Source organism: Cydia pomonella, chromosome 14, assembly GCF_033807575.1.
Source record: "Cydia pomonella isolate Wapato2018A chromosome 14, ilCydPomo1, whole genome shotgun sequence".
NCBI classification, from domain to species: Eukaryota; Metazoa; Arthropoda; class Insecta; order Lepidoptera; family Tortricidae; genus Cydia; species Cydia pomonella.
The window spans coordinates 15,679,961-15,747,839 of NC_084716.1; the positions used below are offsets into that span (position 1 = coordinate 15,679,961).

At 35.5% G+C, this 67,879-nt stretch overlaps 6 protein-coding genes and 1 long non-coding RNA gene across 7 annotated transcripts in view; 4 read left to right on the top strand and 3 right to left on the bottom strand.

Moving 5' to 3' along the window:
• Positions 1-10,818: 10,818 nt before the first annotated feature.
• On the top strand, positions 10,819-15,012 carry LOC133525052 (uncharacterized). Its single transcript, XM_061861274.1, has 5 exons — positions 10,819-10,898; positions 11,271-11,490; positions 12,074-12,213; positions 12,945-13,073; positions 13,951-15,012. Exons 1-5 carry the CDS (start codon positions 10,844-10,846, stop codon positions 14,091-14,093), a joined length of 687 nt encoding a protein of 228 aa, XP_061717258.1. The 5' UTR covers positions 10,819-10,843; the 3' UTR covers positions 14,094-15,012.
• Positions 15,013-27,364: 12,352 nt separating this feature from the next.
• Positions 27,365-36,617, top strand: LOC133525221 (uncharacterized). The gene is made up of 6 exons (XM_061861509.1): positions 27,365-27,424; positions 28,489-28,675; positions 32,696-32,915; positions 33,345-33,484; positions 34,795-34,923; positions 35,458-36,617. The coding sequence occupies exons 1-6, from the start codon at positions 27,365-27,367 to the stop codon at positions 35,598-35,600; spliced, it is 879 nt and encodes a 292-aa protein (XP_061717493.1). The 3' UTR covers positions 35,601-36,617.
• Positions 36,618-36,742: 125 nt separating this feature from the next.
• LOC133525055 (uncharacterized) lies at positions 36,743-46,666 on the bottom strand. Its single transcript, XM_061861277.1, has 5 exons — positions 44,904-46,666; positions 39,353-39,572; positions 37,988-38,127; positions 37,666-37,788; positions 36,743-36,916 (listed from the first exon to the last, which is right to left on the bottom strand). Exons 1-5 carry the CDS (start codon positions 45,139-45,141, stop codon positions 36,771-36,773), a joined length of 867 nt encoding a protein of 288 aa, XP_061717261.1. The 5' UTR covers positions 45,142-46,666; the 3' UTR covers positions 36,743-36,770.
• LOC133525057 (uncharacterized) lies at positions 40,999-43,647 on the top strand. Its single transcript, XR_009800512.1, has 2 exons — positions 40,999-43,182; positions 43,254-43,647. It is a non-coding gene; the product is annotated as an uncharacterized LOC133525057 (long non-coding RNA).
• A 185-nt stretch (positions 46,667-46,851) lies between the features above and the next one.
• LOC133525054 (uncharacterized) lies at positions 46,852-51,283 on the bottom strand. Its single transcript, XM_061861276.1, has 5 exons — positions 50,100-51,283; positions 48,991-49,210; positions 47,930-48,069; positions 47,571-47,693; positions 46,852-47,025 (listed from the first exon to the last, which is right to left on the bottom strand). The coding sequence occupies exons 1-5, from the start codon at positions 50,338-50,340 to the stop codon at positions 46,880-46,882; spliced, it is 870 nt and encodes a 289-aa protein (XP_061717260.1). The 5' UTR covers positions 50,341-51,283; the 3' UTR covers positions 46,852-46,879.
• Positions 51,284-52,110: 827 nt separating this feature from the next.
• Positions 52,111-58,088, bottom strand: LOC133525053 (uncharacterized). The gene is made up of 5 exons (XM_061861275.1): positions 57,500-58,088; positions 56,884-57,103; positions 55,831-55,970; positions 54,365-54,487; positions 52,111-52,284 (listed from the first exon to the last, which is right to left on the bottom strand). Exons 1-5 carry the CDS (start codon positions 57,744-57,746, stop codon positions 52,139-52,141), a joined length of 876 nt encoding a protein of 291 aa, XP_061717259.1. The 5' UTR covers positions 57,747-58,088; the 3' UTR covers positions 52,111-52,138.
• Positions 58,089-65,382: 7,294 nt separating this feature from the next.
• Positions 65,383-67,879, top strand: part of LOC133525277 (fibrohexamerin-like) — a 5,017-nt gene continuing 2,520 nt past the window's right edge. The window contains exons 1-2 of the mRNA XM_061861567.1: positions 65,383-65,902; positions 67,010-67,229. Coding sequence (XP_061717551.1) covers positions 65,665-65,902; positions 67,010-67,229 — 458 coding nt within the window. The 5' untranslated portion in view covers positions 65,383-65,664. The remainder of the gene's footprint in view (positions 65,903-67,009; positions 67,230-67,879) is intronic.

Here is a 67,879-nt window from a genome sequence, read left to right on the forward strand (position 1 = left end):
CGGCTGGTCAGTTATCAGATCACGTGATGCTTGCCATAGAAAATGAAGCGCCGGAAGCTCCGGCCCGGCTCCGGCCCGGTCTAGCGTGAGTCATCCTTAAGTTGGTCAACGGACACCATAAATACAAGTAATATTAGACTGCGCTTTTAATGCGGATGATCCGATTGCCATTTAAATTATCGGCATGTTTTTTTTAAAATTTATATTTAAATGTTTAAAAAAACAATTTTTTAAATTGTCCTGGAGGGCTATGATGATCGGCTCTTTATCATTTGTCACCATGGCTATCACGTTCTAACGAGTATGTAAGCGCGAAAGTGACCGGCATAGTGACAAGTGATAAAAATGGAACTATGCTGCCACCGCAGCAGCAGTATCATGGTCGCATTTTTGTCATCTGTGATGTCATGCGTCAATTTCCCGCCACCATCTTAGCTCCACAGGAGAAATCGGATAAAAAACTGAGCTGACACCTGTCTAGATTTTGATGAAATGTGTTTGCTCGTCAGCTCGCTATATTTGTTATTTATTTGAAAATAAAACGATCTTAGTATTCTTAATTACACAAAAACCTATTAACGAAATTCGCCCCGAGTCCCTCCAGATGCAAAGGAGCCCAACACGCTCGCCGCGATGCCACGTTGAACCGCGATGGACAACCTTTGCATAAAGAACGACCCAGAGCGAGATTTTGAAAATTGTAATTGTCATTTTTTATTTATTTTGGAAGAACTTTTTATTCGTTATCATTTGTAAGAAGTTCTGTTGTATTTTTTTTTGCAAAAACCCAACTTACAGTCGTTTGACGACTGTAGCAGCCCTGCAGTGACATCGTGACTGCTGCAGAGTTGACGCGGGTGCTATCACTGTCAATCAGTGTTGGCCGAAACGTTAATGCAGTTAACAATTACAAATTGAACCCTAAACCGTAATGGACGGTTACAGTTTACGGTTCAATTGTTGTTATGGATAATGATCAATTGCATTTAACATTCGGCCAACACAGCTGTCAATATTGAAAACCGTTACCTTTTTATCCGGTTTCGTTTATTCACCCACAAACGAAAAGGTTTTGATTTGTGGTTAAATAATAATAATAATAATTCAGCCTATATACGTCCCACTGCTGGGCACAGGCCTCCTCTCATGTGCGAGAGGGCTCGGGCTATAGTCCCCACGCTAGCCCAATGCGGATTGGGGACTTCACATACACCTTTGAATTTCTTCGCAGATGTATGCAGGTTTCCTCACGATGTTTTCCTTCACCGAAAAGCTAGTGGTAAATATCAAATGATATTTCGTCGTTGTTCGGTCGTTTGTGGTTACCTCTTAAATAACTGTTTCTATTGAGATAGGTATTTGAGATACCAGTTTCTGCCATATTTATTCGTCATCTTATGAGATGAATTATTGTTTGGGGAACAATCTTCGGTCGAATTATCCTAGTCCCAAACTAAGCAAAGCTTGTACTATGGGTACTCAGCGACGATATACATACGTATATAGATAAATACGTACTTATATACATAGAAAATACCCATGACTCAGGAACAAATATTTGTGTTCATCACACAAGTAAATGCCCTTACCGGGATTCGAACCCAGGAACATCGGGTCCATAGCCAGGGTCACTACCCACTAGGCCAGACCGGTCGACCATTAATCGGGTAAACCCACGGAAATCTCACGACGGTCGATAATTGTTTATAATGTTCGCGACCTTTGTTTGAATACCAAAATATTATATATTATTTATATTTACCTACTTAAAGCTACAAGAAATTATAATCACAACTCCACTTCGAGAAAGTTCGCGGAGGCCAATTCGAACTTTTTTTCTTTTTTTATTACATACACAAAACCATGATTACAGGCTATCCTAATTCGACAGTATGGAATTTGACACACAAAAGAAAATAATTACATAGGTATATAGTAAATAGATTAAGCATTACAAACTACAGTAACACAATACATACAGCGTGGCCCTTGTGAATTCGCTCAAAGAACAAAGAAACAAATCTAACTCGATCGCTACTCGATTAAGTGTCCGAATTGCGCGCGTAAAGGGGGCCTGGCGAAGGAGTTGCGTCCGAGCGCGCGGCTCGGCCAGCAGGCTCGGCCGCCGCCGACTTATTTTGCTTACGTCACTATGTTATAAAATAATAATAAAATAAATAGACCGCGTTATCTAAACTATCCAGTCCGGCGGTTCCTCTCTCTCGGCCCTGACCACCGGCGGCTTGGGCCCTGCCCCGCTGCTGGCGGCACCCTAGGTTAGGCTTTTATATTTTTTGTAAGTGTTTTTATATTTAACTTTTATAAACATATTGTAAAAATCCTAACTTAAGAAGAAAGATGAATAAAGAAATAACTAAAATATTTGGGGACAATCTCGCACAGACCGACCTAGCCCTAAACTAAGCAAAGCTTAATAATACTATCGGTACCAGGCGACGATATACATAGAAAACACCCATGACTAAGGAACAAATGTGTTCTTCACACAAATAAATGCCCTTACCGGGATTCGAACCCGGGGCATTCGGCATCATTCATTTATCATTCGCGTTATCCTCTTGCTTGCGCTAATAAGGTATAGGAATAAGTACGAGTAAAATGCACGCACGGATAACATAATGATATCATTTCGGAATAAATTCGAATTGGCCTCATGGATAAAAGCTAGTATACGAACCACTTTGCTCAGCAAGCACAAAGACTTGCTTATTAAGTTTAATTTTTAATATACGCGTGCAGGCCGCGTAAAATTGCAATCTAAAGCGAGTGAAAAACTCTTGCGAGAATAATTTATACGAATAATCTTCTTTGAAGGAACGTTCGTGGTATAATATGAGGTGTTTTTTCAACCCTTCGCCAAAATTTATGAGGTGAATACGAGTACATATACACGGTGTAACATGAGGAAACCGTAAGATTTTAACAGTGTATTCCTAATCACATTTAGAGACTAAAAAGTCATAAAAACTTTTCTCGTTTTCGCCTAGTTTCAGGGTTAATACCAATTTTAAAAAATCGACTTATTGTACTAAGTACAAAATGCCTTTTTGATGGCGATGATGTCATTATGGAGCGTAGTCTAAATATCCTTATTTATAGATGTCGAAAAGTAACAAGTAACATTTGCAAAAATAGTTTTACAAAAAAATCGTAAAAATTCATTTTTAGTACGTTTTACTAACAAAAACAAAAAAAAAAATGTTGGCGAAATTTACTTAAACACATTTTTCCCTTCTTTTTACCTCAGAGTAGGGATGAAAATTTCGGAAAAAATTAAATGTTTTTTTTCGGGAATTTTACCAAATTTGTTTTTATTCGGTTTTTTCCTTTTTATTCAGAAAAATTAAATACGTCATACACAATGCCACTGATAAGTGATGACAGTGTCAAATATATAAAATGCCAGAAACATCACGTTAGACGTGCAACCTCGTGTTACACCGTGTATAAGTAGCTAAAATTTACCATGAAACCAATCTCAATATTACGAAAAACACTTGCCTTTCATACATTTTGGCTAATTAAAAATCTGAATTCCAATGTTTTCTATGGAAGTATGATTCTCTCTGCCTAGTATGCACTGATGAGTACAGCGGTGGTAGCACTGTCGCATTTTTATCGCCTGTCACCATACCTGTCACGTTCTAACAAATATGTAAGGGTGAAAGTGACGGGCATCATGACAGGCGAAAAAATGGAACCATGCTGCCACCGCTGGACTCCTGTCAAACTATATTTGTACATTAAATATTGTTAACATAATAAGCCTTATCTTCACAAATAAGGAAGAAAAGAAGTTCGGTCAAAACGTACAACAGCAATTTCTCTTTACATTCAAACTTGGTTAAAAGTTTAATAAAACAAGTAAACCTAGATTTTCCTTCAAATATTTTCTTCATTGTGCTAATTTTAAAAATCACACAAACTTTTCCTCTTCGTCTCGTTATGAACGTAAAAATATTTTAATTCAACCGAGTTACATTCGTTTCCATTCAGTTAGTGCTGCGAATTAATTCATCAAACCAAGAACCAAAAGGTATTATAATGGTATCAAATTGCTACTTAGTAGATTCTTTCTTGGTTTTGATAGCACTGTTCCTTTTCAGCGCAATGTATTCATGAGGACTGTTTGAGAAAAAATATATTTTGGTAGCTTCTGCCTTCATCCGTGTAGAAAGATGACTGTGATGAAAACCATCCTTTGGTTTGGTTTGGTTACCGGGACTTGAATTATTTTCATTAAAGAAACCTTAAAATGACTTCGGTTTTTGTGTCCATAGAAACAATAGGTACAAATACAAATGATTTAAACGAAATAAATATCATATGCAAAGGGAAAAAAATACCAAGGCGTTCAGTTCTCAGGGTTGAAATCGAACCAACGTCCTCCGTTTACAACTAGATGTAAAACAGCTAAATGAGGAAACCGCATTCTCCAACTATGATTATATTACTCATAGCGCATATTACAAGTTGCTCCAATTTTGCGCCATATGTGCGCCAAACTCATCACCCAATTGTAACTTGTACCGTGTGCCAGTATAAAAAGAACACCAGCTTGCGCCCGTTTGGAGCACAGCAGTCGAGGGAGATTCTTGCGTCAAATTCGTGCGCCAATTTGTTGTTGTGCACCTCTTCTTGACCCTACCACACCTGAGTATCTCAAATCAGTACCCCTAGTGTAAATATTTTCGACAGCGAAACGTGACGTACGCGTTTGCGTTAAGTCTCATTTTGTATGGGTTTTTGAACAGCGCGCCAAGCGGGACGTTTTGGAAAGTCAAAAATCTCATACAAAATGACACTTAACGCAAACGCGTACGTCACGTTTCGCTGTCGAAAATATTTACACTAGGGGTACAGATCTAAATTTAAATTAGTTACTGCTCGCCCTGGTTTTGTTCTCGGTACCTCCCGTAGCCTTAAGCGTTCTATCCCCCCTCATCGTTCCTGTTTTTTGAGCAACTCTTTCACTGTTCAGGCGATATGCCTGTGGAACGACCTTTCCTCTCAATATGCGGAAAGCTCAAAGTAAATTTAGGTTCAAGCGCATGCTGCGCAAGCATTTATCTGCGAAATGTACTTATAAATTTAATAATGATTTAAAGTAGATGCATATAGAATGTATATTTTTATGTACGTATATCATACATACATGTTTAAGTTTATGATTTCATAGTATATAAAGTAGTTAGTATTGATTTTGTTAATAGCAAGTAGCAATATCGTTTTAATTTCTCTATTATAAAGCCTGCACCTAACAAACATCTCTTTTTGCCCAGTGGTTGACTGGTAGAGAATGTCTTATGGCATTTCCGCCATTGTTACTTATTATTTTATGTCAAATAAATTTTAAATAAAAAAAAATATAGTTTTAAAGTACCTTACAATTTAAATTCGCATGCCGCAGGGGGATATTTTTTAGTATTTTATTTTAAGTTTAGTATTATTTATTTTTAGATTTAGGTTTTAAGTTTTATAGTTTAATTATGTTTTATTTTCAAATTGAAATAAAGGTATCATTTTAAGTACATAAATTTAATAAGTTACTAGACTAATATCAAATCTAGCACAATAAATGATTATTTAAATTCACAATTATTTTGTGGTTTTTTAACAGTTTCAAGAACTGCACCCATATTTTACTTTTTGGATTTTGCTATGTAAACACATGTTAACTATAGTTGAGGGGTATAGAATCAAAGTCAGCTAAATCCATATCAAATCAAACTCTAAGTTATGAATGCCATTGTAATCATCGATCAAATTCGAAGTACATTTCCAAAGTTATTCAGTATCAAGCTCAACGAATTACTAAAAAATCTACTTCAAAATATTGTATTAGTATCAAAGACAGCTATATCCCGTATGGTTGGAAACGAAAACAGCTAAAATCGTGATCAGCCAATCACAGTGTCCTTTTTCTTAAAAATGGCGGTAACTTCAAAATGGCGATTTCTATAGTAAATAGCGTTTGCGTGTCTGCGGTTTTCGTTAAACTTTTATGGTAATTAAGCTGATTTTAAGTTAAAAAATCGTGATAAGTTAAAGTAAAAAATACAATGGAAGTGCCTGTGATGGAATCTTCGCAAGGGAAAGGGAGGAAACGCAAGAAAAATCCAGAAAATTGGAAGGCAAACAAAGCCAAAATTGATAGGTAAGTTTCAGACTAGTGATGTACTTACTATGAAATGATGGCTCATAATTTCGATAAAAGTATGACGCGAAACGCTGTTTTCCGTTATAAATAAGAAGTCTGTGATAAAACTACTAATTAGTAAATTTAAAAGTTTTAGTCTTTTTATTTTTCTTTTTACAGATACTCAGCAAAGTCGTTGCCTGGACCAATTACATGTAATCATGATAGTAAAACATACGCATGTAAAAAATTAAAAGTACGAGATTTGCTAAACTTTCATCGTTCGTTTTACGCAAAACCGTTAAAAAATAACCAAGATGCATTAATACTAAAATGTTGTAAGGTAAAAAAAAGCCAACGAAAGCGACCTACTAAGAATACAAGAAAAAGTAGAGATTTTACTATAAAATATAATATATATGTAAAAAAAGAATTGATTCCAGTTTGCCAGAAACTATTTTTGAGCACGCTTGCTATCAAAAAGTATCGTGTAGAATATGTGATGCGAAATTTCTTCTATACTGGTCAGTTACCTGTTGAAAAAAGGGGCGGCAATCAAAAAAAAACGAAGTATATAGGACAACGACTATCGGTACATTCGTTTATAAATTCTTTAAAATGCACTGAGCCACATTATTGCCGGGGATCAAACCAGCAACGAAATTATCTACCTGCTGAATTGAATATAAAAAAGTTGTACAAATATTTTAAGGAACAAAACCCGGACAGTGCCGTAAAACCATCATATTTTAGAACTATATTCAATGAAGACTTTAATCTGGGATTTGGGAGCCCCAGGACAGATGTTTGCTCAAAATGTATCGAACTGCAAGAAAGAATTAAAACAGAGCAAAATTCATCAACAAAAAATCAGCTTATTATAGAAAAACGAATACATAAACTAAAAGCAAATGCTTTTTTTAAATTACTTCGGGAAAGAGACGACAACGTAGCGATACTATCGTTTGACTGTCAAAAAAACTTGGTCTTGCCCAAAGTACCAGACCAAAGCTGTTACTACAGCCGACAGCTGTATCTATATAACTTCACAATAGTGTATGGATCATCTAAAGAACCCTTGAATAAAGATACGACGTTTGCTTACGTTTGGACTGAAGATCAGTATGCAAAAGGTGCTAATCAAATAATGTCTGCTGTTTACGATCGTTTAAAAAAAATTGACATGACAGGTAAAACCCATGTTCGGTTAATGGCCGACGGCTGTCCAAGGCAAAATAAAAATATGATGATGCTCGCTATGTGCTCCCGTTGGATTTTGGATAATCCACAAGTAAAAAAAATGGAAATAGTTTTTCCTGTAACTGGTCACTCCTTTATGCCTCCGGACCGAGTGTTCGGAAACGTAGAAAAAAACATTCGCAAAATGGAGGTGATAACGTCACCTTCAGAATATATCGATTTGATTAGAGAACATTCTACAGTAACGAAACTCGAAGACATAGAAGTACTCGACTGGAAAACCGCTGTACATGATGTACTCAAAACAACAGCACAACTACATTTTAAAATTTCGCAGTGTAAACGGTTTTTGATTCGGAGGTCCAAAAAATCAGGAAATGTTATGGTGCGTGGTGAAATTCATTATAAGTCTGATTCTGGAACACCGAAAAGCATTTGCAAAAAAAAACAAAAATGCAGAGATGATCCGGCCATCTGTGATTCCGAAAGGTATAGAAGTTAAAGTACTTAAATTAAGAGATGTCCGAAATCTTCTTAAGAAACATTACGGTGAAAACTGGAATGTGCTGCCACATTTAGCATTCTTTAGAAGAGTATTGAATGGTATAGATGAAGAGGAACTACAGTTGCTGGAAAATAACAGAGAAGAAGAAGAAGAAAGTAATAATTGTAATTTGACTTGTGAAATTGGTGCAGATGATAATAATTTAAGAATATAATTTCCTAGTAGTTTAATTAAAATAACTTGATTGTTTTATTGAGCGGGTTTTTGTTACTTCCCTGACATTTTTCTTCACGCACATCACTAGTCATAGTATGTCATCACTTTATTATTCGGATCAAATACAGCTATATCCATTCGTCTTAGAAACAAAGTCAGCTAAATCCAAAAGTTGGTATCAAAAGCAGCTAAATGAAATAAATTAAATTCAATTAAAAATTAATCGTAACTTTGATCAGTTAGTGTGTAGTTCCTGGAGATATCATTCTTAGCAAGGTTTTTGGAGTTTTCTTCATACAGTGATCCAAAAATAAAATAATAAAATATTTATTTTTTTCCTTTCATGAAAAATTTACCAACATGGATTTAGCTGACTTTGATTCTATACCCCTCAGTTATACTATATCTCAGCATATTTCATTTCATAGCCCCACCTATAATTATAAATGCGAAAATAATTCTGTCTCTATCTCTGTTTCCTCTTCATATTTCAATAGTGGAATTAATTTTGTAAAAATTTAGTATGAAATATGTAGTTTGAAGCCACGGGAAGGACATCGGATAATTTTTATCAATATATCCTTCCACTTGAACAGAGTCGCCGGGCAAAAGCTAGTATATTATAGTAGCAATAGTAGCGCTAGTAGAAAGTATTCCAAGAGAGAAGTAATCATCACAATGTCTTTTGGCAAATTTTTCGACGTTACCCCTAGTTGAAACAAATTCTCGAAGTGTCTTTTGGCAAATGTTCCGACATTACCCCTAGTTGAACCAAATACTCGCTTTATTCTGAGAACCATACTTAAGTAACGAACTCTAATATGTAACATGTTAATCTGTGTAATCAACACTAATCTATATTCCCCTGCAATTGCGGTAATACACCCGTGAGTAATCACCTTCAAATAACTTTGTTGAGTTGTAAGCACGTCGATTTTGAGCCAAGTTTGCGATAAAATAATTGCAACGTATATTCTGGCGCACCTATTTCTTTCATATTTAACGGTTTTAAATTGTTCACATTCATATTATTTTAAATCATTCATTGCATGAATACCTTTATTTGTGCGAGGTAGTTTCTTTCCAGGCGCGGCAAGAAAAAGAGGTCGACAGATGGACCGAGAACGCATGGAAGAGCTATTGGTCCATGAAACACCTCATGAAGGGAGACCTACATCTGTCACTCAAACGTAGGCTCATGGACAATGTGCATACTTCCAGTCGTCACTTAAGGTGTTCAGACTTGGTCTTTGACAAAAGTTCAGAAGTCCAAACTCGGGGTTTGCCAGAGAGCTATGGAGCGCTATTAGATGTTAAATTAAGGGATCGCATCCGCAACACCACGCTGCTCTCTAAAACTCAGATTATAGATGTAGCTCGAAAAGCGGCCAAGTTAAAGGGCTGGGCATGTCTGCCGCATGCCGAATGATTTGTGGGCCAAGATAACAATTTTTATTAAAAAACAGTCCTTACCTCAAGAATATAGCATACTTACATGAAGTACCTACATAAAATGTGGCTATTGGATATGTGCGAAGTCCTTTTTGAAAAAGTTCACTTTGGCTTGACTGAATGCTGTCAAGCAAAAAAAAAAGACTTTTACCTCAATAATTGCATCAGAGTAACACTACCTTTATTAACCATTTTTAACCATGTAGCCTTCAGTAGGTATATATATATGTACTTACGCATTTACTTCACTATGCATAAAGGTAACACTCCGATGGCAACTATAGCTGCACTACTATTGCGTCATTACTGCTGTATCGTTCTATCAATTTCCTTGATAAAATGGGTGACGTTCGTCGCCGCATTACTGCTTCGATTATGACATTAAATTCGTCACTCAATTTATAAAGAAAATTGATAGATATAGCGCCCGCGTCAATGCCGCAGCGGCGACAGTAAAGCAGAAGCAGTTGCCATCCGAACTTTATCGTAAAATTAATGTCACTTATTGGAAAACTCATTCAATTGTTTAACTACTGAATTCTCGCGCAACAAAAACTCATTCCAAACTCAAACTGGAACTTGTTTTTTTTATATACCACAACGGTGGCAAACAAGCATACGTTCCGCCTGATGGTAAGCAGTCACCAGTGGCATTGATTCTAATTTAACAATTTGTTATGGTTTTGTCCTAGTTTGGACACGTACTTGAGGATCCACCAATCAACGTGAGTAATAGTCAAGGTTGTATAAAAATAAATTTATCCCATAAGATTTTTTTAAATCTGAACCGGGCTTCAGGTTTTGAAATGGCTGTTAGGGTTATGCGCATACTGCCCCACTGTATACATGTGTGCAAGTTCGCGGGTATTTACCGAACTTGGCATTCGTTTTTAATGTTTATTTTTCACCGTTCCTATTAACCTAGGAATTTAGAATTGAAGACTAGGCCATTATTAAAAAGTATAATTCGTACATGAATTCTACATTTATAACGGGTTAGCTCAACTACTAAAGCCGATTAAAGTATGATCATCAGTGCGGATAGATTAATCATGAAGAACTATCTTTGTCTGATGTTTTTTGTTGCAAGTAGTTTTTTGAATATTGGCCAAAGTGGGAGCATTGAGAGCAATGGGGGAAAAAATAAGAATGACGACAGTGAAAAACAAATACGAAACATACGTGACCATGAAGTGTCTGAAGAAAATATCGGAGGCATACCGATCAGTGAACTCCCTGGAGCATACACTGAAGGAATGAGACATCTAAGAAGCAATAACTACAATGAAAAAGATGGATATAATGACGGAATGGGTTTATTTGAAAGAAAGAGTCACACATTCGGTTTCGATGAAGGGAATCCGGGTTAGTCGTTTACAATAATTAAAAAAAAAATTAAAATATAAGCCTATAAAAGGTGTCCATAAATATCAAAATTAAGTTGCAATAGTTATAATTTATAACTGGACTAAAACAAAACTATAATTAAATAAATCTAAAATAGCATTAGAATAAATCGGAAAATTGCCCCTATGGCACCGAAAACGCTAGCAGCATTTCCTCGCTGGATTGTTGGCTGACATATTGAGTGAAGAAGCTGCTATCTCTTCGATCTCATGTGGCGTCTCTGAGTCTCTTCGTGTATTTGTTATGTTTTATTTTATGACATGACCAAAAATTTGTTAAATTCTAAGATTTGATGCTTAAAAACTGATATATGGATCTTTGTATTTTTAGATATTCATGGTGAAATACTTCGCCCATGTCAAGTGTACGACACATTTTGTATTCGAAAGTTCTTTGCGGAACACTCAGAATGCAGGATCTCTGGAAGGGCGGTGCCTGATCCTTTATATAGAGCTCAAGGCAGCATTCATTTTGCCAGTAACAACATGTCGAACACCCAGATTACTGCTGATTACGGTGGATTGAACAACGCCAGAATTTCCGAGTTTTAGTAAGTTTTTTAGATTTAAATTTAATGTTATTTTTCTCAAACTTGCAATGTAACTTCAAATTAGGACCAAAAATCCGGTGCGATGAGTGAAAATGATATGTAAATGAATTTCATACAGCTTTACACACCTACACCTGTACTGTAAAGCAACTTTCTTTTTGTTTTTAAACGTCAAATTGTGATCCAACGTCATGGCATTCAACCATGAAATAGTAGTAGACTCTTAATTTTTTTTCAGCAGCTATCAACCACCAATATCTCGATCTCTTCACTTTTATACGCCCAATGTCACCCATATCTGCCAAGATCATAAATACTTTACTACTTAGTAAGAATTATACAAATGCTCGGGCACGGTAACGTTACATTTCTGGCAAATTTGAGCTGCCGCTCAAAAGTGGTAACTTTTTTCTTTTTTTAGTCTGCCTAACATGATAGATTCCGTTTTGCACACTTCAATTATCTTTTAGCGCAAGCGCGAGCGTTAGACCACATATGCGGCCGTCCTAGGGTAAAGAACTTAGTTCTATTCAGGGCGGTCCAGAGCGTGATATACTATTATTAATTCACTGTATCTTTTCAGTATCAACAATGTAACAGACAACTTGGTGATTGCAGTCACATTCGACAGTGCGTCAAAGTATTCCAACAATACGTACTTTAAGTATTATCTCAGAGGTAGAGAGCCTGTGGTTACAAGAGACTTTGGAGGAATACAATACGGTGTGTACTTACTTATTTTTTTCTGCTAATTCTACATGCTAATGTGATAAAATATTTAAGTTAATAATTAAAAGATACCTACGCTACCTCTTGACTGTTTAGATGAATTCATTATTATACCAGTGGTCCCTGTGGTACCTATAAATGGCTCATGAAGTGCTGGAAAAAATATCTCATGCTTAGGTACCTACCTACTTCTGTGGAGTTCCTTTTAATAATAAAAATAACGAAATATATGTTGTGATCGTAAAAAATCAAATTCAATCAAAGTTATTCTGCAAGACTTAATAAATTATATAACATTTTCTTAGGCATGCGGTTTTATGTCCCTAAGCTCAGTATTTAATCCATCGCTTTCACCCAATAGCCTAATTCATTTTAGATTCCATCAACCCTCAATAGTTCTTATACAGGCGAGTGCTGCCCTGCTGCCTCTGCGTGCGTCCCATTATGACACGGACAAGGCAGTTTCCGCTCGGTTTAGCCCTTACATTTCATTGTCAAAAGGGCCTCTAAGTGTTGGCTTCGGCTCCTCACACGCCTCACAAATATCCCGAACTCCATTATTACGTAAAGGGAAAGACATACCATGTTGTTGATTCAAATAAAATAAAATAAATTAGAAGTGAAATTAGCAATAGAGATATTTTTTGTGAAGGGTCACTAAAAAAAGTTATAGAAGAAATTTGACAATCAGTAAATTATTCTTAAATAAATAATTTTCTTTCCAGGAGTGTTGACCGTAACTGTAATAATACCCCACATACACAATCTGATACTGGATCGGTCTGAAATATATACGTACGGAGACACCAATGTTTTTCCATTTGCTCTCGGACCCCAGATTGGAACAAGTACAGGTAATATATTATGTTTCCTTCAGTTTCATAATTTCCACCTGAAATTTGGAATCGCGGACATCAGATTTCAAAAGGAGGAGGTTCTCAATTCGGTTATTTTTACTCCATAACTCCGCCATTTCTCAACCAATTTTCTTTTAACTCAGTTCTGATGATGGGATCCATAAGGAACCATAATGTTTTTGCCTTTTTGCATCAGCAAATCAAGCATTCACATTTTAAAAAGTGACATCTGATGAAGTGGAACTGCTGATGATGATCAAAAAGGAAATCTTCAACGGTGCATAGTTTAACGTTTGGTGATTTGTCCTTTTCGTTATGTTTGTGAAGCAAGTTAGGTTTTTAAGTGACATTCTTTAGAACATCAGAGGAATAGATGGTTATTATCTAAAAATTTAATCACTTGCATTTACGAGTAAATAGTTCTATTTGGTGAAATGTAACTGCTCATGGAGACCAGAATTGAACCGCTCTACGACAAATGATTTTTAAAAGTTTCGAGGCTAATTATAGTTGTTATACCTATTAAGGGTTAAGAATTTCACCACCCCCTTTTCTCCCGTGGCTGGGTGTCGTAGAAGTCGACTGTGGGAGATAGTTTCAAGTGCGTTGTGGGCGATGGCCTGGCAACCTGTCAGATTTTGCAGTATCACAATCTCATTTTTTCTAAACCCCTTCATTGCTAGCAGTGGCACTGAAATTAGCAGTTTTAAGGTGCTCTGTCTTCCTTTTTTGGGAATACAGGCGTGAGATTATGTATGTATGTATCAATCCATGGGCGAAAGTAATTGCTTACCTTTAGGCAATTCATCTGCTCGTTTACTTCCTATATAATAAAAAAATGTATAACTTATGTATTATTTTTTTTCTTTTATAGATCCTGAAGTCACCTCCATGTATGCTCGTTTCTTCACTAACATTCCATCGGAGTATCAAGAAGAGATATCCAATCAAGGAATTTACTTTGTTGGAAACTACATCCAATACAATATTTGTGACTTTGGTGTTAAAGTATTGTAATGTCTTTTTCATTAAATCTGATATAACTGTACAACTTTTGAGTCTTTTATAAAGATTGACGTAGGACTAGAATTTTAAATTTGGTAACCGCTGAAGTATGTTGGTACGCGATAATAAATAGAATCAGGCGTTACTTTGCGGAAATCCATACTAATTACAACAAAAGTATAACTTTGCTAATCCGCAAAAAGATAACGTGCTAGTCAATCAGTGCCATCCCGTTATACTAGGGGGAGTGGCCAAGGTATAAATATGGCCAACCATTCTAGAGAGCTCATTCAGTTGTCGGACGTCAGACCGTCAATATCTCCTGAGGATGCCTTGTAGAGAGGCGAAACAAGTGACGAGTTTTGTACTTTTGGTTATGATTTGTTATATTTATTTATGGGAGGGTGGGAACATTAATTGCATGAAAAAAATACGCAAGCAATTATAACGTGGTGGGCACTGATTAACTAGCACCGTTATCTTTTCGCGGATTAGCAAAGTCATATTTTTGATTTAATTGGTACGCGACCTTATTTCCATGGTAACACAAATGTGTTACGATATACTTGGCCACTGTGGCCTGTACTGTCGTATCATGACAATATCGTCAATATTAAAATTTCAACAAATCGTAAAATCTGAATTCTGCCCCCGTAAATACACTCTATCATATAATGGAATCTTATCAATTCCTGCTTATATTATTCGTATTTAATGCGGAAGCTGTGTGTTGTGAATGGAAATGATGGATCGCGTCTTACGAAGTTTACTTTGAATCTCGAATGATGAAATATCGACGACGATGATGTATCGACGATTTTATTCCGCGTTTTATGCGGTATTTTGATTTATTTATGCAGGCTTTAGAAAAAAACAGTTATTTTTCAATGTCTTGGAGTACGTAAATGGACAAAGAAACGAAATAATCAAATGACATTTGACGACCGGTTTGGCCTAGTGGGTAGTGACCCTGCCTACGAAACTGATGGTCCCGGGTTCAAATCCTGGTAAGGGCATGTATTCGTGTGATGAGCATGGATATTTGTTCCTGAGTCATGGGTGTTTTCTATGTATTTAAGTATTTATAAATATTTATATATTATATATATCGTTGTCTAAGTACCCTCAACACAAGCCTTATTGAGCTTACTGTGGGACTTAGTCAATTTGTGTAATAATGTCTTATAATATTTATTAAAAAAAAAAAAACTGTGAAAATGTGGTTAGCAATTGTCAAAGGTTTGCGTAGATGGCGTCAGCATAGGTGTTTCCTGTCTCTAGTTTTGTTCTACTAGATTGGGCTTAGAGGCTAGCCCCATAGTACTAGACTATATATTATAAGTATGCATTATACTTTAATAATTTCATCATGCAAGAAATAAAGCAAGCTTGCTTACTTTCACCTTAACACATTCGCTGCGTTACGGGAAGCATTTGGCCGTATTTGACTTTCCGCCGGTGCGGCAGCTATCTGCGCTTGTCTTACCCCCGGTGCGGCGGTGGTTTTTTTTACGTTCCCGCGTGAGTAAGATAAAGATGACTATACTCCCGATATTCTTACTTCAAGTATATTCCATTTCAAAAGAAAAAATGTACGGGAAGTATTTTTGCGTAACGCACTGAAAGGATTTTTTTTTGTTTTGGTAATGGTCAATATAAATTACCGTTCGGCCAACACTGGTCACAAGCTACAACCCCGCTATCCAGAAAGGCACTGATTTAGTTACCATAGAATCCCTTATTGACGCTGTTGGATACGTCATTGATCAAAATACTAGGAAGATACTTGAAAAGGTTTCTGCTGATTATATTTTCTAAAATAACAAATGTCGTTATTTTGCTATACGTAACCCTTCTTACATATTTTTTAGGGTTCCGTAGCCAAATGGCATAAAACGGAACCCTTATAGTTTCGCCATGTCCGTCTGTCTGTCTGTCTGTCTGTCTGTCTGTCTGTCTGTCTGTCTGTCTGTCTGTCCGAGGCTTTGCTCCGTGGTCGTTAGTGCTAGAAAGCTGAAATTTGGCATGGATATATAAATCAATAAAGCCGACAAAGTCGTACAATAAAATCTAAAAATTTAATTTTTTTTTGGGTACCTCCCCTACACGTAAAGTGGGGGTGAATTTTTTTTTTCGCTTCAACCCTAGAGTGTGGGGTATCGTTGGAAAGGTCTTTCAAAACTAATAGGGGTTTTTAAGAAACATTTTTTGATAAAGTGAATATATTCGGAGATAATCGCTCCGAAAGAAAAAAAAAATGTGTCCCCCCCCCTCTAACTTTTGAACCATAGGTCCAAAAAATATGAAAAAAATCGTGGAAGTAGAGCTTAAGAAATACATTAAATGAAAACTATAGCGGACATGATCAGTTTAGCTGTTTTTGAGTTATCGCAAAAAGTTTTCCCTTCATAGTAAAAAGACTTCTTTAATTAGGTACTGATTATGCAAATTTGCCTATTTGTTTAACTCGGGTGAAAGGTACCATTTACTACACTTTAAGCTCCAGTTTAGCTTATTGTGACGGGAGAGTAACTACGGAACCCTACACTGAGCGTGGCCCGACATGCTCTTGGCCGGTTATTTAACTTCAATTGAAACTTTTCTTAGCCTAGAATGTTGTCTGTAATTAATAAAAATTAATGCATTCCATAAATGCACCAGAAAATTATTAGTTAAACACGTTGTCAGCAGTTATTTTCTTGACATAATTTTTTTTATATGAAAAAAATAACAAATCAAAAATCATTTATTTCGAACAAAATTCCATACTGTGTTAATAACATACTAATACTTAAATCTAAATAATTCAATAAATCGAATAGAACATTTAGTTACAACATTTTAGGTAGTTCATACATTTGGCCGAGCGCAATCTATGAATGGCCTTGATTTGCCGTTCGCCGCTTGCGTCCAGTCCGCGGCCTAAAGAGTAGAAATAATCCTTTTGGACCTGGGTACGTCCTTACACTACGTCCAAAAGAGAGGTATGGGCATTGTGTATGTCATCTCGCTTTGTGTGGTAGGGCACAGCACAGCGGATGACATTCCAGATCTAGAGCGGAGCCCAACTGGGGAAGTACCTCCACCTTACAGAAAACCGCAGCCAAATAACACTAGACCCTACTCATAGTGTTGTGTTCCTGCCGGTAAGGTTGCCAGAGCTCAACGAGGGGCGATGCTAGGGTCGGCAACGCGCATGTAACTCCTCTGGAGTTGCAGGCGTACATAGGCTACGGAGACTGCTTACCATCAGGTGGGCCGTATGCTTGTTTGCCACCGACGTAGTATAGAAAAAAGATAACGACCGTGACGTCACTTGTTCTGTTTTTTATACCGGGGGCTGGAGAAACACGATAGATTTTAAATGTGTATTCCTGACTACATTTAGAGAATAAAATGTCATACAATGTTTTCTGAATTCGGTCTTGTTTTCGAGATAGTGACAATTCTTGTGAAAATTTGTTGCCATAATAACATAGTGAAAACGCCATTTTTGCTGCGACGGCGCGACTATGTGACAAGGTTTAGACATTCCTACTGACAAACATTAAAGTTTTAAAGAAAACTCGCAAATTTTATCTGTAATTAAAAAAAATACTGTACTTATTCCTTGTAATGTTTTTTTTTCGCCAAGATGTAAAAAGAAATAATGTGTTGTGTGCAGAAAAAGCAAAAAAGTAATATTTTTCGGCAAAAGAAGTATATTTTTTCGCCGAATTCGATGATTATGACCTCAGGAATGCGTGGTTTAAATCTCGCGAAAAACTTAACTAAGTTCAAAAACTACAGGTTTTTAAAGGGACGACAACGCGCATGTAACACCTCTGGAGTTGCAGGCGTCCATAGCCTACGGTGACTGCTTACCATCAGGTGGACCGTACCACGTCGGTGGCAAACAAGTATATGGCTCGCCTTATGGTAAGCAGTCACCATTGCCTGTCTTCAATACCAGATATATTACATGCGCGTTGCCGACCCTATTTTTTTACTTCGCGGATATTGTTCTTTTTTGTGTTTTTGAAAATAAAAAAATAATCGCCGAGTCCCCTCAAGCATAATATTGCTCACTTTTAGAAAGCATTTTCATATGTTTAGCTTTTAGGAAAAATTTTATATATTTTTTTAAAGTGAATTCAGAATTAGACCTATGTACGTGTTTTTTTCTATCGAGCGAAAGTCGAAAACTCAAGATTAGAATCGCTGAAGTCCTTAGAGAAAGACCTACTTGAATTTAGTGCAGCTGTACTGTGATCCAAAAAAGCGCTACCTAAGAAAAAAAAAAAACCTTTTCCTGAACCTACTGTATCTTCAGCTCTCTCTTATTAATGGACCCTCACTGCCCAGATTTAGATTAAAATTCAGTGCACATTGCACTAAACGATTAACCGATATCGGAATTAAAAAAGCGGTGTTAATGTTCATGTATCATGCATAAGAAAACGATAATAGGCGATGAAGTAATTAGCAGCATGTGCGTTATTACATTCTATGCAATTCAAGGTGCGCGTTCCGTATAAAGGAATACGCGCCACGGTTCAGCGCCACTCATTTGTGTTTAATATTTTTTATGGTTTAGGGTTAACGTACCGTAGTAACTTGTAGCTGAGAAATTGCATGGAAAAATTATGAATGAATTCATTGATAAGTCGCCATGAACTTTTGCGGCTGATCGTACCTGTTTGTATTTATCATGGGTAGTATTTATTCATTTAAAACAAAATTTATGTCACTATGCCTGAGTTCAAATAAATCGTTCAATGCAAGTATAAAAATGAAATTGAACACGATGAGGCGTCATGAGTGCGAGCAAGAAATTCTGTTAAAACAACGAAGAAAAATGAATGGCTTAGGAATATACAAACTTAAACATTAAATTCATTTAATGACGTTTAAAAAATAATCTAAGCGTGTTTCACAATTCAGACTTGTTTAGTAACCATTTCAAATCATGAGGTTTTTATTGACATGTTTTACGTATGTACTGAAATATTTTATTCATGATTATGCACATAGGTAACAATTATTGAACCCGATCAGGAAAACTGAGTTTAAGTGTTCAGTTTCATAGATCACGCAACTACATCCTATAAAATGGCATCACTAATTAAAAGTAAGAATTGCAAACAACTCGTGCCGATCGATCGAAAATGAAGAATTATTTTTGTTTAATATTTTTGATAGCAAGCAGTTGTGGACAAAATAATGACACAAATATTAGTGACGTTGGGAGCATAACAGAAAATACGAACATTGGAGAAAATACGCCAATTGAAGTAAATGGATTGAACAATAAGGAAAATACAAATAATGCGGGGGGTGTTCCAGGCGACAATTCCAACAGTAATTTGCCTAGCAGTGGGATAAACAGCGACATAATCAATGGTGTGTTATTTAATAATTTAAGAAACCTATTGACCGGCAATTTTAGCGGCGTAGTACCATTTACTAATTTGGGAAATCTAGCTAACCTAAATTTGACAAATGGCATGCCAAGCAACCAATTTACCAGCGGAATACTGTTTAACAATATTCCAAGCCCTTTAAACAATTTGGGCAATGTATTAAATCAAAATGGCAACGGTAATCCACCACAGAATATTATTACCGGAATCCTGTTTAATAATTTGGGTGGTCCCTGGAACAACAGTTTTGGCAGCATGACGGGACAAAATTTGATCAACGTCATGCCATTCAACAATTTGGCAGGTCTACAGCACAGAAACTTCACCGGTGGGATACCAGTTAACAATATTCCAAATATGCCGAGCAGTGGTAAGCTACCAAACAATGTAGGAGGGCCAGGCGGGATACCAGTTAACAATATTCCAATTATGCCGAGCAGTGGTATACCACCAAACAATATAGGAGGTCCAGGCGGGATACCAGTTAACAATATTCCAAATATGCCGAGTAGTGGTATACCACTAAATAATTTAGGAGGTCCCTTGAATAACAATGTCAATAATACATTGAACAGCATGCTGCCTGATGTTTGGAGAGATATTTTAAACAGAAATACCAAACTAAATGATCTACTTAACAACAATTTTACCGGTGGATTTAATTTAAATAATATAGGCGGGCCTTGGAACTTTTCAGCTGACCCACAGTTTAATAACTTGGGAGGTCTATGGAATATGTATAATTGGAGAAATATATTCAACAACAATGGCAGCGGTGGTCCACAAACGAGTAATCTGGGACCATGGAATAATAATTTTGCCGGTGGTACTTTATTGAATGTACCAAATATGCCGAGTACTAATTTTAGCAGTGGTATACCACTAAACAATTTAGCTGTTCCATGGAATTTTTATGTCAACAATACATTTAACAATGTGGATGATGTTTGGAGAGATATTTTAAGCAGAAACAGTGTGTTAAATGATTTAATGAACAGCAACTTTACCGGAGGCTTTACTTTGAATAATTTGAGTGGGCCTTGGAACTTTTCAACTGACCCACAGTTTAATAATTTGGTAGGTAAATGGAATATGAATTATTGGAGAAATATATTCTACAATAATGGCAGCGGTGGTCCACAAATGAGTAATCTGGGACCATTGAATAATATCTTTGCCGGAGGTGCTTTATTGAATGTACCAAGTACTAATTTTAGCAGTGGTATACCACTAAACAACTTAGGTGTTCCATTTAATTTTTTTGTCAACAATACATTCAACAGTATGTCCGATGTTTGGACAGATATTTTAAGCAGAAATACTAAGCTGAATGATACCCTGAACAGCAACATAGGCGTATTAAATAATAATTTCACTGGTGGAATATTATTAAACAATATGCTTAATATACTAAGCACCAACTTTACCAATGGTGTTCCGTTAAGCAATTTGGGAGGGTTACCAAATATGAACTTTACAAATGACATGCTTAATAATTTAGGAAATGTACAAAATACGGATATTACCGGTGGCGTATTTTATATAAATAAATATATATATAACTTGTATAATACATAAATAACTTGAGAGCTCTACTTAATGGTAATAGTGGACTTTTGAACAACAATGTTTTTAGCAGCTTTCCAAATAACAATACAGGAATACTAAATAATATGTCAAATCTCAATGCTCTTAACGGTACAGTTGGAAGTATATTCAGTAGCCTGAACCAAGGAGCTAAAGTTGATGCAAATAATTTGGATAATAACCAAGAAAGAAAACAAAATTTCGATCAGAACAGTGAAATATTTCTCAAAATATTAAGAGGTCCGCACAGTTTTCCTCTTTCGCCCAAAATTGAATTTAATGGTCAAATGATGGATGGAATGGAAAGGAACTACAATAATTACATCGTCCATAATAAGAACGCTGTAAGCTCTAATAGTTTTTACAAAGGAGACTATGCCGGTGTTAAATACCTGGACACTGATGTATTGCTTAGTCAAAACAATCTCAGAGTTGTGAACAATGAGATACCAAAGACTGAACCGTATTATACCGGAATCCCCAGTGAATTGGATGGCGAAATTACCAAAAATGGCGAAAGCATTAGTACAAAGAACGTTGGTAGTGTATTTGGTGAAAACTATAAAATCCCGTCTGACGTGAACCGCCGTCTCGGCAAAGCTGGGGTTATTTTCAATTAGGTACACATTAAACTAGGTGTTTTATAATTATAAGTTTTCATATTATTTATTTTCGTCGTCGGTAATCTCGAAATATAAAACTTGTAGTGTGTTTGAGTTAAAAAATATATAAATAATATTTTGCTGTATAAATAATCAGTAGGTGCAGACAATTTAAAAGAAAATGAACAACAGAAGTAATATCTGATTCTTCCCAAAATAATACGAGATTACCGTCAGGATGATTATTTTAAAATATATTCATCTAATTACCTATGGACTGTTTTTGTTTGTATTACTTTAATTAATTTTTTTTTAAGGAAATAAGTTACAATATAATACTTGTATCCATTTCTAGTTGATATGTGTCCCACCAACACTTGCTCCGGGGTCTAAATTTATCAAAATTATATAGATATTGGCTTCCTAACTTACAAAGATTGATAATTGTTGTGTCATTATCTTGAAATATTAGAATATACTTGTCTATTTAGTTCTTTTCTAACGCTTCTTATGCGTAACCTTGATTTGTGAATATTAGTATACTAATATGAAATACCTAAGTGCATTTTGTCCAATAAAAAAAGGAAAATATTTATTAGTTACCTTATCCAAATACTTTACCTAAAAACAATTAATTATTAATTGGTGAAACATATATTTTCTGAACTAATCAGTTATACGTGTATACTAGAGTAAAATAATCACAAATCTAATTAGAATCAATTAAATTACACGCATACAGTGTTAAAATAGTATTTTATGCAACAGTTGTATAAGAAGGGTCAAAAAAGGCGAGTGGCGTGAGTTACAATGTGAGCCGGAGCCGAAGGCGTAGGCGAACATAGTAAAGGAATACGCCACAAGCATTTTTGACCTACTTATACAACGTTGCATACAATACTTTTCCTCAAAAATAAAACTTAATTTCGGTAAACAAAGCAAAAGTATATAGCTAAGATACGCGAGCAGACCTTGTTACGCGCCGGGCCCGCCGTGGCCCGGCCGGTCGGCGACACTTTCTCGTAACTCATGAGGCCCTGGTACTTGCTCTTTGCTAAATTGAATTTTTGGACAGTTTTTTTCTCGATTTTGGCCACAGTAGCCTACGGAGACTAACAAGCAACGCTAAGCGGTTTTCGTAGTCTATGGGTGTTGCTATATTACGGGTGTCACATGCGTGTTTCTGACTTATTAAGCAATTATTTCTACTATTCAACCAAGTGAATATTTTTTAAGTTGGCAGCAATGCACTTAGTTTGAAACTGTATTAGTTTTGATTTTGTTAGGTTGGTAGCCATTAATCGCAGTAACGTTATAGCGATTTTGAAGCAGAAGTGCTGTTACGAGGAATAGACAATACAGACTTTTCTTGAAACCTTTTATGTATGCTCTTATATTCGTGTTAATGAATGTATAAATGACAGATAACAGTAGAGTAGGAAATAATTATTTTAATAACTGGAGAATGTATTTACCATAGAAATAGGATGTAAAAGAACGACTGTCAAACTTCCAAACTGCGACCACGAATGAAATGCAAGTGTGTGCGTAAATTATCTATGTGCAAACAAAAATAGTGATGTCATGTTACAAGATATTAATAATCTATCGATGTTTAACTGCTTTATCGACTACTTTTTCAAATGTGTTTGTTTTTATAAAAAAAAAAAGTAATAGGTATGAGTATTATTACTACTACTAGACCCTATTAGCGCTTATAGTACCTTTAATTTAATTTATAGGTATGTAAATTATTATTATTTTATTTAATGCTATAGGTATGAGTATTATTCGATTTTCGTGTTTTGCGGTAGGCCTCTGTAAACTAACCGTCATGATGATGCAATGTCATCGTGAAAACTAATCAAAAAAGTTACTAAGTTAATTTACTCTATCTATGGTTTACAATATGTGCTAGTGCTGCTCTCTGGAGGCTTGTGGAGAAGACAGGCTCTAGACGTGGAGGAATATGGGAGAGGCCTATGCCAAGGGCAACCGGACAAAACCCGAGAAAGGCTAGCAGTAAGTAAGTATGTATAAGTTACGCTATGGTTTACAATATGTGCTAGTACTGCTCTCTGGCGGCAGAATATTAAAATATTGATAATTGTGGTGACATCCTTGTAACAAATGATAATTCATTTATTATAACATAAACAAAATTTGTGTTCATTCCTATTTTGTAGTTGTGCGTAGTAAATATCATTATTTGTGATATGTCGCATACGTGTATTTTTTAGGAGTATAAGTGATTTAAGCATTAAACTATATATTTAAAAAAATGATTATTTGAAGTACCTTATCCAAATACTGTATTCCTAAAACCAATTAAATATGTAATTAGTAAAACGTAATTGTTTATACCTAATCGGTTATGCGTGTGTATAATCACTAATCCAATCATATCCGATTACAGGCATGCCTAGTTTAAATAATTATTTATTTAAAGAAGAAGACGTACAGACGGCAAGCTGGAAAATAAAATCTTAATCATTTTATACCTTGGAATCAATATTTTCTTACCCCCGGTTGATTTTGCAAATGGACTTATTTCAAAATCACGCGAAGTATGTCTATAAAACCTATTTTATCAGAAACAGTAGATTAAAAACCGAAAAGTGCGAGGCGGACTCGCCCACCTTGGGTTCCGTACAAATTTGTAGGTTATTATAAAAAGTAAAAAAAAACTACAAAAAGGTTTGGCCATCCATTCAATTATTATAATCACGATAATAGATCTAAAACTGAACATATGTTCTGCGATTTCGGCGGTCTGTCCGGTTTCGCTGGCATAGACCTCGATGGCGCTACATTGCCGGTCTGCTCCGATTTCAAGTACCTCGGTACGCTCGTGCAGTGCGATGGCGATATTGACCGTGACGTGAAAAACCGGATAAGCACAGGATGGATGAAATGGCGGCAGGTCACGGGAACAATTTATGACGCCCGGATGCCCCTCCGACTGAAGGGTAAAATTTATAAAACCATTATAAGACCTGTCGTCATGTATAGATCAGAGTGTTGGGCCCTAAAAGTGACGGATGAAAAGAGATTGCATGTAGCGGAAATGAGAATGTTAAGATGGATGTGTGGTGTTACAAGAATGGATAGGATAAGGAATGAGTATATAAGAGGAAGTCTGAAAGTTGCACCCATAATAGAAAAAGTAAGAGCGAATCGACTAGCGTGGTATGGGCATGTGATGAGGAGGGATGAAAGTCATGTGACGAGAAAGGTATTACGAATGAATGTGGAGGGATGGAACGGCAGAGGAAAGGCTAGGAAACGGTGGATGAATTGTGTGAGAGATGACATGAAACGAACGCGAGTGAACGATGAGATGACGGGTGACAGAAAGATATGGAAGGAAAAGACATGCCGCGCCGACCCCAAATGAATGGGATAAGGGCAAGCGAATGATGATGTTTCCCTGTACTTGTAGTATAAGACCCTATTACTTGCCAAGTTTCATAGTTATGGGTAATCAGAAAGTACCCTACAAATTTTGATTCCATTGAGAGTGTCGAATTATACGTTTTTGGCGGTATATACGGCCGTATCTTTTTTTACGTCAATTTCGATGTTTGATTTTTTTACAGCTTCATGGGATTGTCGACGTGAGTATATAGTTTTAATTTGAAGTCGATACTTCCACGCGTTCCCGAGATATAGGATTTTGACACATAGACGGACACGGACAACAAAGTGATCTTATAAGGGTTCTGTTTTTTCCTTTTGAGGTACGGAAGTTACGGAACCCTAAAAACTATACTTATCCCTCTTTTTGGGCTTATAATAATAGTATATCAAAAATACAGCATGATTATTTATGTCTATGCTCTATAGGTACAATACAAGGGATATGCCAAACTATATTTTTTTGTATAGGTTTCGGCCACAGCGACAGGTCCGTTATTGAAGACGTTCATGTGCTTGCGTGTGGCACGCGGCAAGCGCCGCACGCGCAGCCGATCTTATTTCCATAATCCTGCGCACACAACGGGCACGAAAGCACACTATTACAAATAATCTCATACTGTCTGATATAGCACAATTGAACTACTTAGGATAAGGCTCGAAATTTCTAAAACAGTCCCAAAATGTGATATTATGTTTTCATGTCCAGACCATCTGACATTTGGGGGTCCCCCTTCTTTTTGCGTCGGGGGTTAAAAATTTCATTTTTTGCTTATTTAATTTATATTATTAGTTTCTTAATGACATTATCTATAATTACCTATATTACTAGCTTTACGTAGGTACTTAAATATTTCATATGTTAAAATTTTATTACACTACGGAGCCCGCTAGAAAAACGGAGTTTACATTTAGAGTATTATTTTAATAGATCAGAGATCACGCAACTACATCATATAATATGCAATGAATAATTAAAAGTCAGATTTGCAAATACCTTGTGCCGATTGAACGAAAATGAAAAAATATTTTTGTTTAATATTTTTGATAGTAAGCAGTTTTGGACAAAATAATGACGCAATTAATAGTGGCGTGGGAAGTATAGCTGGAAATACAGATACTGGAAAAAATAGACCAACTGAAGAAAATGGTCTAAACAATAGTGAAGACACAAATAATTCGGGAGATGCCTTGAACAATATGGTAAATCTATTAAACCGCAATTACACTGGTGGAATACTATTAAACAATATGCTTAATAAATTAAGCGATAATTTTACCAATGGTGTGCCACTGAGGAATTCTGGAGGATTACCAAATATGAATTTAACTGGGCCCTGGAACAATAATTTTAGTGGCGGTGTGATGGTAGTGCCATTTAACAATTTAGGATACTTTTCAAACGAAAACTGGACGACTGACATGCCCTTTAACAACATAGGTATATCAAACAACAATTTCACTGGTGGAATATTATTATTACCATTTAATAATATGAATTTTACAAACAGCATGTTTAATTATTTAGGTAATCAGCAAAACACAAACTTTACTGGTGGCGTATCTATGAATAGTTTGAGAGAGCAAATAAATAACAATATTAGCGATGTGATTTTAGGTAACAATTGGATAGATCCAAACAACAACAATAGAGGAAATGGCAATACTGGAAATCTTGAAAATATTTTATTGACTCTTAGGGGTCTTACGATGTCAAAAGGAGCTTCCTATAATAATTTGCCCTCAAATTATATTAATGGTGGAGTTGGAAATAATAACGATATGCCAAATAATAATTACTTCAGCAGAGTTAATCAAAATAGTTGGAATAATAACTATGAAGGAAAACAAAATTTCTATTGTAAAAATGAAATATTTAACAAAATATTAAGAGCACCTAACAATTTTCCTATTCCTCCCAAAATTCTTAGACCTAGCAACTTTAACGGACAAATGGATGGAACGGAAAGAAAGAAAGGTATTTTTAAGTATAATAATGAAAATCAGGACATTCATCATATCAGATCGTCAATTCCTCCCATATTACAAGGATTTTACTTAAAACATATATTGGATAATAATTACATTGTTCATAATAATAATGTTGTAAAAAATTACGAAGGAGGCTATCCGTTAAGTTATGCAGGTGCTAAATACTTGGACACTAATGTATTGTTTGGTCAAAATAATCATGGAATTGTTAACAATGAAATACCAAAACCTGAACTGAATTACAACGGAATTCCATTTGATTCGGATAGCGAACTTATAAAATATGGCATTAGTACCAGTAATGTTGGAAATGTATTTGGAGATAAGTATGGAATCCCGCCTGGTATGAACCACCTTCTAGGCAGAGCTGGCGTTGATTTAAAACATTAGACTTCATGTAGTCCTAATAATATTGATCCATAAAATAACCAACTGACGAACACTACTGCACTTAAAAATACTGAAGAAAAAAAATATTTACAACAAAAAAAAATGATTCCCGTTTATTCACGTTTAGCTTATATTTATATTTAAATAGAAAATTAAACAATATTATTAAAAAAATGTTTCCTTTGTTATCCATAAACAAATCCTAAAAACTATAAAATAATTAAATTGTTATTGAGTTTATAGGTAGCTCATTAATTATGTGTAGAGAAAAATCAGTAAATATCATTCTCTCTGCCTATGCCCAACTAATAAAAAACTCATGTCAAACGATATTAATTATACGTAAAAAAAAAACTTTATCACAGGTTCTAATTAGCTTTATGTGTTTAAAAACCTAGGGAGGCTTATCCGAAATTTAATGCACTTGATTTGTTACCTCTTGCGTCGAATGATGGTCATGGTTCATTTTCTATGGAGTAGCTGCCACGTAAAATATTTCTTGACATCTTTTAGATGTTTGGCGCATTAATTAAAAACACGGTAAAACATATTTTGTTCCATGATTCTTTTACATTAAGTATGTTTTGTAATGTTAAATTCTGGGATAAAGAATATTTTACATCCTTTTCAAGAATTGGGAATTGCTCAATCATCAACTGCAGTCATCAATGAATTATTTACATATTCTGGGTTAAAAATAGCGTTGCAATTATTTTACAATTTAAATTTATTGTTAGATTCAGTTCAAGGATGATTTTCGGCCAGTTATATGCAAAAAAATATTTAAATTTACTCGCACGATATTGTACGTAATTGTTTGATTAGCTTCAATTCACGTGGTACAATTTTATTATTTTATTTTTTATTTTATATATTTCAAATAACAAATTGCACCTTACAGCTAATGCCAAAGCGGCACAAATTGGAACACATTATCAACATAAAGCATTAACATTATAAAGCAATAACACATGAGCAGCTAAGACACAGGAATTCATAACGGTATAGTACTCTCAGGCATCTCTCTTTCTAATATCCTCTTGCATTCCATTATCACTCGCCCCATCGCACTACAAACAAATCGCACTGAGGCTGCGCCTCGAGCAGGGAGTTGAGCAGTGCGTGAGCGCGCGCGACCGGCGCCTGCGCGTGCGCCTGCGTGCGCGCCGCGCCCCCCGCCAGCAGCGGGTGCCGTCGCGCGCGGGTGTATTGGTTAGGTACAAAGTTACAAACAGGCGCACACAGACTTCGACAAGTTTTATACTATCAATTTTATTTCTAAAGATTGCTAATATAAACTTGGCTAAGGAGAGCGACCTTCGCAACTGTAAGGAGTCATACCCTAGTTGACCCTGTAAGAACAAGGTGGGGTACATGTAAGGATAATAGACGTATATCCTCTTGTACAAAGCCCTTAGGTACATTTTCTGGACCTGTTCCAACATAAGAATATATTTATTCTCATGCGGACTCCAGACTACAGAATTCGTCTCCAGCAAACTCCGGACGAGTGCAGCATAGAGCACGCGAGTGGCGTAAACGCTCAGGGACCCAGAATTACGCAAAACGAATCCGAGCCTCTTATACGCCGCATCAGTCACTGCCTGAACATGATCGCGAAATGAGAGTGCAGGGTCGAAGAGCACACCTAGATCACGGACGCGGGCCGACCGCGCTATACAAACATCACCGATGGCATACTCGTACTCAATAGGACCACGCGATCGCGAAAAGGTCATCATCTCGCACTTACTCGAGTTAAAATATAATTTGTTTTTGAGGCTCCAACGGTAGATCGCGTCGACATCTACCTGTAATTCCTGACAATCCTTCTCGCTTTCGACCGATCTTATTAGCTTTACGTCGTCTGCGAACAACAGTAGCGTGGAATTATGCAATTTGGTCGGAAACCTAGATGTTACCATTACACCGTGTGATTTTTATTTCCGTTAATTCAATTTCCTGAGCTTAAATTAGGTACTTTCTCAAAGACACCGGTGTTCATATCGGAGATAATCAATAATTATTATTATTTTTTATCTTATAAGGCCGCTACGAGCGTGTACTTGAGCGTGGGCCTATTTACATATTGTTAAGTTAAGAGGGAAGAATAGCTTTGCGATCCTAACGAAATAACGGTACTTTTTCTATGAAATTCCATTTCGGGAGAAAACGGTTTCCACTAACTAAATCTTAACCAATCACTTTGATTTTGATGTCGATCGTTTCAGCATAATATATTCTAGGTTTATAGGTTTCGCTTTTTTGAAAAAAAGGAAATCCTATCAACATGTGCTACTAAACGTAAGTACTATCTCGGACGATCGATGTTCGAAATGACATTGATATGCCACTGTTTTCAATTGTTCGGTTGAGTTAAATGTAATGCCCGTCTTACAACAACGCTAAATGCAACATTTAATTAATTTTCATTTTTTTTTATTACCTATGCCATTTAGTATACTTACTTACTTGCTTTTGCTTGCAAACGTACTTGCTCATGACCGAAGTTAACGGAATTCAATAAAAGCACGGTGTATAATTTAAGACATAATATTCTGATGAAGCTTATTGTAGAAATTATTGTTAATGTAGAATAGGGTCATGACGATGCTTGAGCGGATTCCAGTTGTGCAATGACGAAGCATTTGGCGGATTACCTTTTTTGTTTGATGATTGGTAATAAATACTCATTATTTGTTTTCCATAGTATATTTTAAGATTTTCAAGTTAAATCATCACTTTTTTGGGTAGGTACTATAACGTTATCAAGTTAGATGAGATGAAGCTTCCTTTACAATAATTACAACTACTCGTACTTATTTAATTTCAGTTTCTCAGATGCCACTCTTATAATTAAATATGACTATGTTCGCCGTTTCGCTATTTGAAGGTTGTCTGGAAGAGATTGCTGTTTATCGATAAGTCTGCCTGTTGTTACCTACACTGTTAGACTCCAATGAATTCTTTGTAACTTTTATTTTGTAGTGTGCAATAAAGTATTTTATTCTTATAATGTCTTTCCATATCTCGGAACCATGGGGAGGACCTTTGGGAGGCATGCGTGGGGTCGAAGCCAACAGTGCAGAGGCCCTTTTTGACAAATTTGATGTTATGTAATACACCAGCTATATATTTTTATGATTCACGGGTACACATAGATACCCGTAAATCGGTCCCAGCTGATAAAATAAAAATAAATAAATAAAATAAAATATTGTAAAGAGGTCCGGACACTTGCCATAACAACGCTTAATGCTTAACGTTATCGAGGCGGTGACTTGCCGCTGACTAGATAGGCCCATGAAACTGCCGTCGTAAAGACGACCAGGAGCAACACCGGTGTGAGCGGCTCAGGGGTGTCGAGAGGTCTGCGCCGCTTTCTACCCAGTGGCTGATAACAGCTACTGTGCCAACTCGCGTCTTATGCATTTCTCACTTGCACCCCCGGAGCATATAGCTCTAACGATTCCTATCTGGACGGCCAATGAAGGCAAGCCAGAGCTGAGAGTCCTGCGGGTCCCCCTTGAAGTCCACTCTGACCGACGATGACACGCCGGAGACGGAGACCCTGACCGACTCTCGGGAGCACTCGGATCCGTGGGGTCGTTACTCCTCAAGCTCGTCATAAGCTGATTATTATTATTATATGACAATTTAATAAATCATGGACTGAATTTAATGAAAGCAATGTTGACTTATGTCTACAGGTAGATAGATGAAAGTGTGGCCAGATGTATTTTCAAAGTGGGATTTTGAGGTGTGTATACTAATCCCGTTACAAAAAACTTTACACTATTTTTTATGCATTTTACATACTTAAATACAGCAAGGCAATAGTAGATTGTCAACCAATGGATGAAAGGTACTTATATCTGCCGAGGTAGTTTGGATTTCGAACGCAGTGAGAGCACCAATAGTCCGAGACTAAAATTACACTTTTCACCAGAGTTAAACACTTTACTTTTCATTTCGCATTCGAGAAAAGCATTTTTTTTAGCATATTTTTAATTAACCATTTAGTTAAAAGTATCGTTATTTATGGAATGGGAAGTTGTCACAATTAAAATTGAATAAAGAATCCATTTAAAACCAAATTTCAATTACTTATGTATAGTAAATAAAGAAAAAAATCGTACTTGGAAAGTAAAATGCTTGAGTGCAAAAAACGTATCACTTTCTGCACACTTTTTAGAACAACAATGACCCTTTTTCACAGCATGAGAAATGAAAAGTAAAATTAACACTGTAATTATTACCAGATGCCAAAATTAAATAAAAATCTTAAGTTATCTTGTAGTACTTTTCTTTGATAATTTCACCCTTGCACTTGATAATGGTACCATTTTAGATAATTCACACTAAATACGTTTTATCTTATCTTGGCCTTTTTTTTCTGTGGTTGTGGAATATTATGAAGTAGTTTACATTGTTGTATGCAACTGTTTGTATCTTGACCAGACAAACGTCGGATATACCTATTAATTGAATAATTGCTCAATTCCAACCGACCATGCAAGAAAAGGTGTTAATATAACCCTAAATGTGAACAACAATGCACATTCAGACATGTACACTGTCTTAAGTTCCATATAAGGATGGATCATTATTTCTGTATAATACTTCTAGCTTTTAGGGTCTATGGCCAACATCTTGATTACACCGAGATCCCTGCTAGCAGTGCAGGAATTGACGAGAATATTTCAGATCAAAATACGGCTGGTGATCATATAAATACTAATAACTATTTTGGAGGCATTGGAGAACCAGATTATTACGGAGACAATTATGGAAGCAAATACAATGGCAAATACTTTGGCAAGGATGTGGAAAATTTTTTGTTCAATAAAAAATTAAGTAATGTTGAAAAGTTACAGAGGTCGCAAGGATTATATGAACGTTATGAATACGACGATGGGAATCCAGGTTTTTAAATAATTTTATTTATTTGTGTAACACATTTGGCATTCGGTACCTATTACGAAAAAATACAACATGTTTAAAATAGATTTTTTTTTCTATTTGACCTTTTAGACGGAATATTCTTTATTAATTTTATTTTCACTAAAAGTAAATAAATTAATAACCTATCTACTAAATGGGTGTTGTTTTGATAGCATGTTTCTGAACTTTAGTTTCGTCCAGTTTTTCATTGGGATCAATAAATAATCCAAGACGTGTTTGTACAATGTCCTAATAAAATAAAAATAAAAACTCATTCTAGATGTTCACGGGAAAATCCAGCGCCCTTGCCAATCGTACGACACATTCTGCATCCGCAAGTTCTTTGCACAGCACTCCCAATGCAAGATATCTGGGAGACAAGTACCCGAGCCCCTATTCCGAGCCCAAACCACGCTCAACATCCCTAACACAAACGTTTCGGCTACATTTAACAATATGGAGTACCGAGGAATCAAAGACGGAAGAGTAGCAGAGTTTTAGTAAGTGTGAATTTGGGTTTTAATTCATTTATCGCTTCGTTTCTAAATTCGTTTTAAAACCAAATAATTTGCGATTTGGTCAATATTTGAATGATTCGTCACATAAATTAGGTTCACGCCTCTTTATGGACATGTGTAAAGTTACGGGCTATAAAGCCTAATTTATTGTTGGAAGGATACGCTAAGCACTGTTAGGGTACATTTGAATATACCTAGTATGTTTACTAGATGATATATGTTTGCTATATGAAAAAACAATGCTGGCTGAAAAAGCAATTCGCGATTTGTTTCTAGTGTTTCTACGTCTTTTTTCTACGTGTATGCCTTCATGCATTCTGCCGGATGGGACCATACTTTTAAAATTAGGGCTAGAAGCATTATCCAAGAGTTTTAACAATAACCAGAACAACAAAGCAATTTCTTTTTCAGTGTTGACAAAGCGACAGACAACTTGGTTATTGCTGTGGATTTTAACCAAGTTACGTTTGGCTCTCAAACCTTATATTTGAAATACTACCTCAGAGGTCGAGAACCGGTTGTAGTGGAGGACGCCGCTGGGGCTACGTTTGGTAAAACTTCTGTTCATTACCTTCTACTTTGATTGGTCAAATGCTGATGTACTTATCTATGTGTGCCTGATGAACAAATCTGTGAATGAATGGCTGTAATTAGGTACTTGTGTGTTGTGTAGACAAGTCTTCTTCTTTTAAAAAAGGCTTCCATCTAATTTGTGATAAACTAATAATTGCGCCGATAAATAAATAAATTGCGTTAGTAAAGTGATACCTGGACTTCATAAAGAGCCACGATAGATTTTCGGCTGTTGACTAAAGAATGGTTAAAAAAAGATTTAGATTAGCTGCACACTTCCGCGTTGGTTAGCACACTGCATAATATAACTATAATAAGCAATATGCATTGTAGCAAGGTATAGGTAGGTATATTTGAAGTACTTAGTATGTATTTAACAGGACCATTTATATTTAATTTTCTACTTTTTGTACTCTGTTGATATTTATTGCGCCTATTACTGCTTGTTCTCTATTTGGCTCGAGGGTTAAATGTCAGAGAATGCCTTCTGGCATTAAGTTGCCTTTTGTCCAGTTTTTACTGTCCAATGAAGCTTAAATAAATAAATAAGCTATGAATTACACTTTAAACATCATAAATGAACACAAAACTAAAAAAATCTCAAAACCCGTAGACAGATATCCGGCAGACGTATATACCCACCTAATTATTTACATTCTTACATTGACAGAAAATGAAGCAGTCCTCGCAGATAAAAAAGATGTTTTTCCTTCTGTGCCGTATAGAATATATATGTAGTTTGAGCTGGAAAAGTACATTCATCACTTTCAATCTAATAGTAGTAAATAATTACTTTAACCTAACAAAGTAACAGGCATATTTAGTTTTAGTTCTAGCTTCTGTCTCCTTTCATAAAAATTTTGAACAAATTACGCAATTAGCAATATTAAAACTTCGTTCAATATTTCTTAGCAAAAATGTTGGAGTGTACCTATTAGAACTTACTCCTTAGGAATCGATTTTCATATTTAAAAGCCCGAAGTATGAAAATTTATGGGGAGTAAAATTAAACGTTAAGTTACGTTATGTTTATCTTGGATGGGTGAATGAAAACACGTCTTTATTTACTCAGTGTCAACAAATAACAAGTGTAAATTTGCGGAGTTATGAGTTTTTAATTTTTATATTATTATGTTAGATTATAAAATACATTATAATGTATTTTATAATCGTTCGTAAGAAGTAAACTCCAGTCGTGCTTCGGAACTGACACACACAAAGTGGTTTTGGTAGCAAGATTTTATTTAAATAATTTCTTTTTTGTCTAAGTTGAAATACTTATTTTCAGTGCAAGTATCAGTAACGGCGGTGATACCAGATCTGAAAGACTTGAAGCTGGACCGCGCAGAAATATTCACGTATAATGGGGACCCTGTACCGCCGTTCCTTGCTGGACCTCGACTGGCGTTGAGTACAGGTAATAAAAATATACAGAAACACACTGTTAAGACAAAAATACGATTTCATCAGCGAGGGAATATATTATAGACAAAGCTCTTAGTATATTTTGGACTGAAACGGTCCACATGACTGACACTTACCAGTATCTGGCACATAGCACTGATCGTTACCTCCCCTATATACCCCGCACGCAGCTTTGAATATATTCAATATTATATTAAATTTCCCGCAATTAAAAAGTTGTGATTGGTCACTTCAAGTTTTGATTGACTCAAATAAAATTGTATATAACAAATATAAAATTACATAACGTAATTGTACCTACCGGCCGCGTATTGCACGTGTATTGACACGTGGGTTCATTTTTAAGTTCGTGTTTGTGTGTCTAACTTATTGAGAAGTCATACATTAACCACTAAACGCAACTAGCAAGATGCAAATGAACTCAGAAAAACTACTCAATGTGTAAACAAGCCCCAATGTGAAGACCAGCCACTTACCCGTTGTGACCTTATGCTAAAGTATTAATTTGTTTTCTTTTTTCATACAGATCCAGAAGTAGTGACGATGTTCGCCGGAACAGTCGCTAATGTGCCAACGGATGCCCAAGAATCCTTAATGACTGAGGGAGTTTTCTACATTTTAAATTTCATTCAGTATAATATTTGTGATTTTGGTTTGAAGGTTATTTAGTACTTCGTGACTGCTATTAAAAGATTATCTTATTAAATTGTCTGTTTTTTTTATTGATACTGCACTGCCCAGTCCCATTTGAGCTTAGCGGCAGTTTCAGCTACATTAGTTATTCCAGTTTTCGAGCGTAGTATTGTATTTTTAATGCGATCGGTTAACTTCACGCTCAGAATACTACTCTACATGGCTCGCTGACAAACCTTGAGTTGAAAACGTGCATTGTATGCTTTGTATGAGGAACGGCGGTTTAATACGAGTGATGAATTTAAGGAACAAGTAAAAAAATATTCGAAGAAGTTTAAAATAGATTGTCATATCGCTAATTGTAATTATTTAAGGCACAGTAGTTATTTGTTTTATAAGGGGGCAAAGTTGTAGTTTAACCGCTCGTGCTAATATTGATACCCGAGCAAACGAAAGATGCCAAAACTGAACCACGAGCGTAGCGAGTAGTTTGAGAAGTGGAATCTTGAGCGTTGCGAGGGTTTCAAGGCACGAAGGTTAAACAAATTTTGCCTCCGAGTGAAATACAATTTTTTTTACCACACATACCAACGCGAGGAAAACACTAACTATGAAATACCTAAAAAATCAATCCAAATCAAATATCATTCAAAATCATAATTTAAAAGTCAATTCTACCAGCTAAGGATTTAACTCAAAATTTGCATCTGATTACTTTGCCCCACATGTGGATAAAATGCAACTTTCTCATTAGTTTTCGAACAATCAAGAGGACCTTTACCAGTTGGTGTGGTGAAAAATAGAAAATAATTCGAAAGGGCTTGTCGCGAGGCCTACTTGAATAAATAATATTTTGAAGTTTGAATATAGATGTATCGTTTTATCACCTCTATATCTCGTATTTATTTACTAAAAAACCTCTGTAACTCGAACAAAATAATAAATAAGACTATCATTTTATTTTTAGCATTTGTGTAATTACCTCTCAAATATGACTTTTTCATAAATTAGACCTCTATAACTCTCAGGCCTATTTAAGTCGAACAAAAATCTATAAGAATCTCTCTAAATTGATACCCTTTGTAAGGCGAAAACTCCTTAACACGAACTTTTAGGTGTTTTCCTCGAGATTCGTGTTATTGAGGTTTCACTGTATTATTGAAAATAAAAATTGGAAAAATAATGCAAGCTTTTAATGAAAGAAATTTACAAAACTTTAAGACCAAAATCGCAAATGTTGTATTGCAAGTAGGTAGTGCCGAGGAACACGCCGTCCGTACTTATTGCCTCGCGCGTTTCCGCTGGAACGCCCGCAGTCACCAAGTATAAAAACATGGCTACAACTTCAGGATCTGAAAACATTCAAATGCGATTTAATAAAATAAACCTCAACCACTACTTTTTCTATCTGGATCAGGCTAAGGAACCAATTTATATACCTATATATAATACAGGATGATTCATGAGACGTGAGCAGGACCAAGCCTACACAATCAGTAAATGTTAATGAATCGTTCACCGTCATATTTAAGTAAAACAATCACGCTTTTTTCTGTTATTTAACTTTTTTTTAAAGGGCAAATTTTATTATTAACAAAGATAAAACTTATTTTACCGTCATGACAGCAGTTTGATTATGAAGAAAAGAAAATGTCACACTTGAGTGAGATACGATTTTTCAAAAGTAAGTGTAATCGATAAAACAAAGAGGGTGACCATAAATGTCGTAAATAAAATAAAAATGAAATTTTGAACAGAAAAAAAATAACGTTAATTTCACAAATACCGGTACGAAACAGTTATCGATAACTTACTGAATACGCAGGCTTGATCCTGTCTCCTGAATCATCCGTATAAGGCAGGAAAACAAATCATTTTTTTTTTATACGACCACGACAATAACTCACGCTGATTGGACTGGTCCCGGCGCGCGCGTCATGAGCTCATGTCATTGGGTATTTCGCTCACACTTATTGAGGGGCGTGAGATGCACTGTGAGCCATGCCATGTATGTGAGCGTACGTATTTCTATAGATCGCATCACTACAAGATCAAAACTATAACAAATGTTCAATTAGAAACGGCCTCAAAGTCTACTAACCTGAACTCAAACCTATACGGGGTCCAGTAGAAAATGGAACGAGAGGACTTTCTGAGTATATCTCGGCTCTGTCCAACCTTAGATTATTTAATCCCGGTATGATCATTGTTACAGTTGTTTTCCCTAAAAAATATCACAAATTAGGTATAGTTAATGTGCGTAAGATTAAAATAACGTTTATTTAACTGTGGTAAAATTTTGAAGTAAAATGCAATAAAGTGATTAGTGAGTTTGAAATATCAGTAAAAAAATGGTTTAAAATTTTAGTTTTTAATTTTATTAACTTAATAAGTCCAAAAAAAATAAATAATAAAAGCATTACTAAAATCCAAACTAGCGAAGTCTGTGTGTACTTCCGGTTCTCTTCCTCTCCGGTAAAATTTAACGTTTGTGTTGTTAGATATTATTGAGACGTCATCGAAATAGATAGCAATAACCAAGTTGTCTGTTACTTTGTTAATGCTGAAATAGAAAATCTGATTAGCGCGAAAATTTTAAAGCTAAATAAATTATATTAGTTTAACCGGGTGGACCACCATCGCGCGGTGCGCATACTCCATGCCAGAGATCTCATTCACGCAGAGGGATATTTGGCGGGAGTTGCTATCCCTGAACGTTCATAAGTCGAGCGGGCCAGACGGCATACCAGCAGTGTGCTCTTGAGTGTGGCGTGTTGGCGCGACTTTTCACTCTCTGGCATGTTTCATTTTCGTGGAAGACGGGACCCTTGTGCACCCTGTGCCTAAAAAGGGTGGTAGATCGGTCCCAACGAATTACAGGCCTATCGCTATTACCTCCCTTCTCTCTAAGGTCATGGAGCGTATAATTAACGCAAAGCTCCTGAGATATCTAGAAGAAAGAACACGAACGCGGACGCTGCGGCTGTTGTGGCTGCCAAAGTTTTCCCGAGGTGCTACAGTATGGGGTTCTTCAAAAAAGGAGTGTACAGGTTTTTAAAGGGTCAGAAACGCGCATGTAATATCTTTGGTGTTGCAGGCGTCCATAGGCTACGGTGACTGCCTACCATCAGGCGGGCCGTATGCTTGTTTGCCACCGATCTGGATTTTCAAGTATTATGTCCTATAATATTTATTTATTATTTTATGTACTTATCTTTCGTATTATTATCGAATGGGTGAATCAAGTTCTTGTTGTCACTCGTTAACATGGAAACGGTCGCCTGGATCACTCTTAAAACCTTATTTTATGGTGTTTAAAATTAGCATTATTTTGGCAGTTGTAAGCTTGGCATCCATAATGGCTCATGCACTTAGGATATGATTATAACGTAGTATAACATTTCTTCTAACAAACTTACTACTATTGTCGCCTGGCTGACGGAACAGAATAACAACAAAAATATATGAAAGTTAATAAATATCATAAATATTCAATGACCGGTCTGGCCTAGTGGGTAATGACCCTGCCTATAAAGCCGATGGTCCCATCAGGTTCAAATCCTGCTAAGGGCATTTATTAGTGTATGTGTGTGCACGGATATTTGTTCATGAGTCATGGGTGTTTTCTATGTACATATTTAAGTATTTATATATTGTACATATATATCGTTGTCTAAGTACCTACAATACAAGCCTTATTGAGCTTACTGTGAAACTTAGTCAATTTGTGTAATAATGTATTAGATTTTTTTTTATTAATTTTATTTATGAAATCATAATCAACTTACTAAAACTCGTCCACTCTAGCATTACTTAGTCCATTATATATTCCGTCAACGGCGGTAGCTGATATATTGGCAGGTGTATACTGATACCCAGCTTGGGCCCGGTAAAAGGGTTCAGGCAGTTTCCTTCCTGATATCTTGCATTTGGAGTGTTCTGCGAAGAACTTGCGAATGCAAAAGGTGTCATATACTTGGCATGGACGTTCTATAATTCCGTGGATATCTGAAACAGACAACAATTAATTTTGTTAAAAAGTTGTCTGATATTACTATAATCACGAAAAACTTTTGACCATTTATTATTATGTACAGCGCCATCTATGGGCAAATTGGCTAACTAATTTGCGCGATCTGTATGTATTTTCAGGGATATTTCTTTATCATGAGAACCGATTCCAATAATTTGTGTTTTATTTGAAAGGCAGTATCTTTAGTGTAGTTTTAAATTGCAAATTAAATTATAAAAAGTTTTTTTGTTATTTAAAAAAAAAGTTATCAAGATAGAGGTCAGATTTTATTTTTCCTGTAATCTTTATGATAATGTAAAAATGTCAATGACAAATGATGTGGTAAAAATGACAATGTAAAAATTTCAGAATTTTTTATTCGTAAACTTCGAAAATAAGGGGGATGGTATTTTTTTTCACATTTTCCATCATAAGTCAACTTTTTTTCACTATGAAAAAAAAAATGTAATGTTCAATTTAAGCTGTTTGAAATGATACCCCACTTGACCTAGTAACTAGACTTTGAAATTTTGCACCCTATTTATATTGGACATTTTCCATAATTAATAAAAATATTACACTTCCAATATGTCTGGGTTAGCAATGTTCATTACTATTCCAAATTTCAAATCGATAGTTTAAGTACTTCTCAAGATAGTTACCAATGTGACAGACGGATGGACAGAGTCGCACCATAAGGGTTCCTACGGAACCCTAAAAAGGGGGAAAATTTAGATATTTATTGTTTTCCCAATATCTCAAAAAGTGTTAATATTTAAGAAATCTGAATAAAATATTATTAAATAGGAGGAAATTCCTCCTTTTTTGTCTACCACTTTTGAAATTTTTATATATGAATAAACGCTTTCAATACATTTATTTTTAGGAGTAGTATCTCTATTTTTCACCATTTTGAACTTGTCGAGTAGACTATATTAAATGTTGAACAATTTTTCCGTTTTACTCTGCTTTATAAACCAAATAACATTATCTTTATCAGACGGACGGACAACAAGGTTATTTTTTCCTTTTGTGTACGGAACCCTAAAAAGTAGTTTTATGGATATGATATGGATAGGATATGGACTTTGGCATGACGAGATTTTTTTACAGAAATTTCATTTTCAAAGATAATTTTTAATAGTTGTAATAATAAAGTTTTATCGTTTGAGTATGATATGGAAGCGCTGGTGGCCTAGCGGTAAGAGCGTGCGACTTGCAATCCGGAGGTCGCGGGTTCAAACCCCGGCTCGTACCAATGAGTTTTCGGAACTTATGTACGAAATATCATTTGATATTTACCAGTCGCTTTTCGGTGAAGGAAAACATCGTGAGGAAACCGGACTAATCCTAACAAGGCCTAGTTTACCCTCTGGGTTGGAAGGTCAGATGGCAGTCGCGTTTCGTATGCCGGGACAACGCGATAGTGGGGTTTTTAGGTGCACTCAATGTATGGGAACCAATATTTTTCTCATTAAAGCATGAGACTTGGCACACTTGTTACTAAGGTGGACCAGAGTCGAAAACGCCCGGGAGGCAGCGGGAGACACCCCTCTAGGGGGGAGGGGGAGGGGGTGAAGTTTTCCTACGCCGCGCGCACTGTTGGTCGTTATAACTACTAAACTGTAGCTACTAGGGCAAGTGTGGTATCATTTTCGGATAAATAAAAGATGGTCAATCATTTTCTAAAACAAAAAAAAAACACCTTTACATAGAAAAAAATTGAAATACGGCCCAAAATCTAAAATCTTTTGAGTAAAAAAAATCTTTCAAGGTCAATAAATTTTTAATGATTACCGATATCGGATTATAAAAAAAATATATTTAAAAAGGCGCATTAATACAGATTCCAAAAATATAAGTAACATTGCAAATATTTAAGAAAAAAATTGTTTAAAAAAATATAGAACACCGCGCGGCAGAGTCGTAAAAAATTCTTAGCCAATTATGAACATCAAAAACGAGTTTTATAGGTTGCTAGTGTCCTGTAAGCTGTAACTAATAAGGATGGAGTTTTCATTAGATATAGTATATCATCATATCAGCTCATATATGTCCCCACCGAGGGGCTCGAGCCTACCCTGCATTAGGGTGATCGGGCCTTAGTCGATCACGCGAGCCCAGTGCGGGTTGGTCGACTTCACACACAAGCTTCGAGTTTCCTCGCAGCCGTGTGCAGGTTTCCTCACGATGTTTTCCTTCACCGTAAGAGCGTCGAATAAACGTACATATGAAATCGAGATTCGAAAACACATTGGTATGCGGCCAGGATTCGAACCACGACCTCCCGCACAGGAGGTAGCGGTCTTAAGCATTACGCCACCGACGCTCTCTATATATAGTATATAGCTCAATTTTAATAATTATTTGATAGAAGACATTTTTTATCGTGTGTATAAGCATATTTAAACTTATGGCTCAGCTGGGCACGATTTCAAGTGACCCAAAATCTATAAAGAAATTAAACAAACAGTATAGAATTTTACTTAAAAATGTTTATTATTTACATTGTCCCCCACAATCGCAAAGCTCCGTGCACTTAAGTTGCCGCTGAAAGCACCGGCACCTCGAGCCGCCGCACCTCTTTTTGCATCTGCACCGGATCATTTCCAGGCATGCATCTGCAGCTACGGGCAAGTCTGTCCATGTAGGTTGCCAGCTTTCACTGACTTTTCTCCATCCCCAGTTAGATGGAGAGGGAAGATTTTGATTCGGTGACATCTGACCCCATACATGGACTGCTTGGAACACTGCCCGCAGGAAATGCTGGTATAGAGCAGCTTTCGTCGGAGGTATATTCTCCAATTGGCGGTCTTTTTTCGAGAATAGGTGCTTTCGGGCTTCGTTTACGGTTGTAAATGAACTGGCTCTAAAACAAAACAAAAAAATTAGTTACTAGACTATTTTATTGTATTGCTAGTTTTAAAAAGTGCTTATTACCTGTCATATAAAATGACGACAAACTTTTCGATTACTGTAAACGCCTCGCTAGTACTCCCCTCATATGCTGTCAGAAACCCTTCTGTGGCATTGGGAAATGCGTTCCATGCATCTATTGCACTTTTTTTTCCTTTCCCGTTAAAATAGGACACTGTATCACAACCTGTGAAGGCATGGAACAGGGTGAGGACTTTCGCTTTTTGTGGCCCTGTAAAAGAAAATAATATGTTTTATATAGCCCGCCTAGTACCTGAGCTAGAAGAGCTGTGAGTACACGTAGGTACTGGTAAACACCACCAGTACCTTCCTTGTCACGAAATAGCAAAAACTCTAGGTAAAAAATAATTATAAATTGTATTTATCTACGTTACGCCCTAGCCACTAGCTAGAATAGAATAGAATGCACTGAGACTATAACGCTAGGCGGGCTATATAAAACATATTATTTTCTTTTACAGGGCCACAAAAAGCGAAAGTCCTCCTCCTGTTCCATGCCTTCACAGGTTGTGATACAGTGTCCTATTTTAACGGGAAAGGAAAAAAAAGTGCAATAGATGCATGGAACGCATTTCCCAATGCCACAGAAGGGTTTCTGGCAGCATATGAGGGGAGTACTAGCGAGGCGTTTACAGTAATCGAAAAGTTTGTCGTCATTTTATATGACAGGTAATAAGCACTTTTTAAAACTAGCAATACAATAAAATAGTCTAGTAACTAATTTTTTTGTTTTGTTTTAGAGCCAGTTCATTTACAACCGTAAACGAAGCCCGAAAGCACCTATTCTCGAAAAAAGACCGCCAATTGGAGAATATACCTCCGACGAAAGCTGCTCTATACCAGCATTTCCTGCGGGCAGTGTTCCAAGCAGTCCATGTATGGGGTCAGATGTCACCGAATCAAAATCTTCCCTCTCCATCTAACTGGGGATGGAGAAAAGTCAGTGAAAGCTGGCAACCTACATGGACAGACTTGCCCGTAGCTGCAGATGCATGCCTGGAAATGATCCGGTGCAGATGCAAAAAGAGGTGCGGCGGCTCGAGGTGCCGGTGCTTTCAGCGGCAACTTAAGTGCACGGAGCTTTGCGATTGTGGGGGACAATGTAAATAATAAACATTTTTAAGTAAAATTCTATACTGTTTGTTTAATTTCTTTATAGATTTTGGATCACTTGAAATCGTGCCCAGCTGAGCCATAAGTTTAAATATGCTTATACACACGATAAAAAATGTCTTCTATCAAATAATTATTAAAATTGAGCTATATACTATATATAGAGAGCGTCGGTGGCGTAATGCTTAAGACCGCTACCTCCTGTGCGGGAGGTCGTGGTTCGAATCCTGGCCGCATACCAATGTGTTTTCGAATCTCGATTTCATATGTACGTTTATTCGACGCTCTTACGGTGAAGGAAAACATCGTGAGGAAACCTGCACACGGCTGCGAGGAAACTCGAAGCTTGTGTGTGAAGTCGACCAACCCGCACTGGGCTCGCGTGATCGACTAAGGCCCGATCACCCTAATGCAGGGTAGGCTCGAGCCCCTCGGTGGGGACATATATGAGCTGATATGATGATATACTATATCTAATGAAAACTCCATCCTTATTAGTTACAGCTTACAGGACACTAGCAACCTATAAAACTCGTTTTTGATGTTCATAATTGGCTAAGAATTTTTTACGACTCTGCCGCGCGGTGTTCTATATTTTTTTAAACAATTTTTTTCTTAAATATTTGCAATGTTACTTATATTTTTGGAATCTGTATTAATGCGCCTTTTTAAATATATTTTTTTTATAATCCGATATCGGTAATCATTAAAAATTTATTGACCTTGAAAGATTTTTTTTACTCAAAAGATTTTAGATTTTGGGCCGTATTTCAATTTTTTTCTATGTAAAGGTGTTTTTTTTGTTTTAGAAAATGATTGACCATTTTTTATTTATCCGAAAATGATACCACACTTGCCCTAGTAGCTATAGTTTAGTAATTATAACGACCAACAGTGCGCGCGGCGTAGGAAAACTTCACCCCCTCCCCCTCCCCCCTAGAGGGGTGTCTCCCGCTGCCTCCCGGGCGTTTTTGACTCTGGTCCACCTTAGTAACAAGTGTGCCAAGTCTCATGCTTTAATGAAAAAAATATTGGTATTGTCCTATAACGACCCCACTACGAGGAAGAAGATCGTTTGAGTATGATATATGTTTTAATTATTTGCTCGTGTTGCAGGCCCCACCCGGGATTTATATAAAAAAATATAAATTATGTATAAAATTGGCAGTGTGCACTTGCATATTGTATGGCTGCGCCATAAGCAGATACCAAGCAACTGATCGTTGTCAGACACATGAAATTAATTTATTATTATATTCATAAAACAAATAACATACCAGGATTTCCTTCGTCAAATGCAAACTTGTGTTCATTTTCTCCAAATATTCCTCGACCTTCGTTGTGACCATTGTCAAATTTCTTGTTAAGCAAAACATCACCAAGATTCTCTCTTTTGTAAAATACTTTTGGGAAACTTAATTCCTTTAAATTTAAATCTAAGACATTATCTAAACCAAAAATAGGATTAAGATTTAAATAGACTATAAGAAAGATGAAACTAACATAATGCTTCATTTTAAAACAAAGTACCCGACTCCCCACACTATCAGAAGAGTGATTTATGTAGTATTTTAAGTTATCTACTCTATTTTGTAAAGAATCTGGCGTGCATTTAATTTCTGAATAACAAATTTATATTAATTTCAACAAAGCAACGAAAGACATTTTAATTATGAATTAATTATTTAATATGCAGACTGAGTCGATAAATAGACAGTAAGTATAATGCATCTGGTCTCAATTAGTATAAATTAGCATAAAAAACCGGCTAAAAGCATATCAGGTCATGTTCAGTGCAGGGTTCCATAGTTACCCATCCGTCATAATAGGCAGCCTTGAATGGACACTATTAGTAGGTAATTTTATTATCATGTACATAACAAGCAAAGGGGAGTAGATTCACAGCACTTTGTACGTCTTTTTAGTAAGTTATAAGGGAAGACTTTTTGTGATAACTCAGAAAAAGCTTAACCGATATTGTTTGCTACAGTTTTCACTGAAAGTCTTTATTAACTTTACTTTCACCATTTTTTTTTTTCATATTATTTAGACCCCTGGTTCAAAAGTTAGAGCGTTCAAGCCTATAAATACTTTATAAAAAATGACCGTGGAAATCCTTATTTATGTTGAAAGACCTATTTAACGACAACCCATATTAGGATTGAAGCGAATAAAAAATCATCTCCACTTTACTTGTAGGAGAGGTTAGATACCTAGAGGCTAGATAGTTAATAAAACATTTGTTTTTATTTAACCACTTTATCGGCATAATTGATTTAGCTTTCTAAAATTAACTTGCACGGAGCAAACGACGGAAAGGCTTGCCTCATTCATATTGTAACCAAACACATGCTTTGGCCAGACTATATACGTAACTCTAAAATATGTAAAATAAATATATGCAACAATTTTACTGATTGAAGATACTTTATGAATAATTAAGATCACGCACCTAACATGGTTAATAAAGGCGAAATATGATTGAGATATCCGTGCATAGTATTATTTAGCCATAAGGACGTGAAAAAAATTACTCTGACCTAATTCGATATATAAAATATCAGGTGCGTTCTAATCTTCCAAATACGCTGCCAGCATTCTCTTCGTGAATATGTAAAAGGATCTCTATGGCAACATGTGCATTTCTGCATTTTGCTTGTCTTTCGCAGGGCCCACTATGCAATTTAAGCGGAAGGTGGAACGAGATCGAAATAGCGCTTGCTCGTTTTAACATATAAGGCATGGTGAGTCATATATAAACCTAGTAAGTATCAGACAGATTAATAAGCTCATTTATAACAGTTGAACTTCGATAACTTGAACTTCAATAAGGTGAAACCACTAACTTGGAGTTAAACCGTTTAAACTGTTAAAACCGTTAACAGTAAAGTTTAACCATGTATACCTATACCTATTGTTAACTCTGAGTTAGTTCGCTAACCCTGGAACGTAAACTACTTTAACTTGAAAACAATACATCCAGTATTGTTTTATCATCCTTATATCTCGTAATTATTTACTTATTAAAAATACTTTTGTAACTGTAACAGCTTGAAACCAAATGACAATAACTCTAATACGATTTCTTCATTAATTTTACTTCTGTAACTCGAGCCTCTATAAGAACCTCTCAAAGGCGAAAACTCGTTAACACGAACTTTTAGGTGTTTCCCTTGAGATTCGTGGTATTGAAGTTGCACTGTATTATTAAATAAAAATTGGAAATATATTGCAAGCTTTTAATGAAACTAAATTACAAAACTTTAAGGCCGAAATCGCAAATGTTGTATTGCAAGTAGGTAGTGCCGAAGAACACACCTTCCGTGCTTGTTTCTTCGCGCGTTTCCACTGGAACACCCACAGTCACCAAATATAAAAACATGGCTTCAACTTCAGGATCTGAAAACATTAAAATGCGATTAAATAAATAAAATCCTTAAACACTACGTTTTCTATCTGGATCAGGCTAACTAACCAATTTGTACCTGGTGCAAAGGTTATCCATCGCCATTCAACGTAGCAATGCGGATAGTGTGATAGGTACCTTTGCGCTGGGGACAACTCGGGGGGGACTTTTTGACTAGGCTTGAGCTAGTCTTAAGTTATAATTTTTTTGTTGTTTTTTTATGTTATGGTTTTTTTGTACTGACATAAATTTTGAACATGTTTCGAATTATATTATTATATGACCATTAAAAATATTTGTAAGATATACCTATACATAACGCAGGGTATGTAATCAAAAAAGTTTTGACACGACCTTGACAATAACTCACGTTGATTGGTCCCGGCGCGCGCGTCATTGGCTCGTGTCATTGGGCATTTCGCTCACACCTATTGATGCGCGTGAGATGCACTGTGAGCCGTGCATCTAAAGATCGTATCACAACAGGATCAAAACTATAACAAATATTAAATAAGAAATGGCCTCAAAGTCTACTCACCTGAACTCAAACCTATACGGGGTCCAGTAGAAAATGGAACGAGAGGACTTTCTGAGTATATCTCAGCTCGGTCCAACCTTAGATTATTTAATCCCGGTATGATCATTGTTACAGTTGTTTTCCCTAAAAAAATATCACAAATTAGGTATAGTTAATGTGGGTAAGATTAAAATAACTTTTATTTAACTGTGGTAAAATTTGGAAGCAGTAGACAATAAAGTGATTAGTGAGTTTTAGGTATATGGAAATAATTAAAAAATAATAATCTGGTTTTAAAATTTAGTTTATATTTTTAGTATTAAATGTTTTAATTTTATTATATGTAAAAACTTCAAAAATAAAATAAAAAAAAGCATTACTAAAATCCAAACTAGCGACGTCTGTATGTACTTCTGGTTCTCGTCCTCTCAGGTAATATTTTGCGTTTGTGTTGTTAGATATTATTGAGACGTCATCGAAATAGATAGCAATAACCAAGTTGTCTGTTACTTTGTTGATACTGAAATTAAAAATCTGATTAGCACGGAAGTTTTAAAGCTACTTAAATAAATTATATTAGCTTAAATATCAACATTTGTAGTTTCAGTACTGCTTAGTTAAACACCAATTGAAAACTAGGATACACAATGCGAATTAGGCAGAAAAACTAATTGCAGCTTTGGCTTTCCATGCGTTTGACGTATTTAACAGATGTAGTTTTTTTTTTTTCAAAATTAAATATTATTTTATATTGAAGAAAGAATTATATTTATTAAAGACATAATAATATTTAAAAAATAATAATTTTATTCACAATCGTCTTTTTATCTGAATAGATTTACTTTAACTTCAATTACATAAGTATTATGTACTTATCTCTCGTATTATTATCGAATGGGTGAATCAAGTTCTTTTTGTCACTCGTTACCATGGTAACGGTCGCCTGGGTCACTCGTAAACCCTTATTTTATAGTGTTTAAAATAACCAAACTTATTTTTTTTTTAAGTTATTTGCCCTTCCATAATGGGTCATGTACTAAGCATATTAGTATAACATAGTATAACAATTCTTCTAACAACTTTACTACTATTGTCGCCTAGCTGACGGAAAAGAATAACAACAAAAATATTTCAACGCTAATAATTATCATAAATATTCGACGACCGGTCTGGCCTAGAAGCCCTGTCTATAAAGCCGATGGTCCCGTCTTCAAATCCTGGTAAGGCATTTATTTGATTTGTGTGATGAACACGAATATTTGTTCCTGAGTCATGCGTGTTTTCTATGTATTTAAGTATTTATATATTGTATGTATCGTTGTCTAAGTAGGTACCTATAACACAAGCCTTATTGAGCTAACTGTGGGACTCACTCAATTTGTGTATTAATGTACTGTAATTTTTTTTATTCATTTTATTTAGTAAACCATAATATTCTTACTAAAACTCTTCCACTCTAGCATTACTCAGTCCATCATATATTCCGTCAACGGCAGTAACTGATATATTAGCACTTGCATACTGATAACTAGATTGTGCCCTGAAAAATGGTTCAGGAAGTCTCCTTCCTGATATCTTGCATTTGGAGTGTTCCGCGAAGAACTTGCGGATACAGAAGGTGTCATATACCTGACATGGACGCTCTATAATTCCGTGGATATCTGGAAAAAACTCATTAGTTAAAATATTTCCTGATTTTTATTATTAAATAGTTTAGTAATATTATAGTACTATTTAGCTATTTAGTAATAATTTTACTTTAGGTATTTATTACTAACCTAGTTTTTAAGCCTGTATTTTTTTAACTAACACTACTTAATATGGATCTCAAATGGTCTTAAATAAATGTTTATTTATTTATTGATCTTTTGGTATAACGATAAATTATTAATAGAAATTGAATTAAAAAAAATGTTGACCGTAAGTATTTTTGTTTAAGTAAAATAAAGTATACATATGTTTTAATTATTTACTCTTTACTGTATACCAGATGGAGCCTGTAACACGAGCAAAACAATTAAACTATAGGCCTCCTCAAACTAACCAGCGACTTTCAAAAATAACTTGTGTTTTGATATTTCGTACACTTTAAAGTTTATTCTTAGCCGCAATGTATTACGAAGTTTGTTTTGTTTAAGCATTACAAGCAACGTCAATTAGAATGACGAGGGCGTTCATTTAAGATAATATTAAATATGTATGAAAAAATAGGAAGTGTGATGACTTCATATTTTTTTTAAAGTTATTGAACAACAAAAGCATCACCATTTGAGAAGTAAAATTTATGTTTTAATTATTTGCTCGTGTTACAGGTCCCATCCGGTTTATATATCACAAAAAATCATTTATTATATATATATATATATATATATATATACACACATATTCGTTCTAATTTTTATTTAGTTTCAGAACTTTTGGCAATGTGCACTTGCATATTGTATGGCCGGGCCATAAATACTTAACGTAAGAAATTGGCGACAGACTTAGTGTAGTCATATAGATATAGTGAATTTATTATTACACTCATAAAACAAACAAAAAACTTACCAGGATTTCCTTCGTCAAATGCAAACTTTTGATCATTTTTTCCAAACATACCTCGATCTTCGTTGTAACCATCGTAAAATTTCTTGTTTAGCAAAACATCGCCTATGTTATCAAAATTGTCATTTTTGTAATATCTTTCAGGAAAACTTAATTCCTTTAAATTTAAGACATTATCTGAACCAAGAACAGGATTAAGATTTACATAAACTATAAGGAATATGAAATTAACAAAATACTTCATTTTAAAACAAAATATCTGACTCCCCGCACTGTCGTAAGATTAAATTATGTAGTATTTTAAGTTATCCACTCTATTTTGTAAAGAATCTGGCGTGCATTTAATTTCTAGATAACAAAAATATATTAATTACAACAAAGCAACGCAAGACAATTTGATTATAAAATAAGTATTTAATTTGCAGACTGAGTCGATAAATAGATATTAAGTATAATGCATCTGTTTTCAATGAGTATAAATTAGCATTAAAAAACCGGCTAAGAGCATATCAGACCATGCTCATTGTAGGATTCCGTAGTTACCTATCCGTCACAATAGGCAGCCTTGAAACGGGGCTATTAGTAATTATCATGTAAGAAAACATCTCCACTTTACGTGGAGGAATAATGCCTCTTTTTTTTATTTGTTCTTTGGCTTTGTGCATGTATCCGCTGGTCGCCACAAAATGAGTCCAGGACATTTCGCCATCTCGTTTTTGGCCTGCCTCTGCCTCGGGTGATCTGTGGTGTTGGCCCATATTTCCGTAATCCCTATCTTAAAAAAAATTTTTATTTTACGAATTCGTTTTTTAAGTAACATTCACTCAGTAAAGCAGCGGTGGGAAAGACGGAAAGCCTTGCCACATTCATATTATAAACAAACATAAGCTATGACCTGGCTACGTAACTCTAAAATATGTAAAATAAATAAATGCAAAAATTTTACTGATTGAAGATGCTTCATGAATATTTAAGATCACGCACCTAAAATTGTTAATAAAGGCGAAATATGATTGAGATATCCGTGCATAGTATTATTTAGCCATAAGGACTTGAAAAAAAAATACTCTGACCTAATTCGATGTATAATGTATAAAACATCAGGTGCGTCCTAATCTTCCAAATGCGCTGCCAGCATTCCCTTCGCTAATATTTAAAAGGTTTGCTATGGCAAAATGTGCGTGCATTTTGCTTGTCTTCCGCAGGGTCCACTATGCAATTTAAGCGGAAAGTGGATCGAGATCGAAATATTTATCGCTTGCTCGTTTCAAAATATAAGGTGGGAGAAAGATAAATATAGTAAGTATCAGACTTGAACTTCAATAAGGTGAAATCCTCGTTAATATGAAATAAAATGCTATTCCCTTCCCTTGAAAGCCCAAAACCTCTATACTTAACTCTAAATATTTAACCTCATTTAGGGCCACTTGCGCATTTCGGGGTTAGCCAACTAACTTGGAGTTAAACCGTCTAAACTAGGAGTTAACAGTAAAGTTTAACCATGTATACTTAACCTATACCTATTGTTAACTCCGAGTTAGTTCGCTAACCCTGGCTGCAAGTAGCCCTAAGATGAAGTAACCAACGATTCCCTTTACAGTTCTTTAGTACAGTGTTACAACTTGAAAAATGACAACCTCACCTTGACAATGATGACCTTTATACCTCGAAAACAACACGTTCGTCGTAATTATTTATTTAAAAACTTCTGTATCTCGAACAAAATAATAAATTAGACTATAAGTAATTTTAGCGTTCGTGTATAGTCATTAGTTTTCAAGCTGGCCCTTGCCACTAACTCATTGTAGCACGTGCGGTTTTACTTACAATAGACAAAGAGTCGTAATAATAATTTTTTTTTATTAATTTCACTTCTGTAGCTCGAGCCTCTTCAAAACGAATAAAAATCTATAAGAACCTCTCAAAGACACTCGTCAACATGAACTTTTAGGTAGTTGCCTTGAGATTCGTGTTAATGAGGTTCCACTGTATTATTAAAAATAAAAATTGGAAATATATTGTTATCTTTTAATAAAACAGAATTACAATACTTTAAGACCAAAATCGCAAATGTTGTATTGCAAGTAGGTAGTGGCGAGGAACACGCCTTCCGTACTTATTTCCTCGCGCGTTTCCACTGGAACACCCGCAGTCACCAAATATAAAAACATGGATACAACTTCAGGATCTGAAAAAATTCAAATGTAATTAAATAAAATTAAAAAAAAGGGTAAGTCACTAATTTCTTTGTTCCTGTGGATCACTAATGTCAGAAAGAAGTACCTACTTAGGACGGCATGTATTGGAACCTTATGAGGTACAGAACATTCCGGCCTAAAGAATCTGGAACTTCTTGGATTGCACGGGCATTAGTAATGAACTTGAAAGGGCCGTGACAATAGGTCACTGCTTGGTCGACGTGGCACTCAAGGCCCGTAACACCCCTAATAATAATACGAGTAATAACTAATTACTATCTTATACCAACGTGCAAATTATGTAATCAAAAAGGTTTTGATACGTCCTAGACGCTCACGCGCTTTGATCCCCGCACGTGTCATGGACTCGTGTCATTGAGCATTTCGCTCGCACTCATTGGTTGGTTGAATCCGTATAAAGTTCGTATCAAATTGTTTTCTATTGGATGTAGGGTAACAGCACCAGTGGCCAGCCAGGGACCAGTAGTCAGCCTTTTAAGTCGTTTATTGGTCATAAATATCTGGTATATTCGATTAAACAAATCGCGAGTAGTCAAATAGGAGCTCTGATTCCTTATTCGTTAATACGTAACGCGGCAGGTGCGATGAGGTATCGGGGAGAGGAAATATACTCGTTCATAAAGGTGATGTTTGTTGACGAGAGCTAGAATGTCATGTCCGCCATATTTTTTACTGCACGTGGTGTTCTTTTAACGCGTGAGAAAAAATATGTTTTAATATAAAAAGTTACTGTTTTTTGTTAATGATGGGTTTATTGGTTAGTTTATCTATTAAATTGCATTATATTTAAATAGAAATATCAATATTTAACTTATAAATTGAGGAGGTTGACCACTGGATACCACTTTTTTACAAAAAATCCAGTGCCCAGCCTCCCGCGGCTGACCTTTGGGTTATTAGCTATTTTTTTTATTCTCGATCCAATACGACCGTTAGGACCGTTACATTTACATTCTCAAATTTAGTTAGGCATGTCTCAGTCAATTTAAAGTAAAACCCAGTAGTCAGCCGCATTTGAAATAACGTTTTAATGCGGCTGACCACTGGGTTTCACGGATCCAGTACTCAGCCATTATCTTCCTTGGTACGTCGCTGCCAAATATTATGAACTTTAACTCATTTAAATAAGGTTCAAAAGTGTATACATACTTTTGTTGAGCAATATTCCAATATCTAACGGGCCCCTGCACGGGTTTTACCAGCATTTAAACCGATTTATAAATAATGAATTCTATTAAATAAACAGATTCATTAATAAAAAATAAGAAGATAAATACAGTGTTTATTGGTTTGCAAGAATAATTTTAAGCACCTATGGCCTACAAATTTCGACGCATGAGAATTGTACTTATAAGAGTATAGGTAGATAGGTACCTACCTATACTCTAGCTTCCTACCTAGGAATGATAAATATTATAATATCGTTAACTTTAATACAAATAATAGTGTTTTTTATTTCATTGTTATTAATAGTTTATAAAGGCTGAGTACTGGGTACACAAAGGCAGCAGCCTTACTGATTTTAGAGGATTTTAGAGGCTGACTACTGGAGAAAAGTGCCATTTTTTGTTTAATCTTAATTATAGATATTATAAAGAGGATTGTTATTTTTTGACATACTTTGTTTTAAAACTATAATAAACAATTGATCTAACCATGTTATGCGTTTATTTATCCGACTAATCCTGTAGAAACGTCGAGAGTACAAACTTTAAAAATGCGTTATAAGGCTGACTACTGGTGCCTTTACCCTAGGTACAACGCGGAGTGCTCGAAGGAAATTAATTATTCCGCTATTCCATTTTCATCTCTTAGGTTGTTGGCAGGCCTCAACTGTGCGTTTCTCCAGAAACTTCCTAAACAATGGAATGAACTGTCGCCTGTGGTATACTCAGACCGATACGACATTCAAACCTTCAAGAAAACAGCGTATCTGAAAGGCCGGCAACGCACTTACAACTCCCTCTCAAGGTGCGGTGGATGTCCATGGGCGACGGTAATCGCTTACCATATCAAATAAAATTAGAATCGACCTCAAAGTCTACCAACCTGAACTCAGACCTATACGGGGTCCAGCAGAAAATGGAACAAGAGGACTTTCTGTGAATGTCTCAGCTCTGTCCAACCTTAGATTATTTAATCCCGGTATGATCATTGTTACAGTAGTTTTCCCTTAAAAAATATCACAAATTAAATACAGTGCCTTTCAAACAAAAATTGAATCAGAAAATGTGATTTGATGTGGACCAAAAGGGACCTTATGGCGGTTGGCGCTTACGCCGTTATTAGTGGCGCACCAATACTATTGCGGCACTACGCGACGTAATCGCCGACCGCCATAAGGTCCCCGAAAATGGAATAAAAAAATGTGATAGTCCACATCAAAAGGGATTTTTTAAACAGCATCTTGATATGCATTATTTAAGCTACTAGGCCGTGTTTGGTATCGGTATAAATCGGGGATGCCGAACTCCATGTGATACTTACTGCATTCCATTCCGAATGCACTATCCCAAAGTAAAACCTTTATAAAATAAAATTAAATTAAATAATAATATAAAAAAAAAAACAAAGTTATATTCATCTTCACGGTATAAGCGTTGAACTGAATTTGTTGAAATTTGGTGTAGAATTAGTTTGAGTCGCAGGAAAGGACATTATGATACATTTGAACTCAAAATTCGTCCCTTAAGGGTGTGAAAAGGGGGATGGAAGTTTGTATCGGGAATGCATAACCGCTGAACCGTGACTTCAAGCCTAAACCTAAACAGTTATTAACCTCAGACCGCCGAAGCTGAGACCCCTCCACCCTCGAACCTGCATCGAATATCTGGGTGGCTACACATTAATTCTGCTGAAGGAAACCTTTGGTTCAGAGAAAGCCGTATTTGGCCTTTTTATGTCTTTGTACGGTCGCCATCAGATATATCGGAGCGGCCAAAGTGGTCACAAATATCTGAACACGCACTTTAACGCCTTCATTATAGAGGCGTGTTCAGATATTTGTGATGTTTGTATGAATGTGCAGACACAAAGCTATTATTGCAAGGCAAGTAACCTATTGTTGTTTGCTATAATTTTCACTAACTTTGAAGCAGTGATAGGGATTTCGGTTGTACTTCAAAATGGCGAAGACGTCTCTAGAATATATTTTTCCGTTTTTCTGCTCATTAATGTTGTTCGAAGTGTAATATTGATAGCTTATGATGCAGTAAACTAATGCGAAAGTGTGCAGCTAATGAACCTTGAAACCGTTCTTTAGATAACATCCAGGGTTCTATCGTGGCTAAGTGGTAAATCCAGGTCTCACTTTACTACTTAAGAGCAATTACCGTACGTCATGCTCTACGAGCACACTTTTGATATTGGCGAAATCGTTATATAAATTTGATTTACCTACTTTGACGCTGGCAAAATTGTCCGACTGAACAGATGCTATTTTATTAAACTGAACTGAAGCGGTGATAGGCAATAAAATGAATAGTGATTTGTAAATATAACCTAAAATACATTACTAAAATCCAAACTAGCGAAGTCTGTGTGAACTTCAGGTTCTCGTCCTCTCAGGTAAAATTTTGCGTTTGTGTTGTTAGATCTTATTGAGACATCGTCAAAATAGAAAGCAATAATCAAGTTGTCTGTTACTTTGTTGATACTGAAATCAAAAAATTGATTAGCGCTAAAACCTTAAAGTTAAATTATTCTAAGCTTAATATCATTATTAACAAAAAATTGGTTACCTGAGTTTAGTTAAGTTATAAAAACTAAGATACAATACATTTTAAGTAAAAAACTGTTTTGATTGAAGCTTTGGCGAAGGGGCTTTGATATCTGATGTCTATGATGTATTTTACAGATGTTTTTCCAAAACAAAATATTATTTTATTTGATCTTTATTGCACACTCCATGAAGTTACAAATGGCGGACTTAATGCCTTAAGGCATTATCTACCAGTCAACCAATGAGTTAAACCAGAAAGATGAAGTGGGTGCAGTGTCTTTTAAAGTAAATGAATTTGTAACCGAGACTATATATGAATATAAACTATATATTGATAAACTTACACATATACTCAATACAAATAAACATACATACATAATTATACCGAGTGTGAATCATTAAGTTGATGAAGAAGAAAGTTTGTCAAGGAAATACTTGCGATGCATGCGCTTGAATGTGAATTTGGTCTGCGCTTGTCTGATAGAGAGTGAGAGAACGTTCCAAAGTCTGATGGTCTGGACAGTGAAAGAATTGGACATGAAATCCGTTCGGTGTTGGGGGACAATGAGCTTAAGACTACGGGAAGAGCGAAGATCTGTGCCTGGACGTGGAGTAACAAATTTAAATTTCGAACGGAGAACGGATTATTTTGTATGTATATAGAAAAAAAAATCGTAACTAAAATAATTTACCAGAACAATTTTTGAGTAGTTGTAGTTGAACTTGAAGTACCTAAGTAATATTTATATCTCGTATAAATATCCAAGTTGCATTGGGATAACTTCGAAAGCAGAGTAATTTTGATAATTTCAAATATCTACCAATCTAAAGGCACTATAAAACTTACTAAAATTCCTCCACTCTAGCATTACTTAGTCCATCATATATTCCGTCAACGGCGGTAACTGATATATTGGCACTTGCATACTGATAACCAGCTTGTGCCCGGAAAAATGGTTCAGGGAGTCTCCTTCCTGAAATCTTGCATTTGGAGTGCTCTGCGAAGAACTTGCGGATACAGAAGGTGTCGTATACTTGACATGGACGCTCTATAATTCCATGGATATCTGGAACAAAATCCTGTGTTATATGCTTTCTTGTTGGTACCGTAGAGCCACCCAGTACAAATATTTATGTTCCTTTGACAAGCTCTGTATTATTTTTAAACATTGGTTATTTAATATTTAAACAATTTTAAGACTTTCAGGCAACGAATTGTATATTTTGGAGTCCAAAAGTAACTCAACTATAATCAGGCTCCTATGTTCTTCTTCGTTCAGGCGTGTCAATTATTTGTATGCCGTTATTTTTATAGTATAAAAGATTATTATATTATATTATGATTACTTTTCTAATCATCCAAATTTGAACTTGAGGGCCTAAGTTGTACTGGATTAATTATTTCATTTCAAGATAATATTAATCATGATTTATCAGTTTGATACAAACAATAAAAAACTTACCAGGATTTCCTTCATCAAATGCAAACTTATGATTATTCCTTTCAAATATTCCCTGACCTTTGTAACCAATGGCATGGTCAAATCTATTGTTTAGCAAAATATCACCTATGCTCCCACGATCTTTGTAAAATCCTTGAGAAAAACCTAAACCCTTAGAATTGCCATCGAAGATAATATCTGAACCAAAAATAGGACTACGTGTATAATAGATAACGATAAGAAAGATGAAACTAAGAAAATTATTCATTTTAAAAAGACTTAGTTATACTACACTGGCAGTATTTTAAGACTTAAATTTATTTTTATTGATTAAGTACACTGGCAATATAGCCGTGTAAGAGCAATTGGCCAAGGCAAATGGCGTTTTTTGAATTCAGAATTTTTTTTATTTCAATAAGAATTCAAAACTCGTTTTTAATTTGTACATGCACACGGCAACTTCCGAGAATAGTGATCTTGTAGTGATGGATTCGTAGTTAAGCATCTGATCTATGTCGTAAAATTAATTCTAGCATGCATCCATGCACGCCACAGTTAATTTTACGACGCTATTTATGAATAAGAAGTAAGTAAGAAACGAAGTATTTACTGATACGAGTACATACTAAAAATATTCGTAGTTATTTAATGGTTCTGTTTGTTCAATGTTATTTAAGCTTTAGGCCGAGTTAGATCCCAAAATAGCGTTTTGAGGAATTAATTCCCAGAAAGCTGGAAATCATTTTGTTACCCTTATTTGATTTGCGCCAGGTGTTAGAAGATGTTCGGCGATTGCGCACTGCACTGGATTGAGCTTCATAAATCAGAAATTGATTCCACTGAAGCCATTATAATCCTCAAGTTGTACGAGAAGCGATTGAAATCAGGAAACACCTCAGAAATTTTAAAAGGGAAGATGGTATTAATTTGTCGTCAACTTGGGAACCAGTGATCCAAAAACTTAATATTTAGTCCTCTTCGCCGTATCTGACGACGGCGACTCCTCTAACTGTTTAATCGGAAACAGGGAACGCTCTAATGTGAATTGCGAAGCCAAATATGGTTTTGAAAATGCGATCACATGGTGCGCAATGAAGCTGGCAGGCAGGGTTGTAGTTATAGGTATACGGGGGCTTCGGTCGCGTCTTACGGAGATGGTGCTTAGCATCCAGGTCCAAGGGATCTATTTGCGGATGTGTGCGCAGATATAGTGAGTGTTGCGTGTCGGACTATTGACAATAATTAACACATGTGTGGTGGGTAGTTTGAAATTGTGGTGCCTACCCTAAACTTTTTCATATATAAATACTCTTCGTCGGGTAGTTACACAAATATCTGTTTTAACATTTTGCTGGGACATCAGTTATCCGCAACCACGACCAGTGAAACCTGCGTCGAAACGTCGGAAATAAAGGTACCAAAATAATGTCACGATATGGTTTTAAATATGTTTTAAAATGTGTTCAAACGCGAAAGCTGGTAATCATTTTAATACTTTCATTAGCCAATTTCATTACTTGTTCTACGTGGTGTTAGAGGAAAATAAAACGTCTTCATGTTGTCCCATACCCGCTGGCTAAGAAGGCTGGCCTTCTTCAACCAAAAACGTCACTTTTGACGCTAACAGATCATCTCCATAACAAATATATCTACCTAGATCTAAATCGTATTTTTTCTGCATATGATATGTTGTTTAAAGTGTAACATTGATAGTTTGTAAACTAATATTCTTAAGTCAACTTTCGGCACTCCATCGTGGCTATTGATTAAGTCCAGCTATCATTTTACTAAAAGCAACTACCGAGCAACGTCATGCTGTACGATCACTCTAATTGAGCTCTTGACACTGGAGATATCAATTGTTTTTTAAAAGAAGAAGCAAACAATCGTGTTGTAAACGCCACCATGTAAGTTCATCTGACGGCCCTTACTCTAATTCTCTGTCGTAATAATTTAAGCATTGGCTGAATAACTGGAGCTAATTCACTGCGTAACTCTAAAAAGGTAATATACTTGTTTTCAAGTCGAGAAACATTATTGAATAATTAAATGCAACATTGATGCTGATAAAAGCCAATTCGTGAGTAGGTAAATTAGATGAATTGCGCGCCTGAGTATTAAGAAAAACGAAATGATGATTGCGGTTTCATCTATACACAATTCTATGCTAATGTGAAGGCTACGAAAAATGATCTGACCGAATTCCAAGTATGCTGCGTAATATCAGGTTAAGGCGGAGCAATTAAGGTCCGGTCTGTTACGGCGAATGAACCGCTAGCTCGCAATGGGGTAATGAGGTTGACTGATAGAAGTTTTTTACTAGCTCTAGCATGTATTTCCTACCTATAGTGTTTGACAGATCTAGTATAATATTGAACGGGATAAACGAGGTGGCTTTGGTTAGCAGGGGATTTCAAAGCCACCCCCTTTTTCCCATCGTAATTGATCTATCACCTATCACACACTTTTTATCCCTGTTTGCACTATACTGAAATCCAAGAAGATACAATAATAATATATTTTCTATTGTGCACCACATAATGAAAAGGGAATACAGAAAAAGAACACACATTACAATAGGTAACAACAAATAGGCGGTCTTAATAGATAATTGTTTTAATATTATTTGATTGATTGACTAATCTATTAGGTATTTTATTCACTAATATATCTTATTCGCCAAGATAAAAGACTTGTGATTAATATTTAGGCAAGCGACCTGATATTTAATAATATTTTTTTTTGCGACAAACTTCTTATTTTAGTGACTACCCTCTTTGATTAGGTAATATAACTTACATTAATTTGGTGCTACATACATCATGCCCTTTTATTTCTTACCTGGTACTATTATACAAGCGCTCGAATGGATCATATTTATTCAAATCTTTACATGTTTTATTTCATACAATTTGAACATGATGAATTTCTATAAACATAATGCTTATTATACTTACATATCAAACAGAGAATTCAAACTTCAAAACTTCAAAAATTTATCGTAGGTACACAAATATGTTTACAGGAGTGTTAAGATTAACCTTATTAAATACAATTGACAAGATGTAGGTACCTTGGTTCGGAAATGTACTTGTCAGTTTGCTCTGGCTCCTACACTAGGCTCAGCCTGTCTCGTAGGTAACCCAGACTCAAATGAGTTTATACAATTGATACTTAAAGCCTATAAGAAGATGACATACTAAACATTATAATTTTACATTTTTACAATTAAATTAATTAAATTAATAAACAAGCAATTTAAAATTACATAAAACTAAATTAAATTAATTTAAATTTATCATTCTGTGTGCGACTCGATCAAGTTGATTGTTGCGAGTGAAAGAGCGTGTGTGTGTATGTGTATATATATATGTGTGTGAGTGTATGTGAAAAGAGAAAGTGGTTATTTATCAACTTTTAGAAGTTTTTCTATATTCTCGTAAGAAAGGGAGCTAAGCAATAACGATATTTTTTTCTGAACTTCCCTAACGGTACATTTTTTGATGAGAATTTTAGTATTAACTTTGTTATATACAAAAGGATAGATGAAGTTAGGCGGACGTTGAGCAAAAGCTGATACAGTCGGGGGAACTGGGACTTTGAACGTGCGCTTTTGCAGCATGCATTCGTAGTTGGGAGACATCAAGACTGTTTTGTGAATCCTTGACACCACCCGCAGAATAAAAATACCACGAACGCTGATTACATCTAGATCGCTGTATACTAGTTTGGTAGTATATCTAATTGGTTTTCGAAGGGAGACCTTGATAACAGCTCGTTGCGCCTTTCCAGTGTAAGCATGTAAGTTTTTTGCATGCTCCGCCCCAAGCAGCTATGCAGTATGCTAGTACAGATTCGCAGATACTAATGTAAACTGTTCTAAGCAATGACTTGTGTGCCGAGTTTCGTATAATTTTAAACCGTAAATAAGTCTGCGTACTCGATTTGCTTTGGTTATTACGTGGTTCTTGAAATCCAGCTTTTCGTCAATTACCACCCCAAGATATTTTATGGAAGGAGCCCTGTCGATCGGCTGGCAAGAACAGGAAGTTGCTGGTGATTGGGTTCGGTTGCAAGTGTGAATTTTGATCCTGGGTGAAGTAGAAGGAGCTGAGGCTTTTGTTTTATAGAAACAAATGAGTTTTATTTTTGTAGTGTTTAGTGTAAGCAAGCTGCGTTTCAGCCACTCGGCTACAACACCCAGACCCCTTTCTGCGGCTTCAGCAACACTTGTCCAGCTGCAGTCGTGGAAGATAATTGCCGATAAATCTCCTAAAATGTTCATTCAAAAGTATATCTTTTACAGTCTTGATTGTTCCAGATATGAAACCATCACTGTTTGTTAAGTTATTACAGTATCTACACTTTTGAGACCTTGTTTGATCCGCTACTTTTGATGCTGACTGTACCTGACTAAATTGTGAAAACAATAGTAATGTTTACAGCAACTTTTGCAAATACTTCGTCATAACAATGAAAACTAAAGGAAGCATTGGAATAAAAATGTAATAATTGATATACAGAATTACAAAAATTTTATACCAAAATCGCAAACGTTGTATTGCAGAAAGTGTCCGGAAAAAAATATACCCTCTGTGCTTAATTCTTCGATGTGCTCATTTTCAAGGCCCACCGTAACAAAATAAGTAACCATTGCAAGAGTTTCTGGATTTGAAATAAGAAATACGTATGTTAGATTTTTCGATCCTTCCATTCCGTCACCGTCATACAAAATGTATGAAAAATGGCAACGGAATGGAAATAATAATTTTGGGACACATTTTTTTCTCCTATTAGAATCAAAAGAGCTTTTGATTTTGAGTAGAAAGCACACAAACATGTCCCAAATTAAAAAAGGTAGTGTAAGACTTTAAAAACACTCTAAAACGACCCATCTACAGGCTATTTATATACTGTCTATCTTTAGGTACTTAAATAAAAGTAAACAAACAATTTGTAAATTTTCGGATAGTTATAACATTTATTATTCAACCAACCAAATACAAAACCGCCTGGTTCTGTGACTTAACGACCTGACTAACTTTCATCTACCCTCTACTGGCTTTACGAGCTATTTGAGGGTAGATTATCTTTACTTTTATGTAAATACCTAAATATATATGTATCTTTACTCTGGTATAGCTATGGATGAATGGACTGGCTATGGGAAGTATTCTTATTTCAGTATACAAAACGAAACCAAGGTAAACCTGAAGTTCAGGAGGATATAACCAAAAAAGCCTCAAGGGCCTAATTTTGGAAAATAACCTACGTGGGAAATAATCACCCAACGAGTAACCAGAAAAAGTTTATCCAAAGAAATACTAACTTGTACTTAGGGCTAGGGTAGGTGAAACTGCGAAGGGCAGAACGGGGTTACTCGCGTACGTTGTTATCTCAGCTCTGTCCAGTCTTAAATTGTGTAAATCTGGTATTACCATTGTCACCGTTATTTGTTCTGTAACATGATATAGTTTATTATGTACATACCTATAGTAAACACCCCTATAATGGAATAGGCACCAGTAATGAGATGGTATAAACACATCCTGCAAAACAAGTGCTTACCATCAGTTTTTAAAACACTGACAACATTTTACCATAAACAAAAGTCAAAGAGCTGCTTAAGTGTAATTTTTCAATGATATTTGTTTGTTTGAAAATTAATGACGTCGTACATCCCATGACTGGAGCAAAAACCATAGTATTAATTAGTCAATAATATTGAAACCAATTGCAGTGAAGTAAGAAATGTGTCAGATTACTTGTAACTGTCCACTGAGGCGAGCCGAGGTTTGTATACTATTTTTCGTCTTGACGGAGTCGGAAAGCGGCAACTTTGTTTGGCGCGGCGGGCCGAAAGTTGACGCTTTCCGGCTGGAGAGCAGAAAAAATATCTTTATCCAATATGCTCGGAGATGTTCACCTTATTGGCAAAAATATTACGGGAAGTTCTCCATTATGGTCAAACCCAAATAAAAAAATTCAAACCATTATTCTCGTATTTTAGAGGACGGGATGTTTTTTACTTTTTTTAAACATGTATTCACTAAGAAAAATACAAACAGCCAATTAATATGGCCGCGTCTACATGACCCGATCAGCATCATTTCGGCTATAGGATAGAGTGACATAGTAAGATAATCGACCTTACATGTCTCGTTCTTACGACATGCTCTTACCCGGTTTACTTTTCAGTAGAAAAAAGGCATTCACTTTAATTATTTTAGGAGTTATCGTTAAAAGAATGCAAAAAGGACTCAACGTCGAATCTTATTTTGCGATTTGCCAAAAAGTTGTCATTTTGTTTTAAGCCAGTTTCATTCTAAAGGTGCGATGTCAGCCCATGCTCTGTGTAGGGTTCTCTAGGAGCCCGTCCGTCCGTCACAGTAGGCAGGCTTGAAAATGAAAAAACTATGTGAGCGCTAGCAATGTCGTCCTTTATTGTAGATCATTGTAATACATTAAAGTGTTAGGGAAATGGAATAAGACACGATTTTATTTATTACATTAACTTGATATTAAAAATCATCGATTACATTGTAATTTCGTTAAATTTGATTATCTATCTACTCATAATGATATTCGTGTATAATTTACAGAGCAACCAAAGCCATTTACTTACTTAGATTGCTATAAAATACCTACTTATTTACCTCTATTTACCTACTTATCTTTGTAATTTAATCCGTACGAGGTTAAAAACTATGATGGATGGATAAATAATTATACAGAGATTATATTCGCGAATATACGATTATATTCGCAAATATACATATTAGGTACCACTGCTATGTGCGTGATGAGTCTAAACTATAGAACATATCTGCATTTTACACGTAATTCAGGGTCCACTCAAATTGCAAACCAAGAATAAGCGTAACAAGATAAATACTCGTTTAGTTTAGACGGTACGAGAGATTGCATGTTTTGTTAAGTACGAGTACATTGCCGACTACTGAGGTACAATTTATTCCATCGATTGGTCAAATAGCGCAATGTAACGAAACTTTTAAAAATAAGGTTTAAAATATAGCCAGATACATAAGTATTGATCTAACAAGGGATGTTCACTTGTACCTAATTCGTGACGCGATAGTAAGATATTATAGACGTTATATTTAAATTTATTAATTCGTAAGAAGAACTCGCCATCATTAATCGACTTGCTTAGCGGGATTCGTGTTACATCATCGCTACCTAACATTAACATTTGGCATTTTGCAAAATGCCAAACAAATATTTAAAAATATTAGAAAATTCGGCAAGGTACTGACCCGCTTTGTGATTGTTGCAATTTAGGATCCGACCTATACTTACGTTATGGAATGTCTAATATAACTAGAACCCTAAATGGCTCAACATTCACGGAGGGTGACTGTACACGGCCCGTGACATTTTCGGCTTGTAATATTTTTAAATTATATTTTTAATAATAATATTTTTATTATTATGTCATGTTTGTCGATACTTCATACTTATTCAAAAATTGTTATACACGTAGAACGTGTTTTACATTGTGCTTTTCACTGAGTGTTTTGTAAATCTGATTTCTCAAATTTGTGTATCCTCTTACTATTTAGCTGAACCTAAACGTAGATAGGTACTCTTCGTGCTTCTATATAAATATATGTTTAAAAAACATGGTAACTATAGGTCTAGATTAAGAGAAGAAACTGTAATAATATTTTTTGTATGACCGTTTGTTTCATATTTAAATAAATAAAAAAAAAAATAATAATTATAGGATAATAACACTGTTTGGATATAGAACTAAAGATAATTTACTTAGTAAATTTATAAGTGACGTTTTTAACTAAAAGGTACCACATTGTCGGTTGTCGAAGCATTTATGGAAATAGCGCCTTATTGACAAACGACAATAAGTACCAGTAGTTGGTTGAATATAGCACGTATAGACTTTATTGATTTTCTTAGAAAACATGCTATTCTTACGAGTCACAAAAAAAGAATAAGAATAAGAATCACGTCCATAATTGCAATAATTGCGTAAACATATAAGTGAGATAGATAAATAAGAAGGTCAAACTATACACGAAACTAAAATTCATATTAGAATTCCTTAAGTACCGATTTAAATATAATTGCGTTTGTCGGTATAAAGTATGCGTTGCGCTGATTCTTGCTGGTCTTATTACAACGATTATTGAACACAATAGACCATAATGAAAGAGTTGTGCGTGTTTTTTCTAGTCGCTGGCGGCTTAGCCCAAGTACCCATTTCTGTTCCAGGAGGTCTGCCTGTTGGTTCACCATGTCCAAATGGACAATGTGTAACCAACCTACCACTTTTACCACAAAACGTAACTCCAAGTATGCCAGTGGCTGGGACAACAGATCCATCATCTGGTGGTGAAGGTGGTACTCCTAATCCAACCGAAATACCCCTCGGGAATCCTGCTGGTAAGGGCATTTATAAATGAACAAATAAATATTATAGGACAATTTTACATACATCGATCTAGTCCAACAGTAAGCTCAGTAAGGCTTGTGTTTCGGCACTCTTTTTTGGGTACATTCATTTATTTAAAACTTCAAACTTAAGCAGTTCTAAGACTCTTGTTTATGGTAAACTGTTGAGAGTGTTTAAAAATTGATGTTAAGTACTTATTATTTTATGTATAGGTTCATAATGATTGACTTATTTCAATTACAATTTACTCCAAACTAGACAAGCTTTACAAATAATAGATGACAGTATAAACATTTTTTTTTTAATTACTGAGAATGAGGATAAGTAAGATTAATTTTAATGTCAATATCGACTCCATAGCTCACTTTAATCTTACCCTGCTATATAAACTCCGAAGCCTGTCAATTCTTTACTGTAGTAAATTGGTACTCGTCACTCCATACTGACATGGCCCCTTACTTTAGCTGCCACAGATGCAGTCGCAAATGCCGTCCCTACATTGGTTTAATACAGCCACTAGAGGCGTTGTCTCGCGCGTAAAGATGCTGCTTAAATTCAATTCATCTGTCAAGATGTTAAAAGCCTTATGATGATGATGAATTAAATTAAATATATTTACAGGTTTTTGTGCATTATTTCATTATTACGTTACATATTAGACGTACTTCTCTCTTAATAATTTTACCTAGTTTTTTTAATTAACTTTATCTTTGACTGTATGTTACCGGAGTAACTAGCTTTTTTATGTAACTACTTTTTTCAAACTGAATCTGGCTGATGGCCGCAGGATATCTTTTAAATGTGAATAAGTTTTTTTCTTTTAAGTAAATAAAACTGGGTCAGCGTCTTCGGGAGAGGGGCTGCGACCCCCGCTCTGGATCGTGCCTGGTTCAACAGATATCAATTGCAGTGCAGCAAGGAAATGCTGCAAGCGTTATGAGTACTTTTGAGCCGGGTACGATGCAGGCGCATATTAGGTTACCTACACATATTTACTAGTTATTAGTTAGCTTATTTTAGTATTTGTACAAAACTATGTTGAATATGTTTGTGATGTAATAAAATTAGTAAATAAACAATTATTATTCTTATTCTAGGTCCTCCAAACAACGTGAACCGCCCTTGTCGCCGTTACGATCTGCAATGCGTCCGCTATTTCTTCAAGGATCACTCCCACTGCAAGAAGCCATTGGGCAAAGTACCCGAACCTTACTTGCATCCTCTTTCTAACCAGTTCTTCCCAGCTTTCAACACTACGCTTACTACTGTGAACGGATACTATACTGGATTCAATACGGGAAGGGTACAGGATCTCTAGTAAGTGGATTACTTGTTTATAGATACTTTAATGAAATAAAGTTTATTTTATTTTATTTAATATTCTGCTTCCTTAATAACTGACCGGAGGAAATAGAGGCCTTTGCCCAGCAGCGGGACACTCAAATCAGCTAAAAAATAAAAATTGGTAGGAAAAAAAGTTCTTCAGTAGATAAAAAATATATACTCTTACTATGATGTGGCGTGGCGACCTGAAGTGGATCTCGGCCTCTGACACCAAATTCCGCCTTACATTTCTGTTCGAAGGCATTAAAGAAAATATAAAAATAGGAAAAAAGAAGTAGGTCTATTTGTGACTTTAACCTGGAAATAGAAATCAAATAAATACGATTGTCTCGCCAACGCCATCTCGCCGTGTTTATCTATATTCTCTTCAAGTATGTAAACCAACGTTTCGAACCCTTCGTCCAACCGTAAGTGTGAGCGAGATGGATGTGCATGCTCGGGACCATGGATATAAAAAAAAATATTTGTTGTAAGTTTTAAAAAGGAAAAGTAATCGCTTAATTCCCTCAAAAATAGAATTGTTCATTTTTAGAAGCAATTTTTATATTAGCTTTTGTTCATAAATTGTTACACATTTTTGAAATGTGTGTAGATTTTTTCTATGAAATGAAAATCATTAAATC

What these genes read in the sequence shown, in the direction of transcription:
- LOC133525053 (XM_061861275.1), bottom strand. Translation starts at nt 57,746, where the DNA reads ATGAATAATTTTCTTAGTTTCATCTTTCTTATCGTTATCTATTATACA. An exon ending in ATTTGATGAAGGAAATCCTG is followed by an intron (nt 57,104 to 57,499) that starts GTAAGTTTTTTA and finishes ATTTTGTTCCAG; the next exon opens with ATATCCATGGAATTATAGAG. An exon ending in CCGTATAGGTCTGAGTTCAG is followed by an intron (nt 52,285 to 54,364) that starts GTTGGTAGACTT and finishes GAATTTTTTCAG; the next exon opens with ATCCTGAAGTTGTATCCATG.
- LOC133525052 (XM_061861274.1), top strand. Translation starts at nt 10,844, where the DNA reads ATGGGTTTATTTGAAAGAAAGAGTCACACATTCGGTTTCGATGAAGGG. An exon ending in GCCAGAATTTCCGAGTTTTA is followed by an intron (nt 11,491 to 12,073) that starts GTAAGTTTTTTA and finishes GTATCTTTTCAG; the next exon opens with TATCAACAATGTAACAGACA. An exon ending in CTTTGGAGGAATACAATACG is followed by an intron (nt 12,214 to 12,944) that starts GTGTGTACTTAC and finishes TTTTCTTTCCAG; the next exon opens with GAGTGTTGACCGTAACTGTA.
- LOC133525055 (XM_061861277.1), bottom strand. Translation starts at nt 45,141, where the DNA reads ATGAAGCATTATGTTAGTTTCATCTTTCTTATAGTCTATTTAAATCTT. An exon ending in CTTCGCTAGTTTGGATTTTA is followed by an intron (nt 37,789 to 37,987) that starts GTAATGCTTTTA and finishes GATATTTTTTAG; the next exon opens with GGAAAACAACTGTAACAATG. An exon ending in CCGTATAGGTTTGAGTTCAG is followed by an intron (nt 36,917 to 37,665) that starts GTTAGTAGACTT and finishes GAATGTTTTCAG; the next exon opens with ATCCTGAAGTTGTAGCCATG.
- LOC133525221 (XM_061861509.1), top strand. Translation starts at nt 27,365, where the DNA reads ATGGCATTAGTACCAGTAATGTTGGAAATGTATTTGGAGATAAGTATG. An exon ending in GCGGGTGCCGTCGCGCGCGG is followed by an intron (nt 28,676 to 32,695) that starts GTGTATTGGTTA and finishes AACTCATTCTAG; the next exon opens with ATGTTCACGGGAAAATCCAG. An exon ending in TCGACTGGCGTTGAGTACAG is followed by an intron (nt 34,924 to 35,457) that starts GTAATAAAAATA and finishes TTTTTCATACAG; the next exon opens with ATCCAGAAGTAGTGACGATG.
- LOC133525054 (XM_061861276.1), bottom strand. Translation starts at nt 50,340, where the DNA reads ATGAAGTATTTTGTTAATTTCATATTCCTTATAGTTTATGTAAATCTT. An exon ending in GCTAGAGTGGAAGAGTTTTA is followed by an intron (nt 48,070 to 48,990) that starts GTAAGAATATTA and finishes TTTTAATTTCAG; the next exon opens with TATCAACAAAGTAACAGACA. An exon ending in CCGTATAGGTTTGAGTTCAG is followed by an intron (nt 47,026 to 47,570) that starts GTGAGTAGACTT and finishes TAATGTTTTCAG; the next exon opens with ATCCTGAAGTTGAAGCCATG.